The sequence below is a fragment of the Nuphar pumila genome, chromosome 2 (genome assembly GCF_984573655.1).
Source record: "Nuphar pumila chromosome 2, dmNupPumi1.hap1.1, whole genome shotgun sequence".
In the NCBI taxonomy this organism is placed as follows: Eukaryota; Viridiplantae; Streptophyta; class Magnoliopsida; order Nymphaeales; family Nymphaeaceae; genus Nuphar; species Nuphar pumila.
Genome location: NC_143250.1, coordinates 14,606,786 through 14,678,874, shown reverse-complemented (window position 1 = coordinate 14,678,874; position 72,089 = coordinate 14,606,786). Strand labels below are relative to the sequence as shown.

Below are 72,089 nucleotides of genomic sequence, written 5' to 3'. Positions count from 1 at the left end.
CCATTGAACTGTTTAATTACATGGATCTTAGAAATTTATAGATGAATATATTCTAAAACTAATTTGTCAAGGTTTTCTATTTCGATAGACACAAATTAAGGAAGCAACATAATCTAATAAATTACCAAATTCAGGTTTGAATTGGTTACATAGATCCAATACTGGTTACAAGACCCAAAACAAAAGGTAATATTCAAACTAAAAGAATGACTCCTATTAGGCCCTGTGGACCTAGTTTTTCTGCTTTGTCAATCTTACATCGTACGTGAACGTAGGTGGTAACATCGAACCATGTCAATTGATGCCTTTTTATTGTCTTTCTCCCTTCTGTTCTAGTTTGCTTTGAATGTGAGTCTTTAAAAAGCTTATTTGCACCCAAAATGTATATTAACACTACTTCAAAAAAATTGATATAAGTTTTTAATCAATATTGATAGTTTTTTAAAAGAACTAGTAGTAGAAATTGATGCCAAATATATACTTCACAAAAATACCAATGAATTTAAATAGTTATATATATAGATAGATAGATATAATCCAATCACTATTATATTATAATTTCTTTATAACCCATAATATTTAAAATTCTATTCTACTAGAGATGATTCAGGTTTCTAAAGGTGCTTTTTTCATGCAACAATTTTCTTTTCAATTGAGATGAATTTCTTAAATATTTGATACTTCTATTTATGGTTTCTTAAATAAGTTTTATGTTGATATCTGGTATGGCTATGCTTGATATGTGATATATCAGGGTATATGAAGTACCAATGCAACTATGGTGTGTTCGGTGGGATTCACAATCTTTTTGGTTGGGAGCTCATTTCACAAACAACTTCTCCTTTAGCCATTTTTTGTTAAATTTGACTCAAATATTTAGAAAAAGTTTAAATCAAATACATTAATTGAGATTGAAAGTAAAAATAAACATAAATATATTGATAATTTGAAACATTATAAAATGAGCAAACACATCCATCTAATTTAGGTCCGAGTTTGGGTCTGGGTATGGCTAGAAATTATGAACCCATATACATTAACAGGTTCGGGTATGTGTCGGATTGGAAATAATCGAGTGGTCTATGTTTTTTAATCACTTCTAAATTAGACCCGGAGCAAAACATTTTGACTTGGGTTCGGGTTTGGGTCTGGGTATGACTGGAAAAAATATCTACTTATGAACCCATATTCGGGTATGTGTTAGGTAGGGTATAATTGAGTGGGGTGCCTATTTTATAATTGGATCTAAAAATTAGACACAGATCAACCCATTTTTACTTGGGTCTAGGTTCGGGTTTGGGTATGACCAAGAAAAAATGTAGACTTATGAACCCATTTACGTTAACGGGTTCGGGTTTTTGTCAGGTTGGGTATAATTGGGTGGGTCCTTGTTTTTAACTAGGTCTAAAAATTAGACTCAGATCGATCCATCATGACTTGGGTCTGGGTTCATATATGAGTATGACTGGAAAAAATGTAGACCCATATGGTTTAACATGTTCAGATATGATTTGTTTGGGCTTTAACGGGTTCAGTTTCAGATCTAATCTTTGATATAATTGGTATGTTACACCTAATTACCTGCCAAATATGTAAATTAATGAAATCGGCTATTCTTTAAGATTATGCTAACAAAGAAGTTTATTAACTATTCTTAATAATGTCAAAATCTAAAAAAAACAAATAAATAACTTGAGGCCAACTAATCATTTGATGTTGGAAAAAAATGTTGAAATCAATGATATATCGTATTCAAAACAAAAAATGACCATATTGTACAAAAAATATGATGTGTTTTCCCAAATGCCCTAAATTTTTTGAAATCTGCTAGCTGCCCAAAATCGTAAATAAAAAGCCTTTTGGGACCTTTTTACCCTTTTCGTGAGTGAAGCACACAAAGTTCGCAAAATATATTGTTTTGTTGATCGGCTAAGGCAAAGCCTCACTTAAATGTATATTCGCACATATTTTTTCACGGTCCTCAAGAAGCGAACACAAAATTATGTTATTTATGTATCCTTCCCTGTTAATCATAAAATCCTAAATACCTTACTAAAATTGCATATTTCATACCAAAGTTGCGAAAAACTATGCAAACCTCCTTTATCCTTTCTTTAACTGTCACTTAAATGTATGTTTGCACTTATTTTTTTTGCAAATTTCATGAAACATGCAGAAACAAGTTTAGTGAACCTTCTTATGCTAGTAACTTCGTAAATACCTTAGTAAAATCATGTATTCTATACCAAAGTCATTGGAGATCGTGCAAACCTCCTTAACTATAAGTTTTGACTCAATTAAACATAAAATATTTAAATAACATATTTAAACTCATAATTTATGTCCTTAAAGTTTGATAGTTAATAAATTATAATATTAATCAATATATAATCCCCAGAATTGCCCATAGTTACAGATCATCTATCTCCACAACATTCATCTATGTAGCCTTCATCTTCATAGTCTCTGTATTTTATGTCTTTGTTATTTTCTACTGTGACTTTTTTTTGTTTTTTACCTCCTTGTTAGTCGTCTTTCTCATTTTCTTATCGAGAGGCCAAAAAATAGTTGTTGAAAAAGTCATTGGATTTTTGTGAAAGATTAAGCAAGTTGGGGACCACAAAGAAACCTTAGAAATTGTGAAAATAGACCTGAGGTGTGGATGATCGCCTTTTATACCATGAAAAAATGCAAACATGAAAGAACATCACATTCTATAGGTACCAGATATTTGTATAATTAGTAACATATTTGTGTTTCTCTGCATAATTAGATATGTGAGCTTATTATAAAATGTGTGATTTTACTCTGTTATTTACAAACACTACAAGAAAAATGTGGATTAGCGATAGACATTTGCGACGGATTTTTTCCGTCGCAAATGTGCGACGGATTTTTTTCGTCGCAAATGTGCGACGGATTAGTGAAAGAAAACTATTTGTCGCTAACATTCAAAATATTTGCAAAATTAGCGATGGAAATATCTCTCTCGTAATTCCATCGCTAATGAGTGATGGATTAGCGATGGAATTTTTTCGTCACCAAACACTACAAGAAAAATGCTAATTAGCGACGGAATTAGCAAGGAAATTATTCTGCAACTAATATGTCGCTAATTAGCGACAGAATTAGCCAGGGAATTTTTTCCTCGCTAATTATGTCGATAATTAGGGATGGATTAACGCCGAAAAAAATTCTTCGCTAATTTTGTCGCTAATTTTTTATTTAAACCGTCCCATCTAAGGCACGAATTTTTTCCTCTCTCCCTGTTCAAAATTTAAACTGATGTCTTCTTGAACGATGACGACTTCATGGCGAAGGAACGCGAGAAAGAAGAGGAGTCAGAGTCGCCCGTCGGCGCTGGAGGACCAGGCCGGCCCGACCTCTCCGGTCTGGTAAGTCATTTTCTTTTCTGAGTGTGGCTTTCTATTCCTGGCCTAATTATTCTATTGGGGGTTATGGTTTCAAGTCGACGAACAAGCGAGGGAACCAGGTCGCGCGTTCAGAGGTGCAACAAGCAAGCAGAACACCTCGTAGTGGCGGGTCGAGCTGGAGGTTGAGAGGGCGTCGAATAGCGTGCATGAGAGTGCACTGGTTCGGAGGTGCATTCTTCTACATTGTGCAGAAGACCCCGCAATGGTGGGCCGGGATGGAAAAGCAGCGAACCAAGTCGGGAGGGCGTTGGAGAGTGCGCCAGAGAGCATGCCGGAGAGCACACCGAAGAGCATGTCGGTTCTGTGCAAAAGACCCCGCAGTGGCGGGCCGGGCCACTCAGGTGCAACGCATGTGTGGTGCGGTACAAGTATGTCCTATTGTTGCCGGAATACCACCCGACAGGGAGCAATTTTTTTTTAAATTTAGCGACGGATATTTATCTGTCGCTAATTTAAAATAGCAGACTCTCGATAGATAATATTCATCGCTAATTTAAAATAGCGACGTACTCGCGATGGATCATGTCTGTCGCTAATCTATCGCAAATTAGCGATGGATAAGTTCTATCGCTAATTAGCGACCAGGATTATACGATGAACGCTATCCATTGCTAATCCATCGCCAATCTGTCGCTAAACTGTTTAGCGACAGATTAGCGATGGATAGCGTCCGTCGCTAATCCATGTTTTTCTTGTAGTGAAAGTTACAATTAATGGAGATTCATATAAGTTATATTTTTGTGTTTTATGAGGGCCGCAAAGAAAAATGTATGAATATACATTTAAGTGAGGGTCACAGAAAAGAAGTTTGGGCTGTATACAGTGACTTTGGTATAAAATATGTGATTTTACTAAAGTATTTATAACGTTACGATCAAAAAGAGGTTTGTAAAACTTATTTTTGCGTGCTTCATGAAGATCGTAAAAAAAAAAGTACACACATACATTTAAGTGTGGGTTACAGAAAAGAGGTTTGCACGGTATGCAGTGACTTTTGGTATAAAATATGCAATTTTATTAAAGTATTTGCTAAGTTATGATCATAAGGAGGTTTGCAAAACTTATTTTTGTGTGCTTCGTGAATACTACAAAAAATAGGTGTGAACATACCTTTAAGTGATGGTTAAAGAAAAGAGAAATGAGGTTTGCATGGTTTCGTGCGACTTTGATATGAAGTATGTGATTTTAATATGGTATTTGCAATTTACGATTAACAAAGAAGACTACATAAATAACATAATTTTTTGTGTTCTTGAGGACGACAAAAAAAATATGTGCAAATATACATTTAAGTGAGGTTTTGCCTTAGCCGACCAGCGAAACAATATATCAGGGAAACTTTGTGAGGTTCGCTTGTGCAAAATGTAAAAAAGTCCTAAAAAGTTTCCTATTTGCAGTTTTGGGCAGCAGGTGGATTTCATAAATTTCAAGGCATTTAGAAACACCCATCATATTTGTCATACAATATGATCATTTTCGTATTCAAAATGTATGAGCAATGTATTGAGTCAGTTTAAGCATAAAATAGATTTTGGTAGATTATCAGTTCAGGTATGAAGCAAGTTTTGGTTCGGGTCAATTCAAGAATAAAACGGGTTCTAATAGATAATCACATCGGGTTCAAGTCAATTTGGTTTTACATTATGGGAAACCATTTGGGTCAGATATAAAAGGTATTCATTCACAATACCCATGACTCGATGTGTGTTTATTAGTCTATATTTTGGACCCAACCCAAAACCATGTGTCCACTAAAATCAGGTCAGGCCAGGTTAATCGGGTATACCAATGATTATGAAAGACGTTTTGGAGAGAGAGAGTTATTCACTTTATTCCTCAGAGAGAGAGAGAGAGAGAGAGAGAGAGAGAGAGTTAATTCATTTTATGGTCATTTAAGAAAGAGAGAAAATGTGGAGAAAGAGTAATGATAAATAGTAACTCATTAACTTTTAAAAAAATTACAATGTGCCATGTACGCAAGACTTCATTTTTTAGAAAACATTCTGCAAATACAGATACAAGTCTTTAATTACATTCTTAACTCATAGCAAGAATGTCAATAAAGAAAAAGTTATAAATCATCCAATTTTATGCATGATACCCTTTCTTTTGCTTAATTTTATAATATTTAAGATTTAAGATAGGATTTAGGAATTCACTTTACCAAGTTAACTCTAAATCCAAATGCACCCAAATAGTCGGTCAAGATGGAAGTTGCCAACAGCCTATACTTGCTTACAAAATAAGGGACCTTCAACTGTGCCTATTGGCATTTGTCAATAATCTTTACCAACCAGATAAGCAATTAAGGTATAATTAGCAAGTAAAATGTGGATTGTTGTTGCCCTATGGTACTCTATCATAACTAGAAAGTGATAATACTCTATCATAACTAGAAAGTGATAGAAATATGTACATCCATTAGACATCGTGCAAACCTATAATAGTATTAAAAATGCACTTTCTGCATATTATGCATAGTGTAGCCAAGATAAGCGATTTATCGACCAAATCATTGATAAATCGCGATCTGCTCCATGGACTTGTTGGTGATGCTGATTTTCTTTGAAAATAGGTGGTTCACCAGCTTGCCGGTAAGTCGATGATCTTAAGGGCCTGTTTGGAATCTCGGCGCTGGGATGAGCGTTTATGCATTTGGTGTTCTTGAGGCAAAATCTTGGTCAAATGCCCATTGTGGTCCCATTTGGAATCTCGGTGCTAAGATGGGTGTTTATGCATTTGTGAAGGAAAGTGAAGCCCTTTTTGTATTTACACTAAAAGATGGATTTGGCAGCTACAGGTAGCTGGCAAAGCAGGTGCCACTTCCTCATATGCATAAACTCCATAAGCGCCTATCCCAAACAGCCCTACAGGATATATCGCTTTCGAGATCATGGGAGAGGCAATTAAAGAAACAGGAGAGAACATTAAATTGACGGTAGAAGAGGATAGTGCATTGAGTGGCAGGCAGAGCGAGAGAGAGAGATTTCCTCGTATAACAATGAACTGGCTTTTATAAAAAAAAAAAAAGTAATATGCATTAAAAATGAACTACTTTATGACATTATAACAAATTTGAAATTTTTTATTTATGAATAAAAATAGATGATATCTACATAAAAATAAATATGTCAATAATAGATATAGAGAACAATGAAGGTATTTTATCCATATTTATCTTTCTATAAGGTATATTCATTTAATATGTTCAATAATAAGATAAAAATAACTAGTTTTTTTTAGAATCGATTAGACTATACATTCTCTTTAAACTTCATTAATTTCATTATCCTTATTATCATAGGTTCTATGGGCTGATTTCTGTTCACTACAAGAAAATCATGGATTAGCGATGGACGATATCCATCGCTAATCCGTCACCAATCCGTCGCTAAACTGTTTAGCGATGGATTAGCGATGGATATCGTCCATCATAAATTTTTGCTCGCTAATTAGCGACAAACCTTATATGTCGTTACTTTTGTCGCTAATTTGCAATAGATTAGCGACAGACATGATCCGTCGTTACATTTTTGCGATGAAAATTATTCGTCGCTAAATTTAAAAAAAAAAATTTGCCCCCTGTCGAGCGGTATTCCGACAGCAATGCCGAACTTGTACTGCACCGGACAAGCGTTGCAAAGGGTCTTAGACCCGAACGGACCGACCCGCCACTGCGGGTCTTCTGCACAGAACTGGCGTGCTCTCCGGCATCGCCGTCCTCCAGCAATCGGATGCTCTGCCTCATCACCGTCTTCCGTGAACCGGCACGCTCTATGGCGTCACCGTCCTCCAACAACAGGACGCTCTGCCTCATTGTCATCCTCCGTGAACTGCCGCGCTCTCAGGTGTCACCGTCCTCCAGCAACCGGCCACTCTTCATCATCGCCGTCCTTCGTGAACCGGCACGCTCTCTGACGTCGTCGTCCTCCAGCAATCGGCTGCTCTGCCTCATCGTCGTCCTCCATGAACCGGTGCGCTCTCCAGCATCGCCGTCCTCCAACAATCGGTCGCTCTGCCTCGTTGCCATCCTTCGTGAACCGGCGCGCTCTCTGGCGTCATCGTCCTCCAACAACTGGTCATTTTGCCTCGTCACCATCCTTCGATATCATTCCTTCGGCTTATGAAGTCGGTTTAAATTGCTCGATCGGTTTAAATTTCGAACAGGGAGAGAGGGAAAAATTCACGCTCTTGATGGGTCAGTTTAAATAAACAAATTAGCGAAGGATTAGCGACAAAAAATTTCCCTCGCTAAATCCGTCGCTAAATTATTTTTCTTGTATTGAGAACTAGCGACGAAAAATTTGTCATCACTAATCCGTCGCTCAGTAGCGACGGATTAGCGATAAAAGTTTTTCATCGCTAATTTGTCGCTACTTAGCGACGGATTCATGATGAAAGTTTTTTCTAGCTAATCTGTCGCAAATTTGCGATGGAAAAAATCCATCGTAAATTTCCGTCGCTAATTAACATTTTTCTTGTAGTGGTTATATATGCATGTAAGGGTAGCACACTTTTGTCAAAAAGATTAATATGTAATTATCATGCTATCATTTCAAGAGCATGACTAACTAGATAAGATTTCATTTATTTTTATTTCTGAATTTTAATTGTTTACTATTTTTAGTATGAGATTTAGGATTTGCTAACAAATCATGATTTTTACGATCTTGCCGAAGATGACAGACTAGTGACAATTTGTCGAGGAGGGCAAACCTCGACAAATTGCTTTGGATGAGATTGGCTACTATGATTATGCATAGAGACTACTCTTTCCATGCAGAAATTTCTTTGCGTAAGAAGATCTCTTCCTTGATACAGAAACATATTTCACAAGTTTGTTATTTTGGGATAAAATTAAGTTTCTAATATTAGTATTGACAACCTAACCCTAAGCACTTGCAGATGAGCTTCCATCTAAAAATGTAAGGAAATGTTGATTGGTAAGCAAAAGAAAGATGATTGGAAGTGTGTTTCAAGAACTTCCATGTGCTTCTGTCATTTTAGTTATAACAGGCAGCATATGCAACTGCACATAAAAACAAAAGAAAGAAAGCAATAGCTGACAAGTAAAATTGTTTGAGTGCACCAACTAATGTAGGAAGCCCGCAACAGTTTAGATTTTTGCATTGAGGAAAGATATAATGTATCAACTTAAGTGGGGTGCATCTAAACTCAACCTTTTAGAAAAAATTGTGTGCAACTTTATGTGGAAAAAACAATTTGCTGCAACCTTTTCTCTAACCCGACTTCCTCTAAATCAGGCAATCATTTCTCACAATAATGACAAAAAATATCTTGATTTCCAAGAAAGGAAAACGCAATATTGTGTCAGCTAAGTTATATATGTTGGGTCGATTTTCGGATCACGCAGTTTCACAGTCAACATCATGACATAAAGCAAGAAATACAACAGTATTGAAATCATGATTGACAGTCGATCGAAAGTACTCCCCTTAGAGAAGATTCGCCCCCACATATAGTGCAAACAGGGTTCGGCGTCCTTCCCCCAAGATACAATAGCCTCGATGATCAGAACGGTGCACTCCAACGAATCGTCTTTCGAAAACAACCTCTACGAACTGAAGTTGCAGAATAATCCCTTTTCGGAATAACTCAGGAGAGAGAGAGAGCAACAGGAAAAGAGAAAACCATAGAGCTTTTCTTCAGAATTCAGTGCGTCTAGGATCTAAGTAACCCCAGGCCTAACTACGCTTTTATAACCAACGAACGGTTACAAAACGTGGAAGGAGCCTGTTACGTAATCCGAGGAGATGTGACCCATTAACAAAAATTGAAGAGTCGAGATCTATTAACGGAATCCAAAGAGCCATAATGGGCACGGACTACGATGAGTCGTGACCCATTATCATTTCTCATATCCCATTAAAGAATCCAAATATCCACAGAAACTTTGAGCAAAAAGATACTTTGGTCTTGATTGGATATGGCCCTAAAGGGCCAATTACCTAAACCCACCGGCCCAGCCCGGTCCGGCCCAGCCCGACGGGCGAACGCGCGCGCGTGTGTGTGGTAGTCATCCCAACCTCTTGTTCTCAGGAACAAGTGTAAGAGTTTACATGTGGGTTATAAAGCCCACAACAAACTCAAACACCATCAATATGGGACTATTCCACGTCATCAAAACCAACTTTTTCCAAAAGGAAAGAAAACAGCCCACGTTTCATATTTGAATTCTCTCTCCCCACCCCTTCTTACACCTAACAATATATATATATATATATATGTGTGTGTGTGTGTGTGTGTGTGTGTGTGTGTGTGTGTGTGTGTGTGTAATGGGCTGTGCTGCCCCCTTTCCTCGTTCTACGCAGTTAGGCTCCTTCAAAAAACTTAGTTTTTGGTGTTTTTTCTCACATCTAACACTATATATGTATTGTTTAGTGGAACCAGCTTTTGGATCACCAGAATCTGACCTGTATACAGGTTTTTAGGTGATCCAAAATCAATGGCCATGAAGGCATCAATTTTTTTCAGCTCACAAAAATACATTTTTTTTGTCCAAAAAACATGATCCAAGAATCAGTTCCCACTAAAGTGAACATGCTAAATACATCTAACTGTTGAGATCTATCATAAAACACCGCAAACTATTTGGAAGAATGGGGCAGAATGAGAAAAGTGGGCCTAACATGTTCACATCTAACTGTTAAGATCTATCATAAAACACTTAAAACCTATGGGGCAAAACGAGAAATAGGGCCTAATATGTTCAGTTCAATATATATATATATATATATATATAGAGAGAGAGAGAGAGAGAGAGAGAGTAATGAGCTCTTTCTCGTTCTGCCCCACACGCCCCCCTAAAAAGATGTCATTTTTTTTGTTTTTTTTCTCACATCTAACACGATAGATGTGATGTATAGGTTTTGTTTAGTGGGAACTGGCTTTTGGATCACCCAAAACTGACCTGTATACAAGATTTTTTGGTGATCCAAAATCAATGGATATGAAGGTACCATTTTTTCCACTTATAAAGCAATGTTTTTTTGTCAAAAAAACTTGATTCAATAGTCGATTATCACTCAATCAAGCATGCTAAACACATCTAATGGTTCAGATCTATCATAAAACACAGAATGGGGTAGAATGAAAAATGGGGCCTAATCTGTTTAGTTCTCATAATGTATCCAGTTCTCAGATACATATGAGAACTGAATATATAAGGCCCCATTTTCCGTTCTGCATTCTGCCCCATAGTTTTTAAGTATTTTATGATTGATCTGAACCTTTAGATTAGTTTAGCATGCTCAATTTAATGGAAATCGACTCTTGGATCATGTTTTTTTTATGAAAAAACATGATTTTATAAGCCTGAAACAACACTACAAGAAAATAGGAGATTAGCGATGAAAAAATTCTATCGCTAATTATTGACAGATTAACGAGAGAAACAAATCTGTCACTAACAACCGTAATATTGACAAAAATATCGACGGAATATATTCCGTCGCACAATCCGTCGCAACGTAACGACAGTGTAGCGTCAGAATGTTTGGTCGTAATAATCGCGTATTTTAGCGACGGATTGGGCGAGGAAAAGTGTGTCGTCGCTATATAGCGATGGATTTAGAGACAGAATAGTTTCGTCGCTACGTAGTTATATTAATTTACGATGGCTTTGCGACAGATTTAGGCCATCGCTATATCCGTCGCTAAATATCGCGTAAATCCCTAATCAGAGCCCTCTTTCTCTTTTCTGTTACGTTGTTCCCGTCGGCCGCCCTCTCTCTCCTGCCGCCCCATATCTCTCCCGTTGGCGTCTCCCCGGCCCCCACCACCCGCCGCCCTTCGCTCCCCGGTCTGCCGCCCTGCCCGTTGCCCCCGGTCCGCCGCCCCCGATCGGCGTCTCCTAGGTTTTTTCGATAAAAGACATTTTTTTTCTAATAAAAGGGGCGGATGCCCCTTTTAGTTTTTCCGGCAGGGGGGGCGACCCCCTGCCGCGGTTGTGTTTTTCGGCAGAGGGGGCGACCCCCTGCCGTGTGTTGTGTTTTCCGGCAGGGGGGGGCGACCCCCTGCCGCGTGTTGTGTATTCTGGCAGGGGGGCGACCCCCTTGCTGCATTTTTTGTTTTCCGGCAGGGGGTCGGCCGCCTGCCTCGTTAGTATTTTTCGGTAGGGGGGCCGACCCCCTGTCGCGTGTTGTGTGTTTCGACAGGGGGGCCGACCCCCTGCCGCGTGTTTTGTTTTCCGACTGGGGGTGGCGACCCCCTGTCGCATTTTTTATTTTCCGGTAGGGGGGTGCCCCCCTGCCGCATTTTTTATTTTTCGGCAGGGGGGGCACCTCTCTGCCAAAAAAAATAACTGAGGCAGGGGGCGACCACCTGTCGCGTTTTCTGTTTTCCGACAGGGGGGCGACCCCCTTGCCTCGTTGTTTAATTCTGGCAGGGGGTCGCCCCCCTGCCTTTTTTTTTGTCGTTTATTATTTTTTTTTCTGGCAGGGGGTCGGCCCCTGCCCCTTTCTTCCGACATGTGGGGCGACCCCCTGCCTTTTTTTCTGACAGGGGGTCGCCCCCTGCCCCTTTTTTTCCGGCTGGGGGGGCGACCCCTGCTTCTTTTTTTTTAGCAAGGGGTCGCCCCTGCCTCATTTTTTTATTCGAGCAAGGGGTCGCCCCCGTGCCTCTTCGTTTTCGGCAATGGGGTGACCCCTACCTCGTTTGTTTTCTCCGCCAGGAGGTCGCCCCCTGCCTCATTTTTTTATTCGGGCAGGGGGTCGCCCCCGTGATCCTCTGGTAAGGGGGAGGGGGTGACACTGCCTCTCTTTTTTTCGACAGGTGGTCGCCCATCCAACCTCTGTTTTTTTTTGGCAGGGGGAGACGGGTCGTGGTTCAGGAACCCGACGCTCGTCGGGTTCCTAAGCCACGTCATCATGTTGTGCCTGTCATTTCGGGAGACGATCACTGCCTCTGGAGTGTCTTCATTTTAACACAGTGTAATTTCATTTTAACATAGTATCTCTTGCAGATTTCTCAACGTATCCTGCTTGTGCTCCGCCACCCGTTGTAAGTAATTGACAAAAACAATGCAAATCAGGTAAATACCCGTGGTGAGTAAGTGATGCAAGCGCTTCACATGTTATTTAATTTATTGAATGCAACACTTTACTGTTCACACACTCACTTAGTTGTTGATATCTAGGACTGCTTTGTTGAAGTTTGGAGAACATGTTGAGCATGATTTTAATGTACGAGAATAGAAGTGTTCTTATTTTTGTAGTACGGATTTCATGCTAGGCATGGTAGTAGTTAGTGAGATATTTAAGTGTGTTTGTTGCAGGTACATGTTTGTCATTTTTTTATATGCATAATTTTTCATGTATTACAATATTTGATGTGATTATATCCATGCTTGCATGTAGTTAATTTCAATTTAATTATGACTTCCATGTGAAATTGTATGATGAAAGTGTGTTTCAAATTAATGCATCGTGTTATGAATAGTTTTGCACATGAAAATATTAAGTTATCAATGCATGCATCATAATTCTTGTGATTGTATGACATCATATATTGCATGATAAATTTGATATTTTCTTCATCATGGCATTCTGATGGTTCTCTTTTAATTGGTTAGGATACATTTCATAATATCATACGATAAAATGACTGCAAACCGTGAATGGATATACCATAGGGTAGTTGACAATGAGTTATCACATGAATATATGGATGGTGTTGAAAGCTTTATTGAATTTGCAACTACAAGTGTCAGTATAGTGGATCCCACAAGTCAAATTAGGTGTTCCTGCAAGATTTGTAAGAATAATCGATTTGTAGAACCTCATGGCGTTAGACATCACCTATATAGGAAGAGTTTTGTGAGTGATTATCAGAATTGGACATTTTCTGGAGAAGAGTTTAGAAACAATTTTGATGCACGGGTGAATGTGGTGCATGATAATCCATATATGGATTTGATATTTGATGCCGCAAGAATAGAACTCGGCTCTGCTATGGGTCCTAGTGATGTAAGAAGTGCAGTAGATGAAGAATCACCAAACGATGCAGCTAGTAGATTTTATGATTTACTTAGAGATGCCGATGAACAACTTTAGAGTAGTTGCAAGAGTCACACTATCTTGTCTGCAGTTCTTCAACTAATGAATTTGAAGTCCGAGTATAATTTGAGACAATCATGTTTTGACCGTTTGTGCACATATGAGCATTTCAAGAATCACATATAAAGTTTTTTTACTACCTTATAACACATATAACCATGATAGAATCACATATACAGTTTTTTTACTGCCTTAGAGCACATATAAACATAGTAGAATCACATATACAGCTTTTTTACTGCCTTAGAGTACATGTAAGCATGATAAAATCACATACACAGTTTTTTACCTGCCTTAAAACACATATAAGCATGGTAGAATCACATATGCATTTTTTTTACTGCCTTGAGCACATATGAGTATAGTAGAATCACATATACAGTTTTTTTACTGCCTTAGAGTACATATGAGCATGATAAAATCACATGAAGTTTTTTGCCTGTCTTAGAACACATATGAGCAAGGTAGAATCACATATATAGTTTTTTTATTGCCTTAAAGCACATATGAGTATAGTAGAATCACATATAAAGTTTTTTTACTGCCTTAGAGTACACATGAGCATGATAAAATCACATATATAGTTTTTTGCTTGCCTTAGAACGCATATGAGTATGGTAGAATCACATATACAGCTTTTTGACTGCCTTAGTGCACATATGAGCATGATAGAATCACATATACAGTTCTTTTACTGCCTTAGAACACATATGAGCATGATAGAATCACATATGAAGTTTTTTTACTACTTTATAACACATATAATCATGATAGAATCACATATACATTTTTTTAACTGCCTTAGAGCACATATGAGCATAGTAGAATCACATATACAATTTTTTTAATGCCTTAGAGTACATATGAGCATGATAAAATTACATATACAGTTTTTTGCCTACCTTAGAACACATATACAATTTTTTTACTGCCTTAGAGCACATATGAGCATAGTAGAATCACATATACAGTTTTTTTACTGCCTTAGAGTACATATGAGCATGATAAAATCACATAAAGTTTTTTGCCTGCCTTAGAACACATATGAGCAAGGTAGAATCACATATATAGTTTTTTTACTGCCTTAAAGCACATATGAGCATAGTAGAATCACATATAAAGTTTTTTTACTGCCTTAGAGTACACATGAGCATGATAAAATCACATATACAGTTTTTTGCTTGCCTTAAAACACATATGAGCATGGTAGAATCACATATACAGCTTTTTGACTGCCTTAGTGCACATATGAGCATGATAAAATCACATATACAGTTTTTTTACTGCCTTAGAACACATATGAGCATGATAGAATCACATATAAAGTCTTTTTACTGCTTTATAACACATATGAGCATGATAGAATTATGTATAAAGTTTTTTTACTGCCTTAGAATACATATGCGCATGATAGAATCACATATAGAGTAAGCTATATTTTAGTATATTTTGTTTATTAATACTGACATTTCTTTTCTCGTGTAGGTTGATGGCGATAATCAGCGTAGTGGAGCTGAAGGGACAGATCGAGACACTGAACAAGAGGATGCACAAAATCTTGACGATGATTAGATTTATGTGTTGAATTTGTTTTACCTTCTTTTTGTTTCAAAAATGTAAATGTTGAATTGTAAATAATTAGAACTTGTGAATTTTAAAGTGGATCAATTAATTGTTTTAATTTTCTTTTATATGTATTTTGTTGTGTACTTCATTTTTTATTCACAGGAAATATAAATTGCACAGGAGATATAAATTGTATCACGAGAAAATTTTTCTTGATATTTAATTTTCAAATATTTTTTAAAATTTTTTTCTTTTTTTGGTACGGATTAGCGACGGATATATCCGTCACTAATTAGTATGGGCGTTGAATTCAGAGACGGATTAGTGATGGCTATAAATTCATCGTCAAACCGAAGCCGTTGTTTAGTGAAGACGGACTAGCGACGGATTTTGTCATTCGTTATTCTGTCGAAATTTAGCGACGGAACGGGCGATAGATACAGTCTGCCGCTACCTAGCGACGGAATGGGCGACAGATATATTTCGTCGCTTATTAGCGTCGAAAAATTTGTGATGGAAGATATCCGTCGCTATTCTGACGCTAATCCGTCTCTAAACAGGTTAGCGATAGATTTAGGTCGTCGCTAATCTGCTGGTTTGTTGTAGTGCAACTCATACCTTTATAGCCATTGATTTTGGATCATTAGAAAAAATTGTATACATGTCAAATTTCAATCTAAAATCTGGTTCAAGGTGAAAAAAACCTTTAGATCATATATACGGTGTTAGATGTGAGAAAAATACCAAAATGTATTTTTATGAGCCGGAAAGAATTGACGCCTTCATAGCCATTGATTTTGGATCACCAAACAAACCGGTATACAGGTTAGATTCTAGTGATCCAATGGCTGGTTCCCATTAAACAAAACCTATAGATCACATCTATGGTGTTAGATGTGAGAAAAATACCAAAAAACTATGATTTTGGCAGGGCAGAATGAGAAAGTGGCCAGAACTTGCACATTACTCTCTCTCTCTCTCTCTCTCTCTCTCTCTATATATATATATATATATATATATATATATAGACAGCTGCTAAAGACCCTTTGAGCTGGCACACGAATGTGTGTCCACTCCCACTCATCCACTATTACACCCATATATATATATATAGGGTAATATTTTAGTAATGGTGTCATTACATACAAATGTGTTGTTTTGATCCAATCTGACCTCATGGATGGATTCAACAGGTTAAAAGTAGTGAGAACCGGCTTTTGGAAGATATTTTTTGGGTTAGAAAATAGGATTTTATGATCGAGGAAAGTATCACACATTGTGAGACATCAATTTTTGAGGCCTTGTACCACCGAGGTGGTATCCCATGTGTTAAGTGGAGTCCTGTGTCAAGCTGAAGACCCAGGATCGAATTCCTCTACCACATGGTGTGGCTGTTGTTAGGGTAGGGGTCTGCCTAACTTCAGCTTGCCTTTCAAAAAAAAAATTGAGTCCTTATATGATCCTGTCTATATGTAATCAGACATTCAAGAGCCAGTTCCCACTAAGTGCGACGTGTACATTCATAAGGTTAGTTTTATGAAAAACAACCAAAAGATAGAAAAAAATCAAAAAAAAGAGTCGTTTGTTGGTGATGACCACAGTATCATATAAAGCCCATATATATATATATATATATATATATATATATATATATATATATATAGAGAGAGAGAGAGAGAGAGAGATGAAAACCTCCACAATGGAAAAGCCTCCCAAACCTCCTCAATGGACGTTTTATTGGATTTTTGTTTTTGTTTTTTCAAAATTTAACCATATAGATGTGATCTATATGCTTGTTTTTATAGGAATCAGTTATTGGAGCATTTGATTCAGATGCATGGAGAGGTTTTCACAAGTTTCAAAATCAATGGCATACAATTTTTATAATTTTTTGAGGCTCCAAATACTATTTTTTTATCCAAAATTCATTATCAAGTGTTGATTTATAGTAAATCAATCATGCTAAACACAGAATTTTGGAAAAAAAAAATACCAAAAAATCTCCATTGGAGAGGTTTTCATTCCCATATATCCCTATATATAGAGAGAGAAAAAACTAGTGTGCACCAAGAATTTCTTTGGGTTTTTTTTTCTTATATCTGACTGTAGGGATGTGATCTATGCTTGTTTTTACAGGGACTGGCTCTTGAATGATCTAATTGTGATGTATAAGTACGAATTTTTAAAGCCTTGAAATTCAGCAGTTCGAAATTTTTGTAAATATTCAAGCATCTAAAAATCATCTTTTTGATTAAAAAACCGTGATCAGTCAATTCCTTGCAAATAAACCATGTCAAATGCATTTTCAAGGTCGGGTTTCCACAAAAAGGCATTGGAAATGCCTAGTTCACACTCTTGTTTTCATATTCCAATTCTCATATTCTAGTGGACTTATATACATACTGTGTGTGCGCGCATGCAATCTCCATACTGAGATCCAATAAACTCTTATACAAATTACGTTTTTGGAGGTGTATCTTGTGATACATGGATAGATTTTCAGACTATTTAAAAATCCATTATCAAAATTTGTGTAGATATTTAAGGCTGAAATTTCTATGTTTTTCATCAAAAAATATAATCCAAGAATTGATTCCTAGCAAATGGATCATGCCAAATACACCTACTGGGTTGATTTGCAAAAATAGTGTCAAAAATACCCAGTTTTATACCCAATTTGCATATTTGGTAGTTTGTATATCATTACGTGTTATATATTTATATAAAGAGAGAGAACAGAACATATTAGGTCCCATTTCTCATTCTGCCCACAGTTTTGAAGTGTTCAATGATAGATCAGAACCATTAGATGTGTTTAGCATGCTCGATTTAGTGAAAATCGACTCTTGGATCATGTGTTTTCGATGAAAAAACATGTTTTTATGAGCCGAGAAAAACTGATACCTTCATAGCCATTGATTTTTTATCAGTGGAAAAACCGAGGAACCTTTTTCTTCATTTCTTCAATTTTAATTGATTACTTACTAATTTTTTTATCATTAGGATCAGCTCTAACCATATCCAATAGAAATTCTGCTTGATTCTCTGAATTAATTTCCTTTTCTTCTCCCCCAAAAGCAAATTGTTTGAAACAAATCTGTATCTATGTTAGTTCTGTTTGAAGAGAGGAAGAATCTCAAAGAATCAATCTTTCTTTTAGTTGTTGAATCTCTGTTTGATTGTGTGATATTTTAAATCCTTGTTACTAATGGAATCAAAATTCTCTCTGGATTGATCAAAAGATCTTTTCGATTCACTAGAATTCGGTAATCCAAAAGTCGGTTACTACGAAACAAAACCTACATATCACATTCAATAGATTAGATGTGAGAAAAAATGCCAAAAACTATGATTTTTGAGGGGGTGGAATAAGAAGGTTTTTTGAAAGAGCACATTACTCATATATATATATATATATATATATATATATATATATATATATATATATATATATATATATATATATATATATATATATATATGAGACGGGACGATGTTACTCTGAATCTTTTCTGCCATGTAGCAGATTATAACTACAAGGTCTTTAGCAGCAGTCACGTACCACCACTAAAGGCTCTTTGGGTTCATTGATCGTGTGCATGCTCGCCCGACCTGGGCATCCAGTCCTACTCTTTTCTCTCTCTTTATATATATATATATATATATATATATATATATATATATATATATATATATATATATATATATATATATATATATAGAGAGAGAGAGAGAGAGAGAGAGAGAGTAACATGCATCTTCAAACACAAAATATTTGAAGATATGTTGGACAAAGCGTGGTGATTCTGTCATTTTTTTATTTTTGTGCTTAGGAGATTTAGGTCTTTACCGCCGCTGAAACTCTGGGCAAAAAAATAACAATTAGAGATGGTTCAAAACCACCGAAATGCCACTTTTTTTAAACAAGAAAAGAATGTGAGGTATTATGTTGCACATTCGAATGTGTTCGAAGGAAAGCTCATTCGAAGATATGGGTTTTCCTATATATATTTGTTGAGGTGGGTAGATAAAAACCTACCCGATACAAAACTTTCCAAACCTACCCAATAAGTAACATTTATCAGAATTCAATAGGTTTTTCTAAATTCTGACCTTACAGATGTGATCTATGTGCTTGCTTTTATAAGAATCATTTCTTAGAGCATTTGATTTCGATGCATGGATATGTTTTTATAAGGTTTCAAAAATTAATGGCCTACAATTTCATAAATTTTCAACGCTCAAAAAGTCATTTTTATCATCCCAAATACATGATCCAAGCGTTGATTTCTGGTTATTGAGTAGGTTTTCATTCTCATATATATAAGAAAATGAAAAGGCTACAAAATGGGGCATGGTGCTAAATAGAACATGCTACTGGATTTTCAATATTTTTTTCAAAATTCTGATCCCATTAGATTTATTAAGCATGATTGATTTACTGAAAGTTGACACGTGGATCATGCATTTAGGATGAAAAAAATGGTATTTGAAGCCTAAAATTTTTATGAATATTATAGGTGGTTGATTTTTGAAAGCTTATAAAAACCTATCTATATGCATCATAATCAAATGCTGCTGGAAGTGATTCTTAGACAAACAAACACACAGATCACATATGTAGAAGCTAAATTTCAAAAAAACACCATAAATCCAATAACATGTTTCATTTAGCATTGTACCTTGTAGGTTTATTTATTTATATTTATATATATATATATATATATATATATATACACGAGTTAATCGTCAAACTGTTAGAATGTCTGAGATATATCGAACAGTTTTTGTAACGTTGATCGCGTGCGCGATCAGCGGTGCTTTTTTTTTTCATTTTTTGGTTTTTGACAACGATCAAAAACCACCACTAAAGGGTTGTTTTTCAAAAAAAAATTACGTGTGGCGGTCAGCTGCATGTCCAGTGATATATATATATATATATATATATATATATATATATATATATATATATATATATATATATATATAAAAACTAGAATATGTTTACCAACCAAATATGTTTACTGGTATGAATCTAGATTTTTATAGGGTTTTTGTGCAAATCTAACCCTGGAGATGCATTCGGCATGGTCCATTTGCTAGAAATCGACTGCTGGATCATCATAATCGAATCAAGAAATGTGATTTTTTATGTTTGAATATTTATGAAAATTCTAAACCAATGATTTTCAACCCTTAAAAGATCCTTCTTATATATCATAATTAGATGATCCAAGAGTCTATTTCTATAAAACTAATCGTCTAGATCACATCGATACGGTAAAATTTTAAAAAAAAAAAGTAAAAAACCTACAAAAATCTCGGTTCATACCAATAAACATATTTGGTTGGTAAACATATTTTAGTTACTATATATATATATATATATATATATATATATATATATATATATATATATATATATATATATATATATATATATATATATAGAGAGAGAGAGAGAGAGAGAGAGAAATGGAACAGTGCAATGAAATATGCTAAATGAAATGTGATAAATTGGTTTTTCTGTTCTTTCAGTTTTTTTTTTTTTGCAGTTCCGACCCCATAAATGTGTTGGGCATGGTCAATTTACCAGGAATCCACACCTGGATCATGTGTTTTCAATGAAAAAAATGATATTTGAAGCCTTAAAAATTTATAAAGATTTCGGACTGCTGATTTTTTTGAACGTTATAAAAACCAACCCATGAATCAAACACAACAAGCACTTGTCCCTATAAAATCAAGTACATAGCTCACATGCTCACATCTGTATGGTCAGAATTTAAAAATAAAACAAAAAATACCTGAAAAACTCATTTAGCATATTTCATTTAGATCTACCCATTACTCTCTCTCTCTCTCTCTCTCTCTCTCTCTCTATATATATATATATATATATATATATATATATATATATAGGCAGGTTGGATCAGTGTTGTGAGAGGTGTACGCCTCAGTACCTGAAGCGTACGCCTCAGAGGCGAGGCGCACGCTCAAGGTATTGAGGCGTGCTGTGATGCGCAAATTACCCCTCATCAACCTCCAGAACCCCCTCCTTCATCCCCAAGTCTTCCTCCTCCGCCCGATTCGTCGGCTGTGCTAACCCCAAGTGCTGGTGGATCCACCGCCACGTGCCGGCCAGCTGCTCCACCGCCGCTCCCTGCCTCCCCTCCCACCGCTTCACTTTCATACCAGTTGTGAGAGGCGTACGCCTCAGTACCTGAGGCGTACGCCTCATCGCATTTAACAACCTTGGGTTGGATATATAATCGAACGCCAGCCTCTCAATTATGACAATGTAATCTAACTATCCAGATATGGGTGATAGGTATATGTTTAATGAGCTTGATTTGTTGACAAAATCTTGAAAATGTTCAACTTATTTTTTACATGTTTTTTTGTTGTTGCTCTGTATATTGTAGATTTTAGGTTTTAATTTTGTTCACTTTTGACAAGATTTCATGATAAAGTGCAACTAATGGCAGTACAGAAAGTGCTAACTTCAATTTGTTTATTTTCAACTGGTAGGAAAGCCAAAATGTTGTAAACTCTACTTTGGGCCACATCCAAGGTTGCTTTTTGAAGTTTAGAGTTTAAAAGTGTGTGGAAACACCCTCACTCTGAATCATTGGCGTAAGTTGGGATATTGCATTGTGGGACGCTATGCAATATCCCAAATTATCTCATATTTTTGGGTAAACAGATGCCAAACATCAGCTTAGTTTTTGTCAAAATAGCCAGAAATGCAAAGTTTCAAACTGTAGCGTTTCTCTTTGGCAGATGAGTTGCTAAAGTTAGGCCAATATAATATGCAGCATATACGCTTGTTGGGGATGATGTGGACGCCTAATAAAACAAAAGCTATTAGACTTTCCTATATTTAAACAAAATAAAATTTGTAGGCAAGTGTATGATTTTATAACTATTGTTCAACTTAGGACTTTCCCATTATAACATACTAATTATTTTACGATAAAAGAGTAAAATAATATGTCTAAACAGTTTTTTTTGTCTTTCTTAAAGCAATATGCAAATGAAAATTATGTGATATGTGGGGATTTTCTCTTCTCTGTGAAAGCATATCTACATGTAAAACACTTCCATCATTGTCATTCTCACAAACAAATAAGATTTGTCAAATTTGCTTAGGAATAAACCTGCAACCTAATCTTTCCATTATTGAGATCATCGATGACTTAAATAATAATAAGAATTGGACTCATTAGCAATTACAATTAGTAAAAGTGAAGCTCACTAATTGATGATCATTATATTAGTGCTCATCTGGTAGCCGTGACTTGTGAACATCACAAGTTGATGGAATGCCTTGAGTTCAAACCTCTCACTTTGGAATGTCCCTTGCTGCAAGGTCAAAACTAGGTGTACTCCCTTGCGGTCAGGGCCTGTCAAGGGTTTCACCGACCAGAGGCCTGTCAAATGTGCGGTCATTGATGGAGCCAGGATCAAGTGCCATCACATGGCACAATTTGAGTGTGCCTCTATACCTGGCTGCCCTCCATCTTTGGCTGACAGTCTGTCAGTTGTGCGGCCCAAAAGCAGATGGAGGGCAGCCAGGTGCAGAGGCACACTCAAAGTGTGACATGTGATGGCACTGATCCTGGCTCTCATTAATGAGAGGGTTTTCCTTTGCCTAGCTAAAAAGAACATAATAATAGCACCCTGTGGTAGTTTATAGCACGATTTAAGCAGGTTCGCTGAGACAACCCTCATTATTTCATTGCGGTTCTGCTGTAAGTAGGGATGGCAGTGGACCGGGGGAATACTGGCCCCGCCCTGCCTCGCCCCGTTTGGAATGGGGATGAAGGGCATGAAACAGGGATGGAGGCGGGGATGAAGGTTAAAATCCATCCTCGTGCGGGGGTGGAGGCGGGGATGGACTTACTATTTCTCCTGCACCGCCCCATCCCCATCCCGATCCCCGCCTTGCCCCACCCACCCCATCCCCAATCCTTCTAAGAGATGACAATAGACCGAGGGGAAACAGGGCCCCGCCCCGCCTCGTCCCCGTTTGGACCGGGGATGGAGGACATGAAACGGGGATGGAGGTGGGGGTGGAGGTGGAGGTTAAAATCCATCCCCGTGTGAGGATAGAGGTTCAGATTTTGAGACCGGGCAGGGGTGGAGACTTTGTCCCCGGCCCCCGCTCCGGTCCACTGCCATCCCTGGCTGTAAGAACAGTACCCTTACCAGCTGCCATATCCATAAAAAAAACTATCTTAGAAAAGCTTTGGCATCTTGCAAGGAAATCTACTTTGCCTTTTACTAATTAGCGCATTTTTGTTACTAATGAGACAAAACGGTTTTTTGTAGCTTACCTCTCGCAATATCACAAGAACAAAAGCTTTAAAACAAAGTCCCTTCAAATAGAAACCTCTTAAAATGATGGGAATGCCTTCTTAAATTAATCATATGAAGCCGAATTTTAGTTGATAGAAATAAAATCACTTCTGTGGAATATTCAATAAGTAGCACATTATACTAAGGCAGCTAAGACTAAGAGGTGCAAGTGGTAATACTGACAAATTCTGTAACATCAAAAAGTTGCTCGCAACGCGAATCTCATCCCAATTTGCAGAAAGGAACAGCCTAACAACCCAGTGATGCTTTTCTTCTTCAAACTATTAAAGTGGGTGTTTTTTTTTTTTCCTATGCTGTTTTTTTCTCCATTTTTTGTCCTTGTGATAGATGCTTTTCTTCTTCAAACTATTAAAGTGGGTGTTTTTTTTCTATAATGTTTTTTTTTTCATTTTTTGTCCTTGTGATAGCATAAAAGTGGTTATGGAATGATTTTCAATTCAGTTATCTGTTTTTTTTAATTTAATGGCATTGCCCAACTTGTAGTTCAAACCAACCAATCCATATTGCTTCAAAACTCATCTTGCCCAGTAGTCTACGGACTCTCAAATCTAGAGAGAGAGAGAGAGAGATCTACAAGGCACCTAAGACCCATAAGGCACTATTCTCAGCCTCCATTCAATGCTCTTTTCAGTTCTCATATATGTGTTATTTGGGAAAGAAAGCACACACTGAAACTGGGGATTGTTGAGTGGAGGAAGGGAGATTGTGGGATTTGGAACTCAAAATCCCCTTGCTGGTTAGCTTTGAAAAAAAAAGAGAATATGGAATTATGCACCTCTTTTCTATTTGAACATCCATTGGTATCGTATTAGATCATGTAACATAGCACTAACTTGGGTTCCAACTGTAACCATTAACAGCCATGACCATATATACAGCTCCTGTCAGATCCTCAGGTGTAGTCAAAGAACTAATCAGAACGGCACTAGTGATATTCTCCACTTATCTACTCATCTTTTTTTGCATGACGAGGAATTCTCGCAGCTGTTGGGGAGCCCTGCGACCACCCTGTCTTGTCTACACATCTTTATTGGTACACTAAGATGTGGTCTATTTTATTCTCTAAAACCTACAATAGATTAAAATAATGAGTTACCGATGAAATAAAAGAAATGTCCCTTTAAATCTTGACTATGAGTCTCCACCCTATGACAAACTTCCAAGAACAATTATAACACTCCCAAACTTTTTCAAATGTGAAGCCAGAATAAGTTGGGTGGAAGTTTGTCAAAGGAGACTCACAGTCAAGATTTAAAGGGACATTTTTTTTTATTTCATCTTATATTCAACACGTAGACACACACGATTAGGCGTATCAATCGTAGAACAGCGGGTCGGATGCACCCAACGCTTCAGATTTTTTACCTTTAATCACTGCTAAGGGTCTGAGCAAAAAATGTCGAGGAATTTCTTTAAAAACATTATCAAAAACTGTAGCTTTTGATCCGCTCAGGATCAGTGGCAAAAAATCATCCATCTATATATATATATATGAGAAATGAACATATTAGGTCATCTTTCCCCGTTCTGCCCCATTAGGCCACATAGTTTGAAGTATTTTGTGATAGATTTAAACAGTTAGATGTGTTTAGCATGCTAGATTTAGTAGAAATCAACTCTTGATCATGTTTTTTCATGAAAAAATATATTTTTATGAGTCAGGAAAAATTAATGCCTTCATAGCCACTGAATTTGGATCACCAGAAATAAGATTTCTGTGATCCAAAAGCCGGTTCCTACTGAAGGAAATCACACATATATGGTCTTAGATGTGAAAAAAAATATCAAATGCTACTATTTTTTAAAGGGCCTAACGGGCAAAATGAGAGCATTACCACACACACACACACACACACACACACACACACACACACACATATATATATATATATATATATCAGTCCTATTTTGAGTTTGATCTTTGTGCCACATTAATAAATGATTGAATCCTTCCTTAGAAAAATGATTAGGAGCAATCACATTGAAACTTTCAAATGTACTACTGTGCATGAGCACCCATCTGTTGTCGGGCCCTGTAACTGACAGGATGTATGGAAAAGATAGAGGAAAATCAGATGCAGCAGAAAAATGTGCAGTGTGAATGCACTTGATCCAGTCTCTTTACTTAAGGGCACATTAGATGCTGCTCATATTTTTTCACCCATTTTCCATGTGGAACCTACGTGCGTATAAGAAGATGTGAAATACACAAGCAAAAGATTTTTTTAAAAAAAATCATTAAAACACCTCTGATTTTCAGAAAATATAAAAATGCCGTTTGTATGAGATCTGATCATTCCTACCCAAATGGCAAACCCAATCAACATCAAGATTTTCCTTGAGAATCAATTTTCTCGACTTTTTGGCAAATTTTCAGCAGCACCTATATATATATATATATATATATATATATATATATATATATATATATATATATATATATATATATATATATATATATATATATATATATATATATATAGAAAGAGAGAGAGAGAGAGAGTATTGGTGATAACCTTGGACTGAGACATGGTTCGTTTTAATTCCAGATTCGGATCCGATCTGGACCCATCCAAATTAGCGCCAGTTTGCAAGACTGGCTTCAACTTGGATTGATGTCAGTCTAGAACACTGGCACCAATCAAGTCAAGGTGGCCAGACTGGATCAAATCATATTTGAGTCTGATCTGAACCCATCCAGATTGGCACTAGTTGGTAAGGCTGGATCCAACTTGGATTTGCGCCAATTTGTAGCACTAGTACCAATTAAGTCAATGCGGGTCAGGATGGATCGAATCAGATCCAGAGACTGACGCCAATTGGTAAGACTACCATTGATCTCTTGTTGGATAATATCCAGACCTTGATTCAAATCCAAATAGATTTGCACTAGTGGGTTACACTGGCACCTATCAGATTGATCTAGATCCCGGTCAAGTCTGATCTATCCAAATCGGATCTAACTAGATTGGCGTTAGTGCTAATGGATTTAGATTAGGTTATGGACTCATTCCAATGCATCACCAGTAAAGTGCCTATATCTTGAGATTTATAAGTTTTTTTCACAAGAAGTTCGGTGTGTTTTAACATCCTCACCTATAATTTATTTTTTAGGTTTAACACCAAATTTGATCATTTAAAATATTAAAAATGACCTCAGTGCACCCTACCTTTCAAACAAGTTATTTTTTAACCAAAAACATGTTTTGGCAGTAACTTTTCACTTAGATGTTGGATAAGTGATTTTTGTTTCATTGGAAAGCTAGAAACCTCTACTTTTTGTTGAAGCAATTGAGCATATTTTTTTTACTGGTCTAAAAGCATTAAAATTTTGAAAAAGACCCAAAACACTAAAAACCTTGGAAATATTCTTTGAAATATATTTATGAAATAGGACATTTTAAAAATACCCTTTTAAAATGCTTGAGTATTCCAAGACATGGTTGGTGAATCGAGAATTATCTTCCTTTCACAAAGTGCACACCGTAGTCCTCTCAAGTGCGAACAAGCATCTCAATTTTGACAAGTCAATGGATTGACTTTACGTTGGGGGTAACATGAACGTTGGTTGAGAACCAAGAAAAAATTTGAGTGTCAACATATGCCCATGCAGTGTTATCGAGCATGCAAAGTGCAGTTGATAACAAAAAAGTTGACACGCTCAAATTTATCATCAAACTAAGCTGATGGTTTCTCTATAATAAGAGAATGTAAAGACAATGAGTTTTATTCTTGTTCTTGTAGCCTTGTAATCTTGTTATTATTCTGACATTAGTGTTTTGCTATGGAGAAATGCTAAACCTTACATGAGGGTTCCCTGACATTCATCCTAGTGAGATTAGGAGGTCTTGTCGAACGAGCTCGATGCATAATTTGATTAGGAGGTCTTGTCGAACGAGCTCGATGCATAATTTTCCATTTGCTGGCATTGCTAGTGAGATTAGGAGGTCTTGTAATCTTGTGAAACTTAAGTCAGTGCACAGCGAAGCTACACTAGCTTTGCCAAGATAATGTTAACAACTTGTTCAAAAGTCCTACCCAACGTGGTCGGTTTACAGTGGGTACTATGGCACTACACTGGCTTTGCTAGAACTGAACAATCTTCAATAGCGAAAGACAAAAGATTAGACAAATTCTTATGAGATTTGATAATTGCATGTTTTATATTCTTCTGACTTTTAGAGAAACACATCAACTAGCACAGACGCGCATTGGTGGCTGTCTCAGAAGAGTATAGGCCAAGGTATGCTTTGAAAGCTCAAATTGTTTTTGGAAAGATTTTATTCTTGTTTGTAAATCTTTTCATGTTTTTTTTTATTTATTGTTTTTTATCATGCTTTTATGATCTTTATAAGATTTTTCAAGATTCTCTAAATTTTTATGGAACTTTCATGATTTTGTATTCTTTTTGCTTCTTGATATGTTTATGATTGATCAATGAAAGATTATCAAGAATTTTTATAATGATTTTGCATATTTTTATTGATTTTGATTTTTTTTCTGTTTTCCAATTTTTTACTTTTTATTTTGGAATTTGATATTTATAATATTTACAAATAATTAAAATCTCTATCCAGGACGGAATAACAAGGCAATGCACTATCTCCAAGTGCAGGCAACACAGGATTTCCATGATGGGAACACTTATAAAAACATGGGCTTGATGAAAAAAAATCATTTCAATGAAAACTAAGGGTCCATGCAATTTTGAGCAAAGGCTCCTCTTTGAAAAGACTCGTTAGTTTAAGATGCCAAAGTTGCCCCAATTTGAAAAGGATGGAATGTGTAGTTTTTTTTCTTTTTTAAAGGATAGGATTGATGTTTCCCAAAAAGAAAACTGGCCAAACTTGTGATTTTCCTTTTTGTTCTTTTGGTAAAAACGATCTCTTGCTTAGGGTAGACAAGCTTAACTATTTCTTTTCCATTTGCATTTTTTAGGAGAAAATCTACGATTGAAGGATCATTATTCACTTTATTCTTGACTTTAATTTTTTTGAAAAAATCTTTTTAAAATGATAATATGAATCTCTTATTTCAGATGGTGTGGATCCTTGAATTTTGAAAAGAACAAAACGAGGGTTTTCCAAAAGAACATTTTAATTTAGATAAAAAACTGGATTCGAATTTAAGAGTTTGTGGGGTCTACTCTTTAAGTTGTGTGCATTTTTTCCTCTGTTGATCATGGATCAGCCGCACAAGGAGCTCCAAATCTTCAACACGGGCTTCAGCTTATGGATTCACATACCTCGTACGTAGGTCTGAAAAAAAGGTTGAGCTTGAAGTTGTGAGCCACCACCAAGACTCAAAAAAAGGCAAAAAACACAAAATATATACAAAAGTTAGGGAAATCCATAGTTATAAAATGAATGGAATAAATAAAATAAACTTAAATTAATAACCAAATCTCACATTGGGCTTAAGTAACTCTTTTCTATGACATGAACCCGATAAAACTCGGGCAACACTTTAGCTAGGCGCAAGCTCTTAAGGTATGTGAGATAAAGGATATAAATCCTAGGCTAAGCTAAGTGAGCTTAGATAGGCTTGAGAGACTAAGTCTAATTGTACATAGATTTTGGCAGACTAGACTATAGGTATGGCTAGATCTCATACTCTTGATACTGAAATGGGGGGTGGACCACCATTCATATATAGAATAGTCAGTGACCCCAATATAGATAGGGCAGGTGTTACTTTTGTACACATATTCTACATAAAGAGCTTTAGCTAGCCTACTCTCCAATAAAAACTAAGAATGTAAGTAGGATGTAGCTAAACGTGTTTGAATTCAGATTCAGATTTGGACGGTGAAACACTTTTGACACATAATCAGATTCAGATATTCGTTAAATGTGGATATCTAAAGGATTCATACCCAAAATATCAAAACCATGTCCACATCCCGATTATAATGGGATATGATTTTGGCTTACCTAATATGACTAAATGAAATCAGATATCGGATAAAATTCAATCCATTGACATCTCCAATAAAAATCGTATACATGATTGTTGTGCACTGTCTTCGGCGGTGGAGAAATGACACCCCGAGCACCATGCTCATGGCCACGACATGTCCTTTAAGTGTTGGCGTTCTTCAAAATAGAATCGAAATGTGATAACAAGAATACATACCGGTAGACACCAGTGTATGCGGGTGTTCGGTGTTCTCCTTAACTTATTGATGACCACGATGAGCCTAGACCAACAAATTGATGGTGAGCAGGACCTTGAACCCAAATGAGAGAAAGAGGACAACCCTTGACGAGGCCTCCTTTTATAGACTTTTGAGAGAAGCTTGTAGTGAGAGGTTGTAGTGGGAGGTTACCACAATATGGGGTTGTCTGCATGGATAGTTGCAATAATTGGCATGTAACTCTCATGAATTATGTTATAAGATGATTATTCCATAATGTACCCATGTCAAACCGAGTCACATCATGTTAGATACAATCCATATTTCAATTGTGAATTTATAATCTCATAATTAATAAAGGGTGTGCGTGAGGAACCTGGGCTCCATTGTAAATCTTGAGCTCTAGTTCTTGAGGATCATTGACCAGCTGATCACGACAAATAGATTTTCCACTGGAAAGAACCAAAGCTATTCACCAAGTCAATGGCATTAAGTTCTTACTTTCCACCATATAACTAATAAAGAAGTGATTGCTTTACAAGTGTTCTTGCAGGATATCGTATGATCTAATTCGGCTGGAACTCCTTCAAGATCTTGTTATGATTCATTTCAATTGCAAGAGAGGGACGTGCGTGGTTAGAGCTACTTGGGAAGGACGGTGTAGATTTCTTTACGACACTAAAAATATCTTTGTACCAGCTTCAGGATATAATTTTTAAGTTTATTTATCTGATAAAAATCATGAGTATTACACACTCTCGTTCAAGGATAAGTCAAGCTCAAACTCGGCTCGGTTAAAAATGAACATGAGCCAAGTCACTAACTCAATCCACTAGTAAATAAGCTTAGCCGAAACTTGCACATAGTTAGTTGACCAACACTGCTTACAAGCTAGTTTATCTATCGTCATTACCTTTAAATATTATGAACACGTGAGATCATGAGACAAAATGCATCCTTCAAAGTCAAATCACAAAACGTCAGTGGTACGGTTACTTTTCCGAATAGGAATTAGTCGAATGACACCATGATCACTGTGGTTCACGTATCTTGGATGTGGATTTGACACACTGCAATTTATGGCTCATGATGTCGCTTCATTGAAGTTTGAAATGAAGTTCCCAAATTAAATGAAGTTCCCAAAGGAAATCTTTGGCCATCTATCTTATCACATATATGATGTTCGCTTAGGGCTGGTAAACAAACGAACAAGGGCGATCAGTTATCAGTGGATTGAGCTCGTGGCTCGGCTCTTATTCATATTTGGCCGAGCTGAGCTCAGCTCATCCCTGAATGAGAGGAGCCGAATACAAGTTGGCTCGTATAACAACATTTCATGTTATTTTATACATGAAATATTTTTTTTTATATACTATCCTTCAAATATATTTTTTATATACTACATTTAATAGGTTCATATTTTATGTATATTTTTTTATTCATTCTTCTCTTTTTTGCATATATTTTATACATTATTCTCTTTCTCTTTCTCTTTCTCTTTCTCTCAATCTCTTAATGGGTCCGTGCTAAACCAAATTGATTCTAAACTGCATGATAAATGGGTTATTTGGGCCTCTTTCATTTTGTTTTTAAATTTTGACCGTACACATGTGATCTATGTACTTGATTTTAGAGGAATCAACTCTTGAAGTGTTTGATTCCAAAACATTGGTGGGTTTTATAAAGTTCAAAAAATCAACCGTCCAAAATCTTTTTAAAATTTTGAAGCTCTAAACATCATTTTTTTCATTGAAAACACATGATCTAGGTATGGATTCTTAGTAAATCGACCATGCCCAAGACATATATGGGGCGAGAACCACATAAAAAGCATTGACCCATTTAGCACACAGTTTAGCACCAAATTGGTTTAGCATGAACCTGTTTTCATATATATATACAAGCTCTCTTAGCCGAGCTGAACACTCAACTTGTTTAAGCTAAACGAGTTGCTCGTGGCTCAGCTTGCCAAATATGCAAACCATTCATGAACGAGTTTGTGAAGAACCGAACCGAGCTGAGTCACGAGCTGCCCGGTCCATTTTTCCATCCCTAACCATGCTTACATCAACAATGGTATACTTTATTGTCTTAAGTACAAGGCTTTTCAAAGTCAACTGTCGCAACTCTCAAGGATCTGTTCTTAATTTTAAATAAATAAACAAGGTGCATATCCTTTAATATACAGGGGATGGTTGCAATATTATCATTCTTCCAGGTAGTGTACACTGAGAGCTGATCAGGTTAAATACAGAAAGTCAAATCATTTAGAGATCATTGGGTATTTTGATTCTAACTTTATCAGGTGCTAAGACAGTCGTAGATCCACATCAGGTTATGTTTATCTGTTAGCTGAATGAGCTATCTCTTGGAGGAGTGCTAAGCAAACACTCATTACTTCTTTCATTATTGTGGCAGAGTTCATAGCCTGTTATGAGGCATTCAATCATAGAATAAGGTTACACAATTTTGTCACTGAGTTGGGGATTTTGGATAACATTGAGAGACTATTGTAGTTGTTTTGTAGCAATAAGTCGGCAATACTATATTTCAACAATAACAGGAGCTCGTCAAAGTTGAAACATATAAACATCAACTTTCTTGTTGTTAAAGAAGGTGCAAAATGGTCAAGTATCTATTGAACATATTGGCACAAACTCCATTATTGCGGATCTGCTTACCAAAGGTTTACCACCCAAGTTCTTTCACGAGCATATTGCTCGAATGGGTGTTGTATCATTTAATGATATGTTGGTTTAGTGGGAGTTTCTATTTAGATGTTTTGGAATAAAGTTAAAGTTTTTTTTTACTGAATATAAGGTTCAGGTTCCAGTTTCACTTTATACTCGTTTATTGTGATCTCACTAAAGAATAAGGCATGACCAGTTGAAAATAGGCATATTCAGATCACATTACATGTAAATTTCATGCTTTATATCCATGCTTGATCGATGTCATTGGTTATGTCAATATATATGATCATTGATGGGTCTATTTATGGTGAATATAATAAAGATTGCTTTGGTTCTATATTGACATGATCAATGAACCAGATTGTTGGAGATGTCATTTGGTAAAATAGTGTTATTGAGCTCAAAAAGTTATTGTATAATGTGTGATTGTATAATGACATATGTGGCCCATGTGGAAGATTGTTAAATATTTTGTGTGGGCTTAAATATATAATTAATCATTCATTATAAATTATCTAAGGTATGGGCACATTTAAAGTGATCTTATGTGGTTGTGTCATATGACATCTCATAGAGTATGATTATAATATTGTTATATACCTAATGTGCATTCATATGTCAATTTCTGATTTTATGATGGGCTGAATTGAAAAGAAAACAATGTAGCGGTTACAAATGGGTTATGGTCTCCAAAACTATATATGGTGGTGGTTTCTTTTTCCTTCCGCATTAAAAAAGAGATCATTCCTCTTTCATTTGAACTAGAGAAGAAGAAAAACCCACTAATAGAGGATTTGAAAAATCAAACTCCATCAAGATCTATTGGTGCAATGATGAATTCGGGTACACTTTCGCACAATGCTTTATTTTGGGTTGCAACATTATCATTCTAGAGCTGATCAGGTTAAATACGTGGGTTAAATGGTTCAGTAGCCAAAAATTGCAAAACCTTCATCCCGGATGGGACCCATTTGCATCCTTAGTTAAATTGACAAGATAGACACCTGTTTTGTTTGGCATAGAATTAGTTAGTGGGTCCTACCATACAAGACAGATGTCACTTTTATATTAATCATTTTACAGAAAACCTTTCACCGTATCTGCTCCTTGAACAATAACTCAATCTTTAGTCAAAAAGATTTTATGTGACTTCAGGACAGTTTTACTTGAACAAGACACGTTTGGTCGGAGCTTGTTTTGGAAAGACAAGCCCCAACAAGATACGTGACTTCAGGACAGTTTGACAATACAGATTAAATAGTTTGCTTGATTAATTTTGTTTGTTATCTGCCTAACCAAAACAAAAGTGCTTCTGTTTTTCTTCTTTTGTTATTAGTTTTTTTTAATGATGAGAAACCAGCTTAAGAACGGGGCCAACTAGGCCGCCTTATATAGTAAACCCTGGGTTGCAGCTAGGGCTGGTAAACAAGTTAAATGAGCCGAGCTTCAAATGTTCAAGCTTGACTGATTCTTGTGGTGAGCCAAGACGAGTTTGAGATTGTAATGAGCCCGAGTTAAACAAACTGAGTCCGAGCTAGCGTGTTTGTAGAAAAAATACATTGTTTTAGAGCTGAAAGAAATATGATTACAGAAAAATATATGTACTAAAATATATTTTTTACTACCTAATATGTCAATCTCCGGCGAGTGTTTATTCATATTCAGCTTGCCAGGCCTGTTTTATGAGTTTGAATAAGAACATGAGCCGAGCCACGAACAGCTCAGCTTGTTTTCCAGACCTAGTGGCAGCCTAGCCCACTAAGGCATTCTCAACAGGCCAGTCACTGTCATAATTGCAGTGAGAAAATGGGCTTTAAAAAAGGTTTGTGATATCTCAGGTTTGTGACATCATGACCTGCAACGCATGTGCATCAGGTTTGTGATATCATGCATACTTTTTGTAAGACGGCGAAAGGAAGTGAACCTTTCTTATTCTTATATTTTTATATTTTTATATTTCTGATAAGTTTGGAGATCAATTATCATGATGCATTCACTAAAGACTTCATGTTATATGCAGCGTCACTGCATGATACATGTCTAACAGCCATCCATCTTGGCATGGCTTTAGTCTATGAGTTTTTTGTTGATTTTAGCGTCCTTGTGCATCTACCTGGAGAGAAAAGTGTTAGATATTTTGTGGAGCCTATGCATATAATTAATCATCATATGCCGTTGAGTCATATGACATTTCATGAATACATCTCATTAATATAGTTATAATAATGTGTAGATACCTAATTTGAGCTTATATGTTAATTTTTTATTTTATGATAAAATAAATTAAAAAAAAGATAACGTGGTGGTTACAAGTGAATTATGATCCTCAAAACCATATCCAGTAGTGGTTTATTTTCCCTTCCACCCATCAAAAAAGAAATTGTTCCTCTCTCATTTGATTTAGAGAAGAAAAAAAAGTCACTAATAGAGGTTTTTGAAGATAAAACCCTATCAAGATATATCAGCACAACAATGGATTCAGATACTCTTCCACACTATGCTTTATTTTGGGTTTTTTATCAATGATTCAGCATGAACAAATTAGAGATAAACAAGAATTATTTTTCTAAGTTTTTCGACAATTGATATCAGTGCTCTTATTTTTCTTGAATCATTAAGATATTCGGGATTTCTTATTACATGAGAACCCTTTTGTTCGGCATAAAGATTTGGTTTTGTCTTGACTTTGGTTCGTCAAAATCTCATCGGATTCAACCCCTCATGATTGTTGGCATTATGGCCTATTAAACATAAAAAAAAATTAAGATTGTCGAGCCGACAGTGCTTTTGGAGGGTAGAGGGACTGGCGACCGAAGGGGGGGCACACACCTCCGGTGGCCCTTATAGGCCACTTAACGACATCGGGCAGCCTGTCTGATGTCGTCTGACTATGTGCAGGCACCATCGGGTGCCTGCACAGGAAAGAGAAGGAAAGGGAGGGTCAGACAACCCTCCCCGGTTACTCACTGAAGACAGAAGAGGCCCGACAGCCCCCTCCTCCATCTGGCAATGGGTAAGATCAACAAAAGGCATCTACCTAACCGCCAAACGTCGTCCGGCAGAGCGCAGGTACCATTGGGTGCATGCACAATAAGGAGGTAGAAGAGGAGGGTCGGACAACCCTCGTCAGGTCACTACAAGAAGCCTGTGGATTAGCGATGACCTAAATCTGTCGTTAATCCATCTCTAATCAATCGCTAAACAGTTTAACGATGAATTAGCATCGGATTAGAGACGGATAGCTTTCATCGCAAATTTTTCGATGCTAAGTGGCGACAAGACTTATCCGTCGCTAATTTGCTATGGATTAGCGACGGAAATTATCTGTCGTGAGTCTGTCAATTAGCGATGGATAATATCCATCGCGAGTCCGATATTTTAAATTAGCGACGGATAATATCCATCACTAATCCATCGCTAAAGTTTTAAAAAAAATTTAAAAAAAAAAATCTTGTTGTCGGGAGGTATTCCGACAGCAATAGGCCGGACTTGGAGCGATTCGTCGGCGGCGACGGAGGAGGAGGATGACCCACCACCGGATCCCAGCAAGTCATACTTCCTCGGCCCCAAGATCGCTGATTAGGTCTCGCAGAGGTCGGAATGGACCGATCTCGTTGTTGACGGCCATGACGGAGACGAGGCCGGTGTCGGGGCGGATGGCGTCGGGGAGGCAGTCGAGGTCGAGAAGGTCGTCGAAGCCGACGGAGAGGTAGGTGGCATGGAAGCGACCTGCTCCCTAACGCGCTCGACTGCCTCGTCCGACTCTCAGCCATAGAGGTGAGTGCGGGAATGGGGGTTGTCGAAGCAGACAGTGAAGAAGGGAAGCATCGCGTCCAGCACCCGCGGGTCCACCGGTGACGTCGCCTACATGTCCAGGTACAGCAGCCGCTCCGCGATCTGCACGCCCTTCATTGAGATTCCCCCGCCCTCCTCTGCTGCGTTGGAGTTGGGCGACGGCAGTTGCGGCAGTCGACATCGGCCAGCGGGATCGTCTGACAAGCCTTACGACGGCGAGCACGAGGCTCGGCTTCATCGACCAGCGGAATCATCGGCCAGCGGGATCGTCCGGCGAGCCTTTCCAGTGGTCGCTTGACCTCCTTGACGCCAGGGATCCGATGGGACCGAAGGGGAAGATCAGGACAGAGGTAGTTTAAACTTTGAATGCTCGCAAGAATGCTCGTTTGGGAACGGTTTATATCGAACATCAATTTAAATTTTGAACGGAAGAGAGAGGGAAAATTGTGTGCCTTAGGTGAGACGGTTTAAATCAAAAATTAGCGACAGAATTAGCGAGAGAATTTTTTTGTTGCTAATTAGCAACTGATTAGCGACGAAAAAATTCCCTCGCTAATTCCGTCGCAAATTTCCTATAATTTTGCGATGAAAATTTGTTGTCGCTGAACTGTCGATAATTAGCGACGGATTTGAGACAGAATTTATATCGTCGCTAATTTCAAAAATTGGCGATAGATAATGTTCTCTCGCTAAGTCCGTCACTAATTAGCAACGGAAAAAATCCATTGGAAGTTTTTTGACCGAGTTAAAATGTATATTTGGTAATGAATATAGGATGATTATCAAGTTTTCATGTGAACAATGAGTTGATCCAAAGAAAGGTTTATTGTTTGACACGATTAATTGTTCATGTTTGATTACTGTAGTAATTGTACCACTTACAAGTTGACATTTCTGTCCAGAGACTAAATGCCAATGTTGTGTTGGGTATCTTGTTGTGGGGTTCACCATAGTTTGAAATTATTAATTAAAGTTAATCATGTGAATATATATACATATATTTATTATGAGCTTGTTGTGCTGTGTTTTTTTTGTTCTTGATTTAGTAAATGCTTTTGCTTCTACAATATTTGCAAACATCAATTCAATCCCGATTTTAAATGACACAAACTTTAAAAATTGAAAAGAAAATGTTATGATTGTTCTCGGGTGTATAGATTTGGATCTTGCTCTTCGAGAGGTTCAACCACCTGCTCTCACAGATAAATGTTTCGCTGAGGATAAAAAGAACCATGAGAAGTGAGATCGATACAATTGCATGAGTCTTATGATCACGAAATATGCAATTTCAAAAAATTTCAAGGGTGCTATGTTTGAAGAGGTTAATGCCAAGAAGTTCTTTGAGAAAATTGAAAAATGTTTTGCTAAAAATGAAAAGATTGAGACAAGCACTCTTTTTGTGAGTCTTCTTTCAATGAGGTATAAAGGAAAATAGAACATATTCCTCCATTCTTCATGTTTTCTGACCTCTTTCTTTTTAAGTGGTTTCTTAGATCCATAGGTGTGAATAATACATTTTTGCAACCATCATCTATGTGCATGCAGAAATTGTATGTCTTCCTTGGTGCAATGTCAGCGGTATGAGCTATTTCAGCAATTGCAGCATGCACTTCAGTTACTTTACGATGTGACCTTAACATAAGAGTCATAAATAAAGTGACTAATTCATGGTTATGATCATTGATTAAAGTACGAACTACATATTTTCCATTCGAAAGTATTCTTAACACCATTCTCTTAAATCTGGCTTGCACCTTGTTGGATTTTCACTTGACTTCTTCCAACCTTGCTTAGAACAAACATATGCTTTTCTCACCATGACACCTTGTGCATTTTTTACCCAAGAATACCTTCTAATACTGAAGCCAAGTTTTAAGACATAATCATTGTAAATTTTGCATGTAGCTTCCTCATTATTAAACTGCATTCCGTCTATGGAAACAGAGTCAAGTGTACTATCATGTAGACTTGAGGTACTTGCACCTTTTTCAAGTGCACTGTCATATATCGTCTACCTCATTATCGACTTGCATTTCGTCTGCTAGAATATTCAATTCAAGAGTGAATCCAATGCCTCCACTCTTCTTATCATGTGCATCATTAGTGCACATATTCAATTCTTCAGATGCGTCAATAGTACAGATGTCCATTGCTCCATAATTTCCCAATGATTGAGATACGTCATCTTCATTGCAACTAGCTTATATGCTCAACACTGTCATGTGCAAAATACTAATTTGTGGTTAGCCAGCGCATATGTTTACTACAATTTATTCAAGATGCATATAACAACGGCTACTAATTAGTTAAGCATAATAGCTTACAAATCAATATTAACAAACAACACCATATCTAATAAATCGATACTCGAAAACAAATAATATCTAATAAATTGATACTCGAAAACAAATAATATCTAACAAATCGATATACGACAATTCAACATAATATATTACAAATCGATAGTAACAAACAAAATAATATCTCACAAATCGACAGTAGGAAGCACATAATATCTTACAAATCAATATACGGCAATTCAGCATAATATATTACAAACCGATATTAACAAACAAACCAATATCTCACAAATCGATAATAGAAAACACATAATATCTTACAAATCAATATACGGCAATTCAGGATAATATATTACAAATTGATATTAACAAACAAAACAATATCTCACAAATCGACAATAGAAAACACATAATATCTTACAAATCGATATACGGCAATTCAAGATAATATATTACAAATTGATATTAACAAACAAAACAATATCTAACAAATCGACAATAGAAAACACATAATATCTTACAAATCGATATATGGCAATTCAGTATAACATATTACAGATCGATATTAACAAACAAAATAATATCTCACAAATCATCACTATAAAACACATAATAGCTTACAAATTGATATATGACAATTCACCATAATATTACAAATCGATATCAACAAACAAAATAATATTTCACAAATCATCACTATAAAACACATAATAGCTTACAAATTGATATATGGCAATTCACCATAATATTACAAATCGATATCAACAAATAAAATAATATTTCACAAATCGACACTAGAAAATATATAATATCTTACAAATTGATATATGGCAATTCGGCATAATATATTATAAACGAAACAATATCTTACAAATCGATATACATGTTACTACAACCGCAATTTGTGTTACATTGCATATACTAGGCGAATGGATGATACCGAATGAGGTAGAGTCTCTTGCTCGCATCTGTAACCAAGCATTCTTGTCAACAGGTCCCAGTGTCTTACAAATGTCTTCAAGTTTCCAACCGTTGAAACGATATAATCTATCTGCAATAACAAAACAATGCCTTAATGACACTCACGATAACATATGTTCTTCAACAATAACATGATGACATGGAAAGGTACTCACGATGCTTTAATGACACTTGTTGGAATGTTTGTGTGTCATTGCTTTTTTCATACTGCCTTACAAAAATGAAGAAGAAGAAAAGACTGTAAAAATAGATGGCCGACAAATCCTCCTTTGACGCCCACCAATGATCGAACCAGTCGTTCAATTTATAGTTATCTCCACGAGGTAGGAACGAACCAGGACATTTTCTATCTAAAACAAGGCAGGAACGAGAAGTCGGCCATGTGTTGTAGCACAAGCTAAAAACAAAGGCGCAACATGCAAATCTATATACAGTGAGCGGAAGGACATTTTCATCCAACACATATCTATCTTACGAGAGAACATTTTCATCAAAAATATATCTACCTTTTTTATATGTTATTTTATTATAAAGTCATCATGGGCAACATTGGCATATGAATTATTGCGGGTCCCAAGATATTCCTTCGTACACATAGAAACATGTGAATTTGTGTTTGGGGGAGAACACACAACACCCTCTCCTCTTCCACTGTAGCTGTCTCTGCCACGATTGGAATTGGTCCCTCTTCGTTGATTTTTATTTTCATAATTTGGACATAGTGAGCAGCAGGAGCAATACTTTCACTTATTGCTTCTTTATCCTTTATTTGGGCTTCCTATGTAAAAAGAAGGGCATGAAGCTCTGCAAGAGACACAAGATCAACACGGGTAATAATGGATGTTTTGAAGGTTGCATATTCATTTGGCAGTCCTTTGAGAAGATGCATAATCATATGATCATCTTGCACTGGTTTGCCAGCAAGAGAGAGTTGATGAGCAAGCAGTCGTGTCTTCTGAAAGTATTCAAAGCTCCCTTTTTAAGGCCTTGGATTTGTTCCTTTAGCTGCATCACTCTTGATCGAGTTGTTCATGCATCATACGATGTTCTTAGATCGACAATCTGAGTATGGACATATTCTGTTAAAAAAGGGATAATCCAACTCAATAAGATTTGGTCTTGCCTCACCCATGTAGCATAGTCAGGATTCACGGTTTGGGTTTTTCCATCTGCAGACATAATGAATTGAGGGGGACATGGTTTGGTCCCGTTAAACAAACCCATAGAGATCATAAAAAAGCAATAGGGGAGTGAACTGAGACTCCCGTAATAAGAAGTTATCAGAGTTCAGCTTCACGTTGAGAAAATATTGCATATTGGTGGGTGCTGCCAATAATGGAGGAGAAACAGAAGATGAAGAGCTGGCATTAGTTTGAGCCATGACAGAAGCAGCAACTCTAGTTCTTTAGCAATGACCTCATGTCCGCAAGAAGGAAGACAATGAATTCGAAGCAATGCTTCAATGCTCTGCCGCAAACTAGAGATTAAAAAGAAGAAAAACTAGAGTCTAGCTTTGATACCATGTGAAAAAGAGAGACGCAAAGATTTTTAATGTGGTTCGAAGATATTCTCCTACGTCCACGGTTCTCACCAAAAGCACAAACACAATCATTGGTGAGGTTTCACTAAAATAGAGCAAACTGATACAGTTAGATTTATATGTTAATATTAGATCCTTTAAAAGTTAAGATCTGATAACAATCCAAGATTATGTGCTAGCATGGGATCCTTCAATTTATGATCGAGATTTTTATTTCTTTGTTCAGCATTATTATCTTTTCTAGCTGTAGTTTTATGTCTTATGTTTCCTTCTGTTTTCATCAGTTTATAATCACGGCTGGTAACTATCTAACAACTTTTGTTTTCATCTTTTTATGATCACGGCCTGAATCTGGTAACTGTCTAACAAAGATTTCACGGCTATGTCGTTCCTTCCGGTGGGGTGGCCCAAGTCCCACCAAAGTTCTGGTTGCTCAGCTAATTAGGACGGACGTTTGCTGGCCGAGGGAGGGGGTTAGACTGGGTGAAATTTCATGATCATCACCCTCTATTTGCACAAAACTGTATAGCATGTATTGAGTACTTGTCCTTATATTTTTTTTTTTTAATTCCGTTCACTGTTCCCTTGAAAACATGCATGTGAGGTCAACTATATTATTTTTCTACAGCCCACATCTTACACGAAATCTCCGTGTGTATGTCATCAAAATGGCAGCCATGTTGTTAACGGGATTTCCTCGTCCCGTCTTCGTAATATATCCCTTTGTTTCAAGTTATTGTTATTAACTCTGACGTCGTAGATGATGAATTCAGAATGGTTGATTTGACAATAATCGACCTTTGGATTTTGTTTTTAGCAAAATACTCATAAGAAATATTATATTAGAGTACGAAGATATGGATGAGTAGGCATATTCTTGATATTGACTTTGATTTTCTGCTGGGCAGAACTGCTTGCCTCCGGCCAGGACAAAATGGATTGACGATCCTAGCCATCTAGCTGAAGCATCTGGACGGCTAGTGTCAGTCTACATAAAGGTGAAAATGTGAACCAATCCTAGCTATTGGTTGGACGGCTAGGATGGAATGCAGCATGGAACCCATACTATGTCAACTGGTGGGATCCATACTCTGGCCAGGGGAGCTCAAACACCCCAAAAAAAACTGGATTTAACATTTTTTTACTTCGTAATGGGAATATTTTAGGCGTCCTATATCAGGTATATTTGTACTAGATAACAGTGCAAACCTGTCTTGGAAATCATAAATAAAAGTAACAAATATTTAAGAAACTCATTCATGTTATCGAACTTGTTTCTATCAAATTTTTATATACAAATCACAACGGCATTACTAAAATGACACTATTTTGTTAGGATTTTCGAATCTTTTAATATAAAGAATTTATAATCATCATCAATTGTTCTTTTAAAAATTGTGTTAATGCATATTAGAAACTCGTAGCAAATTTTATTTGAACCGTATCAATATGTGTCTTCAAGTAAGAACATGCATGAAAGTTTTTAAACTCAAAATACCAATATCCGTACCCACTTCTAGCATCTACATTACATGTTGAAAATCTAAACAAATTAATGGAGTTTGATTTGGTGCATTAGCGTCACATGAAAGAAGTTGGGCATGGAGCCCTTTTTTATGAAGGGCAAGCCCCACAATCCACCACCCTCTCCCTCCCTCCCACGAGTAGTGTCTGCAAAAAGTGAGGTTTTCAGCATCGGCTTTGGACACTGCTTTTCCAAGGAAAGTGGCTCCTGAGTTTGCATCTCATGGTGGGACTTAGCCTTTGAAAATAGCATTTTCATTAGAGATGACAGTGGATTGGGGAAGAGGCCGGGGACAAGGTCTCCACCCTTGCCCTGTCTCAAAATTCTGCCCTCCATCTCCGCTTTCATCCCCACACGGGTTTTGTTTTTAATATTCATCCTTGCCTCCATCCCCGTTTCATGTCCTCCATCTCCGATTCAAACGGGACAAGGAGTGGTGGAGCCCTGTTTCTTTCTAGTCTACTGCCATCCCTAAAAGTATTTTAGTTATTTTACTAACCGAGCGGGGTGAGAAAAAACATAAGTCCGTCCCTGCTTTCATCCTCTCGTGAGTTTTGATTTTCACATTCATCCCCGCTTCGTGTTCTTCATCCTCGGTTCAAACAAGACAAGATGGACTTATGGAGCGGGGTGAGAAAAAACTCATCCTCGTTTGAAAATAGCATTTTCATTAGGGATGACAGTGGATTGGGGAGGAGGCCGGGGACAAGGTCTCCACCCTTGCCCTGTCTCAAAATTCTGCCCTCCATCTCCGCTTTCATCCCCACACGGGTTTTGTTTTTAATATTCATCCTTGCCTCCATCCCCGTTTCATGTCCTCCATCTCCGATTCAAACAGGACAAGGAGTGGTGGAGCCCCGTTTCTTTCTAGTCTACTGCCATCCCTAAAAGTATTTTAGTTATTTTACTAACGGAGCGGGGTGAGAAAAAACATAAGTCCATCCCTGCTTTCATCCTCTCATGAGTTTTGATTTTCACCTTCATCCCCGCTTCGTGTCCTTCATCCTCGGTTCAAACAAGGCAAGATGGGGTGGGGCTTATTTTTGGTCGATCCATTGCCATCCCTAATTTTCATAAAAACTTGCAATTTTTTTTTTTTTTTGAAAGGGAAGCTGTTGGACCCCTACCAGATATCTCTCAAGCCCCATGTGTCCGAGGGATTCAAACATGGGCCTTCAGCTTAGCATAGGACCCCGCTTACCATATGGGATACCATCTCAGTGTTAGAAACTTGCAATTTTTCACATGATGCAAATGCTTCCTTAGGCTTTGTTTGTTTCATTCTCAGTATAGGAAAAGCTTTTCATAAGAATGGGCACGGGTTTTTAAAAAAATCCTGTCAGTTCAGCCTTCTTATGAGAAAGCTTTCATAGGGAGAAGTAGGAAAAGATTTACACATAAAAAGCCGCAGGTAATGAAAAAAGATTGAGGTCTACTTGGTACTTTCCTACCATGATAATCTGATGTTTGTTCCATTGATAGTGAGAAAGAATTCTCATGAAAGTTGTATGAAACAAATGAGGCTTTAGGGAAATCATGCCTTTTTGTTTTACGGGAAACCCTTGTGGTATACGGGTAAATCAATGTGTTGGGTTCAGGTTAGATATTCGACTGATTTCATTTTGGCACAGGACCCCCTAGTGATAGGGTACCCTAGGCCTAAGTAGATTTGGAGTCTCTTGGTTCAGACTGGATGGGACCAAAGATCCCCTGATCAGACATGTAACAGCAAGGGTGTTAAACATGACCCGAATCCAAGTCCTCGATCTGACGATGCCTGTGAGAGTCTGAGAGCCACCCATATTAAAAATGCAAATGGGCCGGAGCTCTGATCCTATCCAAACCAGATCCAACCTGTATCTTGAATCAGGATAGTATACCAGAATCTGGGCCGATTTTGGAACAAATATAGCTAGATCTAAATGGATCTGGGTCAAATTCAGATAACAAAATATGTTCAAATCCAAACCTATAAATAACCCCACATGTTTTTTCCTTTTCGCTTGAAAAAAGTCGTTATATTTTTATCCATTTCTCAACATATTCACTATCATAGAGTTTTAGGGATGGCAGTGGACCCGGGGAAAGCGGGGCCCCGCCCCGCCTCACCCCGTTTGGACCGGGGATGAAGGGTATGAAACGGGGATGGAGGCAGGGACGAAGGTTAAAATCCATCCCCGTCTGGGGATGGAGGCGGGGATGGACGTGCACTTTTCCCCGCCCCAACCACTTTTGCCCGCAATATCCCTGCCCCGCCCTGCCTCATCCCCGTTTGAACCGGGGATGGAGGACATGAAACGGGGATGAAGGCGGGGGTGGAGGATAAAATCCATCACCGCCGGGGATGGAGGCGGGGGTGGAGGATAAAATCTTGAGGCGGGGCAGGGGTGGAGACCTTGTCCCCCGCCCCACTGCCATCCCTATAGAGTTTCATACCATAACCCGGTTCAGAACAACACTGTAAGGTCCTATTTGGATCCAGGTATATAATCATACAAACCATTAAAAGATCCAGATCTGAGTGTTAGTCAAGGATGAACGACCCATATCCAACCCTTTCTCAAATACAAATCTCAACCCAAAAAGTCTCATCATCATGCACATTGAAACCCAGCCCGAATAGGCATTCGGATCTTATTTGTTTCAGAATAATTTGTCATAATCAGATCCGTCTGATGTGGGGAGATAATTTTGGCATAAAAGTTTTCTAACTTCAAACGTGGCAGCATCAAACGCAGATACTTTTTTTTTGGGAACTATTCTCGGTTGCAAATCATTTCCAATCAATTTTCTAGAACGAGAAAAACCGAGCCCACGGGCCACGGCTCTCTTCTTTCTCCTTTTCATTTTTTGGTTTTTTATATTAGCGGGAAAAAATATCTCACGAATTTTTCCTTCACCCTCCGCTCTCGCGACGTCACCGAACTTCCTACCCTTCTGTCATATAAATACGAGAGCCCTCACACGTCGAGCTTCGGTTCTTCAATTCTTTGTCTGAGTTTGCCTCCCCTAAAGCTCTTCAATTCAATTTCCTCAAATTCTTGTGATTCTTTGGTGCTCAGATGCCCTGGGTATAAGTAATGGCTCATTGAATCAAGAAAATATCTCCCTGGATCAAAATCTGACTCGTCTTTCGTCGTCCTCCAGATTTTCAGGCGAAATTTCACTACAGAAAGGGTTGATCTACTGGAATCGGTAGTTCTTAGCCTCACCTGAAATTCGACCACTGTCTCTGACCATTTCTTCCATTTTCAGAAGTCCTAGTTCCCCCAATAGCATCTATTGCAAGAAAAGAAACGAATACCAGGGTCTTCTTGTGGAAATCAGGTGCTCGTCCCGTTTCCCAGCTGCTAGAGTGCTTTTTGGAAGAAAGTGGAGGAACGATTTACTGAAGGGGATAGTACGGATTTCCGGTCAAAATCAGGTGGTCCTCTTACTGCTCTCCGGAGAGATTGGCCATTAACTAGCTTCGCTCTTCGGGCTCAAAACTCTAGACTGCACTTTGAAGGAACAAGAGTGGTCTCCGGCGTGCTCCGACGGTCTTTTGGCCTCTCCGTGTTAGGGTTTTCGTGACCGCAAGATATGGACATGGAGTCTGGACCTCCCCGCGACCAGACCCGGGCGTTCCGGTTTCTGGTAAGCTACTTCTCTTCGTTGCATTTTTTAAATCTTTTCACCTTAGTGATAATTATCAGAATTTCATTGCTTTTTATGCATTTTAGAAATTTAAGTGCCCATCTTTCATGTTTTTATGGCAATCTTGTTCGATTTGAAATACTTTATGAAATATGAAAACAATTTCTTGCTTTTTTCTCTTTGTTGCGTTACGAGCTTAGACGGGGTGTTATTACGTGACAATTAATTGATTTCATCTTCTCTCGCAACCAATTTGGTTTTCTGAATCATGATCGGGTTTTCGTCTCTTGAAGTTTATGGCTCTGTTCATTTTGTGAAACTGAAACCACTAAATTCATGTTTCCTCAAACGCTTTTTTTTTCTTTATACTTTTTAAAAATCTTGTAAATTTTCTTAATACGAATTTAAAAAATTCAAAAATAATCGGAATGAAATATTCCTCCATGCTGCCAATTGCACATTTTTAATACGATTTTACCCCTTTTCGGAAAGGGTGTGCGAAGTGTTCAATGGTCCCTCTCTGTCTCTGGTGAGTTATTGCAATTGGTTGCTTCGTGTTATGCGGTAGCTTTGATCTAATAAAATCTTTCTTCATTATTCTCAAAAAAAATATATATATATATATATATTTTCTGATTTTTGTGTTTCATCTAAGGACGAACCAGAAATTTTAACTCTAAAAAACAAATCAGATTTTTTTTCTACCTTTCTCAGTAATTCTCTCCTTTATCTTCCTCTAACCACTTCCCAGGAAAATCATTTACCTCCAACTCATTTTCTTGCTTCCAAAGGTGCCAGTTTAGTCATATTTTTTAATACCGGCAATAGAATATACTCAGAATTTCTCAAAGTCTACTTTATACACACCATCTTTTCCACCGCCATCACCCCCTCCGTCGCTTTCTTAAGCTATCCTTTACCCTGCAAAAGAAAATCAGAAATTTTCATCGAACTTTCTCGAGACCTCGTCTACAACAAAGGCTTGGAAGGCGGGCGAGTCGTGCTATTTCCACTGAATTCCTCCCCAAGTTTTCCCGGCTCGAGTGATTTTCGTTGCTTGAAGGGGCATTCCTTATCTGTCTTTTCTTGGGTGCTTGGGTCCCACAGTGCGATCTCCCTCAGCAGCCCACATGGTCAACATGGCGAATAACATACAGTCAGTGTAGACTGAAGTGTCTTTGGCGTCACATTGACTGTGGGCTAGCTGGGTAGGGTTGGTGGGATTTCTTAGACCAATTTTCCCCATGTTCACATCCATGACTTCCAAGGATCAAGTCAACGGCGCCCAAGGTGTCCTGGATGCCGTTCATCATCCTCAGCGCCATAGATGGGATTCCGAGCACTTGAATAGGCCCCAGCTTGTTTTTCGGATGTCGTCCATCGTCTGATTGGACGGCATCGGAGGTATGTAAATTGTAAAATGAACGGCGTGGAATGAGAGTTTCTTTTATGCCGTTCATTGTGCGGTATGTTGCTCCCACTTATGTGCGTGGGGGCATTGAGTGGTCCGCGGATTCTTTAAAGCTTGCACTCCAGCAACACCGCACCAACAGCAACCGCTCGATTAAACAAAGGGTGTGAAGACGGGAAGTAAGTCCACCACTCAATGTAAGCAAAAAGGCGAATTTGGTGGTCATGGCTTGTCTCTACTGCAGCTCCATACTCTGTGCCCAGGGTGAAAATATCGTGATGTTTTTTGTTTAGAATGTGACGATATTTATGTGTTTTCGGTTTTATCTCGGGGGAAAAGGTCTTGGTTATATTTTTATATGTTTCTTATTTTTGTTCCTTTTTACTTATATTCGGGATACGTTCTTCTTCTTCTTTGCCTCATACAAACCGTGGGTTGGGGTAAAGCAGCAGCCCACCACTCCACCTGCATCCAGCGGGCCGGAGAGGTGCCATAGAAGAACAAAGATGGTTGCCGGAGAAGTTTCATAGAAGAACAAAGATGGTTGCCGGAGTTCAGGTAGGATTTTTTTATTGGGGAGGGTTGGGGTTGCTGCAACCGCCGGGAAGCGCTGAAGCAGGTGGAGGGCACGCCGGAGGCAAGCTTCCTCTACCCTCCTTTCAACCCAGACACGGGGAGCACGCTGGAGGCACGAGCCCCTGTTTCAACCTGTTTTTTTTTTCGGTTGGGGTTGCTGCAGCCGCTGGGAAGGAGTTGAGGCAGGTGGAGCTTTCCGAAGGGGCACCTCCGGCGAGCTCCATGCCCTCCATTCGACCTAGACAAGAGTGAGCCCCTGTCGTTGCCTCCTTTTTTTTGGGAGGGGTCTCTGCAATCACCTTCCTAGGGTTGAGCCGAGGTGGAGCTCGCCGGAGGGGCTCCTCCGGCGACCCCCTGTTTTTTTTTTTTGAGAGAGGTGAATCTCATGGATGATTTCCTTTCCGCACACTGAACAAACATGATAATTGGAATCACATAAGATTCCAAATCACATGATTTTGAATCTCATGATATTCCAAATCTCATGTGATTGTTTTTCATTTTTGTAAAACACAACCGAACGTACCCTTAGTCCGACTCTTTTGTGTTTCCTTTTTCCCTTTTTTCATAGGAGTTTATTAAAGAAGCCAAAGCTTTTGAGTTCACCGTGAATTCCGGTCTCATTTATGCTTTCCTGGCTTCCTTTTGATTACTGAGCGCAATCCATATGCTACATCTTTTGGAGTTTAGGAAACCCACTGTGCACATCTTTTGCCTTTCTTTGCTTTGTTTTAGGCTATGTTTGGGAGCCTTGAATCGGAGGTTGTGCTCCCCCACACTCTCTTGCTGTTTGGGAGCAGTGGCATAGCTGAAACAATGGGCTGGGACTGGTGTTGGCAGGCCCAACACCACATTTCAACACCTTTTCATGAGAGGATGTTTTTGGCAACTCCATCTCTCAACATCACACATTGGCAAAACGACATTTTGGAAACACACTGAAACCATGTTGCCATCCTATTGCAAGGCTCCCAGATATAGCCTTAGAGTTTTTTTTTTCAGCTTCGGATAAGCATTGCTTTTTTTTAGAGGTTGGTTTATTTGTTTGATTATTTCTTTTTTCAGAGGTTGATGAAACAGTTTCTTTTCTTTCCTGAAATGCATCATTAAAACATTATGTTCGGACGTTATTTGCGTGATATTAGTTATAATGGATTTAGTTTTAGACGGGGTTGTTTACACTTATATCAAGCGTATTCTTTTTCCGATAATTCATTCATATACTACTTTGCGTATTCATGAAAGGTATCCTACTATCCTTTAACCACTATTGTGCAAATACAAATCTACCATAACCAATTGGAAGTGGTTGGATTAAAAACAAGGAAAGGAGTTTATATGTATTGAATTATAATTGAAACCTGTGGGTGTTACCTTGATCATCATTAAAAAAAAAAGGAAAAAAAAAGTTGATTTCTTTTGAAAACTGAAACATGGAGAGAGGTGGGTATGTAATTGTCTTAATAAAAAAAGAAAAAAAAGCATGTTTTTTTGTAGATAACGCATTTATAGTTTAAGTGTAGCAATTATAACATGATAAATAAGGCCCCTAAACCTATTATATTTGGTTATTCGTGTGGGTGACTACAAGGTCATAATGTGGGGGTTTCTTTTTTTAGCATTATTTGTGCTTTACTGCGGATTGACAGAATGTGATCCGTCTGGCTTCATTCGGACCAGAGACCAAGCCCCCGCACCCGGGCTTGTCTTTTGTGAGAAGCTTCTGGTTGGGCTTCATTATGAGTCTGTTATGTTGGAGTAGCAACTTGAGGACCCAAGGCCTTTAACCCCACCAAACCAACTGGCTGTATTACTCTTAATATGGGCCCAGACCAGCCAAATTTAATAAATATCGAGTGATGGCCCATTCTCTGGAGCCAGAAACAGCCCCATGAACGCAAGACCTATCAGACCGTATGGACGCATTCTCCCTTCTAATTTGACAATATGCAGATAAAGACAGCTCATTCCCTCCTCACATATCCCTGAAGTAGATTTGGTTTCCCCCTCTTATCCCCTTCAAACCGTTTCACAGAATCGAAATCTTCTCTTGTCAAGTTACTAAATGGTCTTTTGACTTGAGTTCAATCTCAAAGTATCATTTTTCATCACTGTGTTGAACAGTAGGAGCCAAATGCATTCTGCAACTTGCTCTAACAAGGGGTCTTTGATTTGCTGGGTGAACCGAGTGCCCGCTTGGTGGATTTTCCTTCCTCTTTTTCTCGTTTTTCTTTTTTCTTTTGTTTTTTTTTCACGGCTAGCTGGGGCTCCTTGCGGATTAGGCCTATCTTCTTGGCTGTAGGCCCACTTGACCTATCAATCAGGTGTAGGGATGGCAGTGGACCGGGGGAAAGCGGGGGCCCGCCCCGTTTGGACCCGGGATGAAGGGTATGAAACGGGGATGGAGGCAGGGATGAAGGTTAAAATCCATACCCGTCTGGGGGTGGAGGCGAGGATGGACGTGCACTTTTCTCCGCCCCGTCCCTGCCTCATCCCCACCACAACCCCGCCCCAACCACTTCCCCCCACCCCCCCTTTGAACTGTGGATGGACGACATGAAACGGGGATGAAGGCGGGGGTGGAGGATAAAATCCATCCCCGCCAGGGACCACTGCCATCCCTAATCAGGTGGACTCCCTAGAGCCTTCGATGCATATCTTTAGTTGCTGTTTCGAATGTCACCAATAATGGGGAGTGTGCCCAATCTCATACTTCGTCGGTTGTAGCTGTATGGTCACGCGGAAGGGCTTGTGTTAGATACTGGGGAAGTCTCTGTCCATCATGATTCAGGAGCAGCTCACCTTATGTTGGGACGTTGCAAGTTCGAATCCCAAATGGTATGGATGTATAACTGGTAGGGGTCTGCCTAACCCCAGCTTTCTCTGTCGAAAAAAAAAGGGATAAAAAATATAAATCTTTATAAAAATATGTTTCAATATCTAAGTCCAGTTCCTCGTTGCTATCTTTATTTTAGGTTCCTTGGGGAGGCGCTCTCCCTCAAGACTATTGGATATGAAAATAAGTTTGAAAGTCTAATTTCAATTCCTTTTTTTACTCCGAGAAACCGCTCCAAGCACGGAGGCCTAGTCCCGCTGGCTCAGCCTGCTGTACTTACTGTATCTGTCCATGTCAGCATAAAACTCACTCTGAGGGCTTACTCCTCGACCTCGAGGAGTCATCAAGTTTCGGCTTATGCTGGGTGATGCTCATGGGATTTGAACCTAGACTGCCTCTCAAACGGTCTTGACCCCATCCCACTATGCCAAACCCCTCGGGTCTAATTTCAATTCCTTTATGGTACATTAATAACCATAGTTTCATTATTAGTGTATCACTTATCAGAAGGTACCAGTACCACATACTGGTATTTATATAAACGCTTTTCTGTAGGTTCATTTTTATTAGCATTTTTGCATAAAACCAACGTTTTCATTTTATAAAGACGTTATTTTTATTAAGATTTTAAATATTATAATTCATAAAAATTATTATCTAATAATAATTAATTGATTTACATATTATGTTTAACTATTTTCATTTATAGGTATATTTATAAAAAATATACAAAACTCGTACCAATTCTTTTTAGAAATTGTATTAACGTTTATTGTAAACCCATATCACTATTTTTTGGAATCCAGTATCAATATGTGCTTCCAATAAAAATGTACCTGAAACTTTTGAAACCCTCATGCCTTGCCTTAGTGGCCCACATCTCACAGGAAAGCTACGGACACACCTGAGTCATTGTTTTCAGCTGTTAATATTTGTTTCCTTCAACTTAATTTGACAGATTACTACATGTCTGATAGATTGCTAATGTTAGTCACCATGTTTTATAAGTTTTACTTAGCGAGCATTTATGGACTACAGATTGAAATAAGGAACCATGATCATGCATAAATATTAATTTAGTTATTGACGTTTTCATTTTTTGGGATGTAATAACAGGAGAAATACAAGACAACACTTGTATTAGCATACCAGACTTTTGGGGTAGTCTACGGGGACCTCATCACCTCCCCGATCTACGTCTTCAAGAGCACTTTCAGCGGGAGGTTGCGCCTTCACGAGGAGGACGATGAGATCTTTGGGGTTCTTTCCCTCATCTTCTGGACGCTGACACTTATCCCTCTCATCAAGTACATCATTTTCGTTCTGCAGGCTGATGATAACGGTGAAGGTTAGTCATTCTACAGCTACTTCATTATATTAAATATATCAATTCTTATTTTTTTTTCAAGTTACTTTAATTTTAATCATTTTTTAGTTTTTTTTAGATTCAATCTCAAATCCATATTTGGGGGCTAAAATCCATAATAAACATGTTAAAAGACTAGTATGGTTGGTCGGATAACTTTGTACAATCTAAAACGAAGTTATCCGATCCATTATCCATGTGTGTTCGTGACACAGCATAAAACAAACCTTCGACACAAGATGCACAGCTTCTTGTACAGTCGAAACAAACCATGAACTTAGTGCAGTTGTTACAGAACATGCATTCTGTTTGTTATCTGTTGAAAAGGCTAACATGATCACGATGTGATCACATCCGGACTCTCCCCAACAATTACCTAACACTGCCAATTCCGTTTCACATAAGTCGCTGTCAGAGTGTTTTTTTATCAGTCGGTTATCACCATGCATATCCTTATCAGTCGGTTATCTTCATACCTTTTTACAGGCAATTATCCTCTGTACATTTGATCCCTGATATCACCTGCTCCTATCGCTTATTGCCTCTTATAAATACCCGTGCTGTAACCGGTGACATGGTATGAAGGAAATAACTTGATCCTGTGTATTTTCTGTGGTGGATGTAGGCTCAAACGCTGAACCACGTTAACACTTGTTCTCACTTCTTCTTTCAAGTTCTTTTTATTTCATCATGGTATCAAAGCAGACTCGGGCTCAGACGAACCCGTAGCCACCATCGCACGCATCTCTGTGTCACTAGTCTATGGCAAAAAGAGAGGACGAGCACTACAACAAAGCAGTGGATTAGCGACGACCTCATTCCGTCGCTAACCAGCTTAGTGACAGATTAGCGACGAAGTAGCGACGGATAGCTTACATCGCGAATTTTTCGACGCTAACTGGCGACAGAATAAATCCGTCGTCAGTTCCATCGTTAATTGTGACGGAATAACAAACGACGGATTCCGTCGTAAATCCGTCGGTACTAAACGGTGACCTCGGCTTGAAGGATTTACAGTCGTTGCTAAGCCGTCACTAAATTATATGTATAGCGACGTATATATCCATCGTTAATCCGTCACAAACAAGAAAAAAATAAAAAAAAAATTATTTGAAAATTAAATATCGAGAATGCTACAATTTATATTTCCTGTAAATAAAAAACAAAGTACACATAAAATTTCATATAAAAGGAAACTAAAACAATTAATCGTTCCACTTTAAAATTAACAAGTTTAATCATTTTCAATTCAACAATTACATTTTCGAAACAAAAAAAAAAAAACAAATTCAACACATTAATCTAATCATCGCCAAGATTTTGTGTGTCTTCTTGTTCATTGCCTTGATTTGTCCCTTCACCTCCGCTACGCTGATTATCGCTAGCAACCTACACAAGAAAAGAACAGTCAGTATTGATAAACAAAATATATTAAAATAAATTATATACTATATGTGATTCTATCATGTGCTCATATCTGTTCTCAGGCAGTAAAAAAAACTCTATATGTGATTCTATCATGCTCATATGTGCTCTATGACAGACAAAAAACTTTATATGTGATTCTATCATGAATGATATGTGTTCTAAGGCAGTAAAGAAACTCTATATGTAATTATATCATGCTCATATGTGTTCTAAGGCAGTCAGAAAAACTCTATATGTGATTCTACCATGCTCATATGTGCTCTAAGGCAGACAAAAAGTTATATATGTGATTCGATCATGCTCATATGTGTTTTAAGGCAGTCAAAAAACTGAATATGTGATTATAACATGCTCATATGTGTTCTAAGGCAGTCAGAAAAACTCTATATGTGATTCTATCATGAATGATATGTGTTCTAAGGCAGTAAAAAAACTCTATATGTGATTCTATCATGAATGATATGTGTTCTAAGGCAGTAAAAAAACTCTATATGTGATTCTAGCATGCTTATATATGTTTTAAGGCAGTCAAAAAACTGAATATGTGATTATAGCATGCTCGTATGTGTTCTAAGGCAGTCAAAAAATTGAATATGTGATTATAGCATGCTCATATGTGTTCTAAGGCAGTCAAAAAAACTTTATATGTGATTCTGTCATGCTCATATGTGCTCTAAGGCAGGCAAAAAACTTTATATGTGATTATAGCATACTCATATATGCTCTAAGGCAGGCAAAAAACTCCATATGTGATTCTACTATGCTCATATGTGCTCTAAGACAGGCAAAAAGCTATATATTTGATTCGATCATGCTCATATGTGTTCTAAGGCAGTCAAAAAACTGAATATGTGATTATAGCATGCTCATATGTGTTCTAAGGCAGTCAGAAAAACTCTATATGTGATTCTATCATGCTCATATGTGCTCTAAGGCAGGCAAAAAGTTGTATATGTGATTCTAGTATGCTCATATGTGTTCTACGACAGTCAAAAAACTGAATATGTGATTATAGCATGTTCATATGTGTTTTAAGGCAGTCAAAAAAACTGAATATGTTAAGGCAATCAAAGTTACATGAAATCTAACGACATGCAATATATTGCATGAAACTTTCATACCTGAGAGGGACCTGCAATCGAAGTTCTCCTGTTCAGCAAAAAGTTGTTGAACTCAACTCGGAGAACGTCGGCGACGGTTTCATGAAAGTAGTCACGCATTGTGTTCTTAATGATCTGGCGTACATCATCACCGGAAAGAATAGGATGCTGCTTTGAGCTTATATCGACGGAAGAAGTCTGTGAGTCGTAACTGAAAGAAGCAATAACAGGTGAAGTGTTCATATTACTCCCAAACCCGAACACACGACCCTTTTTGGGTTCACCTGCTGCAGTCACTCATGCTGCAGGATCAAATGATGAATGCTGAGTAGCGTCATCATCATATCGTTCTACCATATGTTGCTCATATGTCTCCTACAAAATAATGTTTAAAGTATGCATTAATAATTAATGATAACATTATGATAACTTGCATATTGCAATGATTATTAATATAATAAATACATACTGTTGTCGTTCTCGCCTTCTTTGATACAAAGTCTCCCGTGATTTTTCGTTTATGTGTTTCAACAAACACATCCTTATATGGTACAATGTCTCTTTTTTTTTCTTCCTGTGAAGTTAAATGATAAAAGATTTAGTTAACAAATTTGCAACAATACTTATAAAATTAATATTATATATTGATGAGTTACCATTTTCTTCAGGTGGCTCCCAAAAGTCTTAGTTCTACCTGTGTGTAGATGGGCTTTGGGCATTTTCGTTCGATTTTATGCAGCTTTCGCAGAGCGATTTCGAAATGCATCCCTCGCTCACTTGTCGCACATTTCATCCCAATAATCTCTTCTTATTGTAATAGGGCAATGACCCTTCCACTGTAGTGGATCATCTATTCCGTCAGATGTTTTCTTTGCTGCAGTATTCATATTGTGCAGCATGTCTGCAAATCGATTGGCAGTCACCATCTGCCACACCTTTCTTGCATCATGTTCATCCACCGTAGTCGCGAAGCGATTCGAAGCCTATATATATTTTCAAAAAGTTAGTAGACATGATTATAAAAAAAAATATATGAAACACGTTAACTATGGCAAACAATTGTATACCGTGAATAAGGACCACAATATGTCTATCACCTCTTTTGGATACTTTTTTCATTGAGCAACTGGTCCTGGTAGATATTGAAGAAGTGAATTCTTAATCTCGCGTACTACTTCTTGTGGCTCAAACCTCGTGCTGTATATGAATTGGTACACAGTAAATATCAATATAAAATATTTATAAGATATGCAATAATTGAAAATGAAATACTTATGGTCGATTATCGATGTACATTATTCGAATGAGTCTTCTTGTGTCAGACTGAGAAGACCCTGCATCTTGTGTGATCAACTAGTGTAGGTGGGTCGTGTACAGGCGAAACATCATCTGTAAAAAAATACGTTAGAAATTCTCAGAATGCACATTTCAACTAATCAAGCATCCAATTAGTTAAATGATATACCTATCATAGGAGCCCGTGAAGATGAAGGCTGAGCTTGACTACTACTGGATGAACGACCATTGTAACCTCCACGAACCATATTCTAACAAATAACAAATGTCATACAATACATTCAAATCATTTGCATCAAGTATTACAATACATTCAAATCATTTGCATCAAGTATTACAATACATTCAAATCATTTGCATCAAGTATTGCAATACATTCAAATGATTCGCAACAAGTATTACAATACATTCAAATGATTCGCAACAAGTATCGGAATATTCTTTTTACTGATTTTCAGTGAGGCCAACCAGGATTACTTTGGTATCTACTTGCAAGACCAACAACAAAGCTTATATCCGGTCTTGTATACAACATAAGATACATTATGCTTCCAACAGCTTGAGCATATGTTACGTCAAATTTTTGTTGGCCTTTTGATGGGCAGTCACTTTTACTCAAATTTACTCCTTTAGCAACAAGAGTACCAATGAGTTTTGAGTCATGCATTCTATATTTCTTTAAGATATAGTCAATGTATCTTTTTTTATTTAAGCTGAGAATTCTTGATTTTCTGTCTTGGGTAATTTTAATGCTTAGAATATACGAGGCTTCACCCATATCTTTCATTTCAAAGTTAGTATACAACCAGTTTTTTGAATTGACTATCATTTCATTATTATTCTCGATTAATAATATATATCTACGTATAACGACAGAATGCAAAAGTGACTCCCACTTTTCCAAACATAAACACAGTGATCTAACTGATTGGCTACATACCCAATCTTGATTATTGCATTATGAAAAGTCAAATATCACTGTCTTTGTGATTGTTTAAGTTCGTACAAGAATTTTCTCAACTTGTATATTGTCACTATCTGTGACATAACCCTCTGGTTGAACCATATAAATGGTTTCTTTTAAGTCATTATTCAAGAAGGCAGTTTTTACATCCATCTGCCATACATCAAGATCGAAAAAAGTTGCTATGAACAAAATTATCCTTATGGATGCAAACTTGGCCACTGGTGAATAGGTTTTTGTGTAATCAATTCCCTCTTTTTGGGGCGAAACCTTTAGCCACCAGTCTAACCTTAATTTTTTTTATGGTTCCATCAGATTTGTATTTTTTCTTTAGAACCCACTTGCATCCAACAGGTTTTCTCCCTTCAGGAAGATCGGTCAATTCTCAGAGCTTATTCTTTTCAATAGATTTTATTTTCTCATCCATAGCTTTCTTCCATTCTGATGCTTCATGTGATTTTATTGCATCAGAATATGTCAAGTTATCGGTCATTTCATCCAGGTCCACTAAATAACATAGTTCCTCAGACAAAAATACATAATAATCATCCAAATAGGATGGAGGAGCTCTAATCATTTTATGACCACTCAATCTTTGAGAAGTAGAGGGATCGGAATCAGTAGGTTTATTGTCTGACTGTTCCAAAGTTGGTTCTTTACCAAACTGTTCTGCAATTGGTTCATTGCCTAACTGCTCATCATCATCTAGTAAATCAAACTATTCTGCAGTTGGTTCATTGTATACATAGTTGTACTCACAACTTCTCCCAAAAATACTTTTGGGTAATTATGCACCTGCCAACATGGATCTGGCCATGTTCAAGAGTGTTTTGTTACATCTTTCTGCAACACCATCTTTTTGAGGTGTTCTTAGCATGGTTCTTTCCCTATCAATGTCAATATCTTTACAGAACTCACAGAATTCATTAGAGGTGTATTCACCGCCTCTATCTGACCTTATTTTCTTTATATTTCTTCCAAGTTGTCTTTCAACTTCACTTTTATATATTTTGAATGTCTTGAGTGTTTCAAAATTTTGTCTGATAAGATACAAGTATCCATACCTCGAGAAATTATCAATGAATGTTATATAATATAACATATCACTGTGAGTTTGGACCTTAAATGGTCCACAAATGTCTGTATGAATTATTTTTAATAGTTTATTAGCTCGCACAACATTTGATGGGAAGGGTTTTCTTGTCATCTTTTCATATATACAAGACTCACATTTTCAAAGTGAGACTCATCAAAAGCAGGAATAATGCCTTGTTGGGCCATTTTTTCATTTTTTTTATACTTATGTGACCTAATCTTTTATGCCATGTATTTATATCAACGCTAAAGGCACAATCAATATAGACAGAAAAAGTTTCTTTATTGTCACATAATTTGAACATGTGTTCTTTTACATACCTGCCCTCAAACAAAACTCTACCATGTTTACCCACAATGACTTTACCAGGACAAACCTGACCTCAAACCCTTTTCTAGTGAGGGTTGACACAGACACTAGATTCCTTCTCATAGAAGTTACATACAGAACATCATTAAACAAGACACTTGTTCCACCAATGTTCAATCTATAGGATCTAATTCCTAGCACATCACAATAGGAGTTGTTTCTCATAGACTTTATGTTCACCAGGTTTCAGCTCTTTTAGATCCACAACCCCAATGGTAGTTTTGGCTATGTGACGAGTAGCTCCTGAGTCTACCCACCACCCTGAAAGCTCCTCATTCGCAAAGTGGTATTCCGACACAACACAAACAACCTCTTTGTTGTCACTTTTTTTATGGTTGACGTTGTTGTATCGATTATTCCCATAAGTCTTGTTTGAAATCTTGGTTCTGCGGTTTCTCTGGATGTGACCCAATTTTCCACACTTGAAGCACTTGACTTGGGAGTTATTGTTCTTTTAGGGTTTGCGAAAACCTGAGCTCTGTCCTTTGTTGAACTTGCCATTACCTTTTTTCTTAAAGTTATTGGTTTTAAAAGGTACTCGTCTACTAGTGGGTGTCTCTTGAGCAATCAACAGCTCAGATTTTTTTCTCTTTGTTCATGTGTTCTTGTTTTATGGTTAATTGCAGGGGCAACTCGGTTAGGTTAAGATTTTTGGAGTTTAACCTAAGGGAAGTAGTTACCATCTTTCAGGAAGGTGGTAGGCTGTTTAGGATAGTGGATACTTGCATACGGTCTGGAATAACATTTCCGACTATGGTTAGATCTTTTGCCATGACTAACATCATATTGACATGGTCCACTACAGTCGCATTTTCTTTCATTCTATACGAGTTATATTGCTCTAACAGTAGTTGGATGTGAACCTCAGATGTTGTGTCATATTTTGCAGCAATTGCTTCCATCATTATCTTTTGCTGAGGTGTAATCTTTAAACACCCTAATTAGGTCATCATCCATGTAGGTAAGCATGATAGTCCTAGCCATTAAGTCATCCTTCAAAAACTTTTCATTATTTTTTTTCGTCCTTAGTTGGGGGTTCTTCAGACTTAGATACAGGGGCATTTAGGACGCACTCTAGACCTTCTAAGGTAAGGGCTAAGGGTATATGCCTTTTCCAGATGGCAAAGTTTGTTTCACTCAATTTGTTAGTTTTGGCTAGTTAGAAGCGCACACTCGACTGACCATTTTCTTAAGACTGGTTTTGACAAGTTCAGCAAATTCAGACAAAAGAAAAAGGAGATACAAAAATAAAGAGTGAGTTAATTCACAAATTCAAAACCTTAAAGAGTGCACCCTCCTTAGTGATAAACAAAAAATGCCTTCTTCTTTTTTCTTGGACAAACCTCTTTCTATGATTTTCAGAAAGACCTGGGTACTCATAAGTAAATTTTGTAAAAATTAAAATAGTTTATGAAATTCCAAAAAACACAAACCATTTTTTTGCAATTTTTGAAAAGAAAAGACCGCGGGATAAAAGTTTTTAAACTTTAACCCATTTTTTAAAAATATCCGAAAGTTTCAGGTTGAAACTGAAATTTTTCAGATCATGGTATAAAAAAACCTTTTCGAGTTTTTTTTTTTCAATTTTCTTTTGCTGGTTCTCTCTCCTCTCTCGACCGACTTCAGGGAGGTAGCGTCGCCAATGGTCTTTCCGACTGATCCCAGCGACACTCCAGCTTACTAGAGGCTTGGGTTTGTAGATCTGGTTCAGACTACTATTTTCTAAGTGTTTTGATATTTTTTCCTCTTTCCTCTCTTGGTTTCTCATAGGTACAGGTCTGTTGGAGATTTTTTTTATGACACTCCAGCTCAAAGGAGGTTTGGGTTTGTAGATCTGGTTGCAGGCTACTAGTTTCTCAGTGTTTTGATATTTTTTCTCTCTTCTCTCTCGGTTGCTCAGAGGTACAGGTCTGCCGGAGATTTTTCTAGCGATACTCTGGCTCAAAGGAGGTTTGGGTTTGTAGATTCGGTTGCATGCTACTAGTTTCTGAGCCCCAACCCTAGATGCCTTTGGTAAAAACCCTATTTTTCGTCTGTCTGGGTTTCTCTGTGTTGTGATTTATTATTATTATTTTTTTAACGAGCTTCCCAGTTTTGGGTTAAGGCTCACTATGCCGGTGGTTGTCTTCCAGTCGGTCTTAGGTGGTGTTTTATTGAGAGATACGCTGATGGTTGTCTTCCAACCTGTCATTCTGAGAGAGGAACAGAAAAGGGCAGGGTTTCAAGGTGATGCTGAAAAAACAGTGTCAACCTGAATATATCCTGTCGACAGAATATATATGTATATATATTTTATGTCTAACATTCAACTAAGTTTGAAGATAAGTATGCTAGTTTTTTAGTTTCAAATGAAACATATACAAGCTTATTTGCAAAGAATGACCTTTGTATGTCGAGGTCCTAACAGGGACTTGAGCAGTTTTCAAATAAGCTTTGGTGTGTTATTTCGCATACACAACCCTTTAAAAAAAAATCATTTTAACCCAAAAGGAAAAAATCTTACCTGGTTTTACAGACAATGATGTGCGGGAACCGGAGGAGAGATCGTCTGCTTCAGACCACATGTTATGATTTGGGACCTAGCCTGACTCTGATACCACTGTTGGTCCTTGATGAAGGAAGAATTTATCAATCGCAACCTTCAAGATCAGCAAAGAGGAAAAAAACACAGCGAAAGAAGAAAAAAAAATATGGAAGGCTTTTCTGAGGTTTGCTTCAAGAGAGCTTCAATTTCAAGTCTGTATTTTTTGTATGCCGAGCACACCTCTTTATAGGCTGCTTTCTCTCTTGGATTCTCTCAAGCTCAACGCGCAGTTGCGCCGGCTGGGAGAGGATCTCGGTGGACCAAGGATTTTGATAAGGATGCTTTTTGAAAAACGGTTTATAAAAATGTTCAGGTTCATCCACGAACGGGAACAAGGCCCTTGTTCGTGGATGAGACTGATCTATGCTGTTTATGGCCACATAGACTATCACATTTGATCCCTAGTATCACCAAGGATAATGCTGTTGTCGCTTATTGCCTCTTATAAATACCCGTGCTGTGACTGTTGACATGGTATGAAAGAAATAACATGATCCTGTGTATTTTCTCCCGTGGATGTAGGCTCAACGCCGAACCACGTTAACACTTGTTCTCACTTCTTCTTTCAAGTTCTTTATATTTTGTCATTATCTTTGTTTGTTTTGTCCAATCTTGGATGAGCATTAAACAAGCCCTTAGAGACACTAGCTCATGTGTTTTGTGGTGCAGGTGGCACATTTGCACTGTACTCCCTTCTCAGTCGGCACTCTAGACTCAGCCTCCTCAACACTCCCCAGGAAGCGCACGAGCAGCTTTCGGCTTACAACAGGGAGGCTTCTTGGGAGGACACAAGGACCAGTGCATTTCTCAAAGAGTTCTTCGAGAAGTACCGGAGTTCCCGGGTGGGGATGCTTCTAGTTGTGATGCTGGGGACCAGCATGGTCATCGGTGATGGAGTGCTCACCCCAACAATGTCTGGTATGGTTATCTTGGACTCTCATCATTGTTCAACGCCTGTGCATGTGTTAGCATTAATATCTGTTCGATGTGTACGTGTGTGTAACCATTTGACCGTGATCAACCTTCAACCCAATTGTCGGTTCCGCTCACCCCCATCTTCATACCCCCTCCTTGGAATTTCATTGATGCAATTAGTTTTTTGATCAAATCGGACTCCACAGATGTGATCTTGATCATTCATTTTTTGGACTTGGCTTTTTGGCTATTTAAACATCAACTGTTGACAAAACACAAAATTTTGTGATTTAACCATTCTTGGGAGGACCTGTCCAGGCCTAGTGGATCGATCTGGTCCCAGGAGCCTTGGAGGCAAATATGTGTAATGAATGCTGTCCACCACGAAAATGAATGGCACCTAAAACCTTTCAAAAACGGCACTCTCCACCTCTATGTGTCCAGTCCGACAAATATCGCGAGTATTCATAAAAAAAAATTGTGAAAATATCGCGGAAAATTTCCTGACATTTTTAAGTGGTAATTTATCACGATATTTGCAAAATATCATGTTTTTTTGCAAAAAAAAAAAACATAAATATATTGATTTAAGCATGATATATACGTTTTTAATGGGTATTTATCGTGAAAAAACACGTGTTTTTATTTCAAGTATTTTTTATTTGTATATCTTCATAAAATTTATTTTTAATCTTTTTAAATCTGTTTATGTTTGCCGATATTTTGCCCAAAAAACATGAATTAAAAAAAAAAAAGTCTATTTCTCACAAGAAGTGGTGGTGTCATTCACTTTCTAGATGAACGGCTGATAGATGGACATCTGAAATTCGTTCAAAATATAAGCATTTGCTAGGTTCTGGGTGCCGTTCATTTTCATGATGGACGGCATCGAAGGACCTGATCCGCTCTCGTCCAGGCACGTAAAGTGTGAAGTAGGTGTGGAAGAGAATTTCATTCTATTCGGTTCCCAGCATGAATGAAAGTGAGTGGGTGGGCCTAGGAAAAGTGCGTGAAATTGCCCACCGAATGAGGGGAACATGGGAGAATGTACGTTTGCATTTGAATTTCTTCTTACATGTGAAAACGACATCGTCAGGAAAATGAAACCATTGCTTGGTCCTTACCATAAAAAAGCAATTGAGAATACCCTTTCTGTTTTTCTTTTTCTTGAATCTGATCACTAGTGTTTCATGGGAAAAGTCCCTTGGAAACCTTCTCCTCACTTAACAAAACAGAGCTCAAATGTTGTCACGCGATTGGCTGTGGTCGATGAGGAGATAATCAATAGACCACTTAATAACGAGTGCGGGCGACACGATACGGACACATACTGACACGTGTAAACATTTATGTAGTATTTTTTAATGAGATTTTAGTAAAAATATATTGTATATTTTAAAGTATAAATAATATAATTTTTTATTGATAATAAAAAAATTTATCTGTCAACGATTCCTATTTTTCAGAAAATTTTCAAACATGCATGTCGAACTCGAGTCGTGTTCCGCGCCATCCGCGTATCTTTGTGACGTAGCTCAAAAGTGAACTGCAATGTGGGGTCTCCGTGCATTGGTTCCCAACTTTTTTTTTTCTGTCAACTGTGAACACACTGTGCATGCATTTATTATTATTGTTGGTATTTGATTATGGCACGGTATGGTATAATTATAGTTTCCACTGCTTCAACTAAGACTCGTTCTGTTTTTTTCTCAGTGCTCTCTGCCGTCTCTGGTTTGAAGATCAAGTTTCCATATCTGCATGAAAGTAAGCAACAGACTTTTGGACCTTAATTTTGACTTTAACGCCTTACCATAGTGGGACAAACATACTTTATTATGCTGGAACCCACCGCCCCCAGCTTGGTCCACTGGGGCTCGATGGCACTTGACTGACGCCACCAAGTTTTGGGGTGAGGGTGGGCCATAGCTGCGGCACGTGGCATGGTGCTTGGATCACTATGGATACAAGACTCTGAGCCTGACCGTAAAACTGGATCTTCTTCCCTCATCCAGTTCCCAGTCAACGATGACTTGGTTTTAACTGGTTGGGGGGGTTTGTATTTTGAAACCACCACCGTCCATGGACTTCACCACTTACAGTGGGCCCATAAAAAATGCTGGTGTCATGCTTACATAAAGTTCAAGACTATGGGACGGTCTTGATTTCAAAGAAAAAAAGGAGGATCTGTGTCAAGCCAGCTCGACCAGGCTTGATGCTGGGTGCTGCTTCTTCGGGTTATGAAAAAAACAAAACATAAGTAAATAAAAGATGTGTGACACTGTCACAAAGCTGCTTGACTCACTGTCGGCTCAAGACTTGACAAAGGGCTGCTCTTAGGGATGCCAAATTTGCGGTCTGATATGGGACCGGATGTCATTTAGTGGGATGATCAATAATCTGATTTGGATTTAGTTTCAGAGTTTTGCATCTGAGTCAGACTAACGTCCGAATGATTACAAGTAAAATGCAGATCCAGATTTGGTTATGGATTTTTGGATCCATTCGGAGTCTGAATACCTTTAGGCCATAACCGACTGTATGTATTCACTATTGCATGCAGTCAGATAACGTGATGTGGTTCTCTATGAGTGTTTTTTTTTTTTTTTGTTGGAAAAGATACCTACATTTTTTTTTTTACGAAGAAAGCTGGGGTCAGGCAGAAAGACCCCCCACCAGTTAATACAACTCATACCATTGGTTGGGTTTTGAACTTGCAACGTCCCAAGACAAGGTGACGTACACTAACTGCTCCTACCAAACAAGCGGAGCTTCTATATGAGGTTGCCTTTGCGATTTCAGAAGCAGCATTTGTTTTGTATTCATTTTTGGGTCTCTGATCCATGTGACCACCATTTAATGCAGATTTTACAGTCTGCTTTGCGTGCCTTGTTCTGGTGGCCTTGTTCGCTCTTCAACACTATGGAACGCACCGGGTGGGCTTTATGTTCGCACCCATCTTGATCGTATGGCTCCTTTGCATCGGTGGTGTGGGCGTATACAACATATTCCGGTGGAACCCTAGGATCATCCGCGCTTTGTCGCCTTACTACGTTAGGGATCTGCTCAAGAAGCCCGGCAAGGATGGATGGAGCTCCCTCGGGGGCATTGTCCTCTGCATCACAGGTATGATAACCCCTTCCAACGAGTCTGGATCAGGTGCAATCACATTGCACATCTTTTTATGCGCCGCCACGGAGACTGGATCAGGTGCAATCACATTGCATATTTTTTTATGTGCTGCCCCGGCACCTTTCATCTTTCCCATACAGCCTGTCAGCCTAACAGCAGATGGTGGTGGGTGTTCAGGTACAGCAGCACATCTAAAATGTGCAATGTGATTGCATTTGATCTTTTTCCCCTTTTAACTGGGGTTGTGAATGACCTGGGCTTGTGTTCAATGAGGGATTACCTGAACCTGCTCAAGTCAAGTTCGGGTACCCGTTCCTGACATGGATTATATCGGATCAAGAAAACGAGTACCAAACCTGGTCTGCATATTATTAGGGTTGTGTTCAGATCGACCTGAACAATATTCAGATGGGAACTTTTCATGCTCAGCCTCGAATGTTTGGGTTCCCGTTGGGTTGGGTCGGGTCGGGTCGGGTCGGGTCGGGTCAGGTATCCACCATAAACCAACGCATGTCCGTAATGTTGAGTTGGAGGCTCAAGATTATCGGATTGGAGTCGGGCTGAGATTCAAAACTTGGTTCTATCTGGTTTTGTTTGACTGGGCCTGCTTGACTCCAACCTAGTCAATGGTGTGCTCGATTGTATGGTCCCTCATGATAATGGGATCCAGTCATCAGCAATGTCACAAGCGGTCACATGGGCAGCGTTGGATCTAGACCACAACACCTGAACGCGTGCCTTACTCGATCAGCACCATATAATTGGTGTTATGAGCTTAGTTATGGGATTGCTCATGTTTGTATCCCAACTGGCCTTACCTCGTGAAAACTATAGGGAAAATTTCATAAGCCGACCCATTTGTTTGCGGATAGGGGTGTCAACGGTTTGGGTTGGGTTTCGATCCTGGTGAGATCAAACTCAGATCTGATTTGAGTTGCTGGTACTGGGTCCAGATCTGGGTTCAACCAGATCCATCATAAGAGAAAGCATATCTGGATCCTATAAGGATTAGATGAACCAGACCCAGACCCTACCTAGTAAAATAAACTTTTTTGTCTTTTTTACATTGAAAATTTGCAGATCTTAGTCGGAACTCAGGTCGGCCCCGGTTTGGTATGAAATTTTACAAACCATACCCATCTCCATATATTAATCTGAGCCTTTGAGTCTGACCCAGATTATAATCAGATCTACTTATTTATCAGGAAATCCTGACCCTAACCCTTTTACTTCTTCCTTGAGTGATGTCTCCACACGAGCCATCCCTGCCTTGACCTCTTCCAAGGCAATCGTCCAAGGCACTCCCGAGTCCTTCTTGGTTGGCTTCAATCTCCTTAAGATCTTCCTCTCCATCCCCCACATTCAGCTTAAATTCTCCCACGCCTGTATCCAAAGCTACACGCTCCGCTTACTTGGACCTCTTCTTAGGTTGATGATCCTCAGACGTTTGGTGTGGGTCGGGTCCCATCAAACCCGACCTTTGACACCTTTATTTACTAATGATTCCAATTCAGGAACCATCCATCTAATATTCCCAAAAACAATCCAATCTTTTTTTGTAAATTGACAAAAACACACCCATTATCCTTTCAAACAAAAACACACACCCACTATACATCCATCTAGTTAACCTCAGATGGCCTTGAGTTAATCCATGTAAATTCGCCTACCTATCATAAAACTTAAATGCGTTTCTATTAGACACTGGGAAAATTCTATCTGCTTCACTAGTGTGGAAAATATGTATTGGTCTGTATTTTGCACTGCAAAAGCTTTATTGTGAATGGAAAGTGTCCTTTCATTATAGAAGGGTATAAAATAAAAACTTACTATATTATTGAATTACCCTTCAAAAATGTATGGTCAAAATGATGCACCAGGCTAAGGAAGGAACGTGTGCCTTTCAACAACTAGGATATGTTTGGTTAGTTAGTTGAATTGCTTTAAAAGCATATGACATGATTGTTTATTGCTTTTGGTGGTCAGGTGCTGAGGCCATGTTTGCGGATCTAGGGCATTTCTCACAGCTTTCAATCAGGGTAAGACTTTCAAGTTTTCAAACCTAGCAAATACCCATTTTAATTTCTAAGCAACTGAGGTTGTGTGTCCATAAATTCCTAAAGGGAAGTATGCTACATTCTTGTTTTGAGTTCATGTGTAAGGGCTCATTGGCAAATGAGCTTTCAGTCTGGCCCCCATGGTCTGACTCGGGTCAAATCTAGTCATTTCCGAATCCAACCTTATCAGATCAGCCTAATTAGTTTCAGATTCGGAGTCAGATGGGAAAAGGGTAATACCGATTCCAATTAGCTAATTAGATAAATTTTTGTATGTAATCAGGTTGGATAATCTGTCGGATTCAGATTCGATTCAGACTTGAACTCGAAAATGTGAATCTTCATACAAAATCCAAATTGGATTATTAATTGGGATGTGTTTGCTTTATTGGATTTGGATTCGGCTCCGCACCTCTGTGCATGTTGTGCCGGACTTTATCCGTCACCGGCCGTGACAATGTGGCGTCCGGGTATGTCATGAGATATTCTATGGTTTCTAATAGGTCGTTATTGTCAGATGGCGTTTACTGGAGTGGTGTACCCTTGCTTGGTCCTAGCCTACATGGGTGAAGCAGCTTATCTCACACAGCACAAGGCCGACCTTCAAAGAAGCTTCTTCAAGTCCATTCCAGGCAAGACTCTCTACTCTTCTTAGTTTCTCCATGTGGTTCAAGGCCAATTCCACTGAATCGAGAGTCATGCCTTCTACCCTGTGAAAAGTAGTTTACAGTAATTTTCTCACTTCCCTTTTCAAATTACCAGTTTACCTGACATCTATGTCCCAATGACACGCAAGTTAGGGTCGTGCCATGGATGGCACGAGTCAGACACGACTGACACGATCACGAGACTAATTTATTTAATATTTTTAAATATTATTTTATTGTTAACAATAATATTTCATTAAAAATGCCTGTCACCATGATATAGGTCCTAGGATCATGCACCGCACTTTATTTTGGCGCAGCTCAATCATGAAAATACGTATTTATTTCCTTCTTTTTTCCTTTTGTAGAATTTGTTTTCTGGCCCGTGTTTATCATCGCTACATTAGCTACTGCGGTGGCTAGTCAGGCCATAATATCAGCCACCTTCTCCTTAATTAATCAGTGTACTTCTCTCAACTGCTTCCCGCGAGTGAAGGTGATCCACACATCTAACCAAATCCATGGTCAGATTTACATCCCTGAGATCAACTGGTTACTCATGTGCATGTGCCTGGCTGTTACCGTGGGCTTTAGGAACACAGACATGATCGGAAATGCCTACGGTAAGATCCTAAACTCCAATCCTTGGTATGTAATGTCTTCTTAATTTGCTCCAAAGAGGCATGAATTACATTTTTTTTCTTGTCATATGGTTAACCAAGGTTCATGAAAAGACGAGTTACATGGGTTAAACATTCGCTACACTGATGGAGTCCAAACCCATGAGTAGAAAACAGTAATTTTTTTTTTCTTTAGATCGGACCCACCAGATGTGAACTACATGCTTGGTTATGTAGGCATCAGCCTTTGATCATGTTTTTTGGGCATGTAATTTAAAAATCGATGGCTTACAATCTGCCCAATTTTTACCCCTAAAAGAAAATTCAAGCTTTTATGTCAAAAGAACATGATCTAAGCGTTGGCGTGCTGAACACATCTACAGGGTCACATTTGGTTAATACGACCTGCCCTTATGAATTCTGACTAGGGGGTTTTGAACCCACAAGCGTAGTTGGATGGGCACATCATGTAGGCTGCCCTGTTTGAGATAATGGAAATATACTGCATAGTCACTCTCATTTGGCGGCACTTCTCAATGAAAGATTGATCATGCAAGGCTCCCAGTTTTTAAGATAATTAGGGCACATCATGTGCTTGCCATTTAGTGATCTTGTTGGTCATGTAAATGCAAATGCTTTAGTCATCGACTCATCTCATCGGCATTCAATCTGCCACTCACTCTCGTTACATCTGGCTTTATTTTTGTATGATTCCCTCCTATATCTGATTCTAGTACGCCTTTATAGGCTACAATGGGAAGTCCAGACCTTTCTTTTTTTTCCCTTCACCTTGTTGGTGTTTTCACTAACAATATGAAGTAGGAATTCCTTAATTTGAACGTTTATGTTAGTAGCACAGCTTTATTAGATATGTCGGTGCGTATCGCAGTATAATGTGGTCACAATTCTGGTGTTCAATTACCTTGTAGTTAAGGCTACACAATGAGCTACGAAGGTCACGAAGCACAAAGGTTCACTTCATTGATGAGCTTCAAGATTCATAACTGAATTTTGCCAATAAACTTGGTTGGTTATTCAGGTGATCTAAGCTTCATTAAGCCATGATAAACTTTTGGGTAAATTGGTTCATTAGGATTTTTTCTTTTGGACTTCTAAATGAACTTACTGCAGGCATGATGTGCATAACTGTAGGGCCTTTTTTCTTGCTTTTGTGTCATATTATCGAAAGGATCCGATCCACTCCCCAAGCGGTGATAAGCATGTTAGGTTAATCTCTGAGATGGGACTGGCCCATCTAGGTCCTGGTCATGGTGTATTTACTCTTTTTTTTGTGTGTGTTCAATTTTTCTGTTCTTTTAACTCTCTTTCCTTTTTTTGTTTAAGACAGGGCTTGCTGTGATCACTGTAATGTTTGTCACAACATGCATAATGTCCCTAGTGATTCTCATTGTGTGGAAGAGAACAATCTTTGAGGCCCTTGCTTTTTTACTCATCTTTGGCTCTCTTGAGCTCTTCTACCTCTCTGCCTGCCTCATCAAAGTACCTAAGGGGGGTTGGCTGCCCTTGCTCCTCTCACTCATATTCATGTCAATCATGTGCATTTGGTATTACGGCAGCTTCAAGAAGCAAGAGTATGAGGTTGAGAACAAGGTGTGTCTAGAGAGGCTGTTGAGCCTAGGTCCCAGCCTGGGCATGGTAAGGGTCCCCGGAATATGCTTTGTTTACTCCGACATGGTTTCTGGTGTCCCTCTAACCTTTGGCCACTTCGTCACCCACTTCCCCGCATTCCACCGGGTACTCATCTTTGTCAGCATCAAGTCCGTTGAGGTGCCAAGGATCCCGCCATCGGAGCAGTTTCTTATAGGCCGGGTTGGACCGAAGGAGTACTGGATATTTAGATGCATTGTGCGGTATGGTTACAAGGATGTGTATAATGATAGCTTTGAGTTCGAGGACAGGTTAGTCATGAAGATTTCTGAGTTCTTACAGCATGAGGAAGAGGACGAGTGGGGAGGGAGGATGTGTGTGGTTGGCACACCTTCTAACACTGTGGCTACTGCAGTGGAACGTAGTAAAGGAGTTAGGTTCCTCATTCCGGATGAAGATGGGGTGAGAAATGAGGTTAGGGAGCTATTGGAGGCTAGGGAATCAGGGGTGGCCTATATCATGGGCCATACTCATGTGAAAGCAAAAGTGACATCTTCAGGTATCAAGAAGTTCATTGTGAATTGTATATATGGGTTCCTGCAGCGGAATTGCCGGGGTCACTGGGTGGCTCTAGGGATACCACATGCTTCCTTGATCAAAGTAGGCATGGTGTACGATGTCTGAGGGTGTATAATACTTGGTGCATAACAAGTACAAGAAACAAGGCAAAGTGCCCTTCATATTATTGAGAAGGTGACCTGTTGAGAATTAGGATTTAGGACACCTGGTTATTAAGCTAGGAAAAACGAAAAAAAACCCTTAACAAGGGCAACTGTTTGTAATGTATATGACTTGTAACTATAGGGATCAAAATTTACGAAATAAATCTTTCAAAGTTCATACATCACGTATCAAGCATTTGCAGAATCTCTCCCTCTCTCAAGAAAAACAGAAAAACGTGTAAAAGTAAAAAAGGCATTTGAAATCCCTGTATTTGGGGTAGTTCCGTGCTGATTAGAGGTATTTCCCTACCAATGGTGTGCGATGAAATTATGAGAATACCCTTTCGAGATTGGAATGTCATCGTATCAGATCTATACAATGTCTGACCCGACTTTGAATCTGATTAATCAGATTTGGTTAAGAAAACTGAGTTTCATTAATGATTGGATTTGGATTCAGTTTAGGATTTTGTAACCAAGACCATTGGATATCTGATGGACATCCAAATCTGAATACATGTATTTTTTTATTCAAATCCAAATCTGAGTCCGATTAGCCAATATCCAATTAGTCAAATTTGGTATTGACTACATTTGACCCGAATCCCAAACCATCATATCCCTATTGGGATGGGATCTATGTCATAAAGATTCATGTACACAAGGACATGTGACATGAGTTCAACTCTAAATTTTTTCAAAAAATGGGATGTGAATACACATGTAAATATCCCAGCCGCACTTTGGCTAGGTGTGGGCTTATGGTTTGTGAAATTTAATACCAGACTAGGGTCAAACTAGAGTTTTTAGTAAGATGCAAAAAATTTCAATATAAAAAATATTATTTTATTGGGTATAATCCGCGTCTGGTTCCTAGTTATCCTTAGAGGACCGAGATATGATTTTTCTTATGTCAGATTCAATCGGATCCAGGTCCGGGCTTGGCACTACACCTCAAAGTCAGATCTGAGTTAGGACTCACTTGGGTCCAAACCAAATCCAACCTGTTGACACTCCTAAGTGCAGTAGGCTTGACTCGTACTGACAGAGTTTGGGTATAGGGCTTCTAGATTGATTAGGGAGAGGGTGCCCCTATTTATAGAGTTCTAGGTGGGTTTGGACCCTTAATCTCTAGGATCTTGAGTCTAGATATCTCGATCTGGTTGCTGCACAACAGCCTCTATTTGATTGGCTAGAATTTTTGCATGACACAACCCTGTTGGTGGTGTCAGCAAGGCTAATTCCTATTAGTTGGTTTAGCTTGCTTAAAAGCTAAGGAATCAGTTTAGGCAGGTTAGTAT

The 72,089-nt window shown here is 38.2% G+C and overlaps 1 protein-coding gene across 2 annotated transcripts; it reads left to right on the top strand.

Moving 5' to 3' along the window:
- Positions 1-45,405: 45,405 nt before the first annotated feature.
- LOC149844837 (putative potassium transporter 13) lies at positions 45,406-70,961 on the top strand. Of its 2 annotated transcripts, none has more exons than XM_089995315.1 (9): positions 45,406-46,064; positions 52,004-52,235; positions 61,760-62,008; positions 63,719-63,769; positions 64,868-65,128; positions 67,121-67,173; positions 67,709-67,823; positions 68,207-68,461; positions 69,807-70,961. In XM_089995315.1, the coding sequence occupies exons 1-9, from the start codon at positions 46,011-46,013 to the stop codon at positions 70,748-70,750; spliced, it is 2,214 nt and encodes a 737-aa protein (XP_089851441.1). In that variant the 5' UTR covers positions 45,406-46,010; the 3' UTR covers positions 70,751-70,961. The 2 variants fall into 2 exon arrangements, with proteins under 2 accessions (XP_089851441.1, XP_089851442.1); XM_089995316.1 differs by lacking the exon at positions 45,406-46,064 and adding an exon at positions 47,810-48,033.
- Positions 70,962-72,089: the final 1,128 nt, after the last annotated feature.

Excerpts from the sequence above, each read along its gene's own strand:
- LOC149844837 (XM_089995315.1), top strand. The coding sequence starts at position 46,011 with ATGGACATGGAGTCTGGACCTCCCCGCGACCAGACCCGGGCGTTCCGG. Across the intron at positions 46,065-52,003 it reads CCCGGGCGTTCCGGTTTCTG|GAGAAATACAAGACAACACT; the intron begins GTAAGCTACTTC and ends ATGTAATAACAG. Across the intron at positions 68,462-69,806 it reads CATGATCGGAAATGCCTACG|GGCTTGCTGTGATCACTGTA; the intron begins GTAAGATCCTAA and ends TGTTTAAGACAG.